Genomic DNA, 72,089 nt, shown 5'->3' with positions numbered 1-72,089 from the left:
CCTACAGAGATTGGAACCAAATCAACTGTATTGCCGCAACCTTTATGACAACAATATAAAGGAACTTCCACAACACCGAGAAAGATAAGCTCTTTAGAAGAAAATATAAAAGCATTAGCTCGGCAATTCATCCAAACTTCATCATGCATCGCAGACTATTTTTTTGAAGTTTAACAAAGAAAAGCACATCATTAAAGAATGCTACTCTATCACCATTCTTATGCAAATCCTTCCAGATAGTTGGGTGGAAAAATTCCATCTCAGTACGCAGCGAGAAATAAAATGTTGCCGGGTGGAAATTTCTGCTGTACCGAGTGCATCTATCACTTGTATAATCCAAACTGCTGTATATGTGCCCCGACTACGGAATTAGTATCGATCCATTCACCATGTAAACATCAAGTACTTTCTATTATTACCTGAAATAGCATGCTATCACAATTTCTATTTCCTTCCCCCTATCTTAAATAGAAGTCTTGCACATTAGCTCTTCCCTTTGCGCACTTTTTCGCCCAGCTATCTAACTACAGTGTTCAAGGCTTTTTTTTTCTTCCCTCAGGTTTCCTGCAGACATCTGCAGTATTACCGTCAAAGCACTTTACTTTCAAGTCGCCTCTGATGGAAGGCAACGCAGCTTTCATTTACCCAGAACCCTGTTCCTAGGACTTGCTTTGGCATAAGGATGCCCGACAGTCTTTGTTTCAAGGCCGCTGTGACTGTGACTGCTGTTACAAGCAACCACATCAAATGAGCCTCTCCAAATAGGAGTCACAGGCATTTTCCAGAGGTCCAACTTGGGGAAGGATGGGTCGCCGGTGTCAAGAACGGATGCTCAGAGCAAACAGACAGAAAAAGCTCTCGGCTTTCATATCTCGTTTGTAGAGTTATGACACTGTGTAACAAACTTTGAAACATTTTCCGTTCCTGGTTTGATAATGTTATTGCCTGTTTAATTGTGCAGTACAGTAGAGTCTCACTTATCCAACACAAACGGGCCGGCAGAACATTGGATAAGCGAATATGTTGGATAATAAGGAGGGATCAAGGAAAAGTCTATTAAACATCAAATTAGGTTATGATTTTACACATTAAGCACCAAAACATCATGTTATACAACAAATTTCACAGAAAAAGTAGTTCAATACGCAGTAATGCTATGTAGTAATTATTGTATTTACGAATTTAGCACCAAAATATCACGATGTATTGAAAACATTGACTACAAAAATGCGTTGGATAATCCAGAACATTGGATAAGCGAATGTTGGATAAGTGAGACTCTACTGTACTTACTTTGCAAGTAATTGTTATACTCCAGAAACATCGTTTTGTAGCTGCCACAAACTATGTTGAATTGGTTGAGACTTGATGAGAGATTCATTGAAAAATTATAGCAAAGTGTACTACAGGATGCCCTTTAAAAGTTTAATAAATTTTCCCCATGTTTTTATGATATAAACTTTTCCCATGTTTTTATGATAGAACCAATTAGGGAATCACATTTAAAACCCAGAAACAAAAATCATGTTACATGGTATAATGTGGAATTCATGAATCAATCAGGGGCAGCTAACACCTCTAAACAAACATTGCCTCCAGGCAGGAAGAAGCCAGGAAATGAATCTGGCAAGGCCATTAATGCTGATCAAGGTGATCAATTACAACATTCACACTGGCCTCCAACAGACAAGAGTTCCTTCTCCCACCCTGGACCTTCCACAGATACATAAACCTTCCTTCCTTACTTTTTCCTATATACCTTACAACCTCTGAGGATGCCCGCCATAGATGTGGGCAAAACGTCAGAAGAGAATGCTAGTGGAACATAGCCATACAGCCTGGAAAACACACAACAACCTTGTGATTCCGGCCATGAAAGCCTTCAACAACACATAGTGTAATGCTTTGGAAATGCACGGCAAGGCTAGAGGGGACAGCAACTCCCAAAATACTTTCTGCTATATGTCAGAAGGGATTCTAGGAATTAACGTTCCTAGAATCATCTAACAATTTGCCTGTTACTATTAAGAATGCAAAGATATAGCTATATTAGTCTAGAATATCTGTATACAAAAAGATCTTGCAGAATCCTAGAGACAGAGAATGAAACTGGTAGCATATGCTTTCATAAACTAAGGAAGTAGACTTAGGGCTCATCTACACGTACCAAATATTCCAGACAGAAATGCTCCACACTGACCCTGGAGACTATGGATATGTTCAGACACACTCTCCCTGATCCATGAGATCAGCAGGGTGGATTCTATATGGTCTAACCATGTCGAAACCAATTTGGTCTGGATGGACTGCCAAACATACTTTTCCTGTCATCACAGCCGGGTGAGAATTCCTCCTCTCTTTATCCCTGGTCATGCAGTTATCTTTGCTGGTGTCAGCAAAGGCACCTTGCAACAGCCAGGAGCTTGGCAGCTATATACACTGCCCCTTATCCATCCAATTTTCCCAGCATTGCTGAGGGGGTGGGGGCACTGCCCCGTACGGACAGCAGATTGGGTTACTTTGGAACCAGCCTGCTGTCTACATTGTGCTTGAAGTGCAGGATTGTTCTGGAGTTGCAGCAAAATTCTGGAGCGTTCCCCGACTTTCCTTAACAAGTGGCTAAACCAGTCCACCCTGATTTATCCTGCATTAAGGCCTGAAGACCCTGGGCATTATGTAGACATCTAGGAATTTATGTTGTGCTAGTGTTCACAAGCCCGTAGCCTATAAAAGCTTTTGCAACCAATTTTCTTCTCTCTGGCTTATTTTATTTATTGTGTCAGAAGCGAATTGAAGATACAGTTATAATGTATTTAAAAACACAAACAAAGTTAAAAACTTGGCATTATCCTAGATTTCCTTTGACCAGAAGCCGGCCACTTGGAGTGCCTCTGGTGTCGCGGTGAGAAGGTCCTCCATTGTGCATGTGGCAGGGCTCAGGTTACATTGTAGTAAGTGGTCTGTGGTTTGTTCTTCTCTACACTCTTGTAGCCCCATTTCCTAAAATTGGCACTATATCTCGTGGGGCCAGAGCGCAGACGGTTCAATGCCTTCGAAGTTTCCCAGTCTTCTGTGTGCCCAGGAGGGAGTTTCTCATCTGGTATCAGCTACTGATTGAGGTTCTAGATTTTAACCTGCCACTTTTGGACTCTCGCTTGCTGAGGTGTTCCTTAAAGCATCTCTGTGGATCTTAGAAAACTGTTTCTTGATTTAAGGCATTGGCATGCTGGCTGGTATCTGAACAGAGGATGGGCTGGAGATATCACTACCTTGGTCCTTTCACTACAGGCTGCTATGTTCCGACAGATGTCAGGTCGTGCAATACCAGCTAAACAGTATATCTCAGGTAATCTCTAAGGTACTACAAGGTCCCTTTCATATGCTGATACTAAGATCACAGGCAGGCAGCTATGGATGTTGTATGACTTTAACTCCCATCAGTCCTAACTAGCATAGACCAAAATGGGAAATGCTGATAAATGCAGTCCAGCCATAACTTGATCTGATTGGAAGAAAGTTAGGGTCTATGAAGTTAGTTTAAAAGTAAGAAATAAAAAGTCATGGTTAGGTGGATCAGAAAGTAGGGAAAATTAGTGGCACCTTTCCTGCTGCATATATGCAAATTCTGTTTCCTGGCACACAAATACCCAACAACCTCTGTCTGAAAGGCAATCCAAGTACCGTAAGTAGAGAACATGAAATGCAACAGGAGAGGGGAGGGAAATCAGCAACTCACTTTGTGGCTATGACAGAACTGATATTTTGACTTTGTTTAATACAGACTGATCCACAGGACACAATAATTTACCAAAAGGCACATTCAAATTCTATGTTAGTTCCTCACTCCTCTCACATTTTTACTGATGTACATTTGATGCCTTGTCCTTCCAATATTCTCCTTTGGAACACTTCCTTAATTATGTCAACTTCCTTCTGACTGTCCAAAAAAATTCATCTGTTAATGGACCACTTGAGTTCATTTGAAGCTTTAGTATCCAATCTGGTGCGCCACCATGTTTTTATTGTGTGATGAAAAGGAGAAAAAGATTTCCTATCAAAAAACAAATTAATGAGCTTCCGCAGTCGAAAAACATATGATGCAACAGATCATTAGTATGGCAATAGAAGTAGCGTATTTCTTGCAAAAACTCCCAAAGTTGCTCGCTCAATGAAATAATCAAGCTTTTCACATAATCAACAGACAGATATCTAAAATCAATTAATACCCAACAGCTTACTTTGTAGTCCACTCTAAGTGACTTGATTCAAATTCAAGTTTTTCTTTCAGCTGCTGCACTCAATTGTATCGCAAATAAATTAATAGCTTTTGGAATATAGAACTTTGAGGACTTCCCAGCATTATAAACTCATATGGCATTTATAACTGTTTAACTATACTGACTTCTTGAGTCCCAGAGAATTGTCAGAATTGCATAAGCTCCAACATGCCACAAAGGAAAACCAGGCGATGTGGTCAAGCAACATCAGGATCTAGTCAAGATGACAAAGAATATATCAAGATGAACAGAAAAGCTAACAGAGGCCACTGAAGTTTGTTTTGACCTGTGTCTACAGCAGGGTTTCTCAAATTATGCTCCAAGGAGCCTCCGCAGTACTTTGCTGCTTCCCACCTCCTCCTCTCTCCTCCTCCTGAGAAAAGGAGGGATTGGATGGCCCCTGGGGTTGTTGTTGTTACTACTACTACTACTACTACTACTACTACTACAAATTCTTGTGTCTATCTTTCGTGGGTGTTTTGATTGTGCTTTTCCTGCATAGCAGAAGGGTGTTGGACTGGATGGCCCCTGGGGTCTTCCACTGAAATACTGTTAAGTTTATGATGGTTAAAATTGTTTTCACAATTTCACAATTTTAAATATTTCACAAGGATCATTTCACACTGAGAACATTGAGGATTGATTAACAATGACAGACTATTAACCAGAAATTGTCAGGATCCTGTGAATTGCCAATCATTGACCTGGATTTTGAATCCAAGAATTTTACACAATTGTTAAGAGTCAGAATTTGGAAATGAAGTACACTGGGTCTGCCATATCCATAGGGATTTAGTTCCAGGTCTCACTACGGATCCAAAAAATACCCACGGACAATAGTGCCTTGTATAATTAAATGGTGCTGAAGTGGATGCACTCACTTCAGCATGTCCATGTTTACATCACTGTCATTTACTTATATGAAAAAGAACAATTTGTGATTGCTGGAAATTGTGGCTCCACATCATCCGGATCTGGAGAGCCTGCTGTACTTGGTCAACAGCAACATGGAGATCTGGATGTTATATTTTTAAAAGGAGGTGTCTTCTCCTTTCTCTCCAAATTCATCCCTCCTGTTTCTAACCTGTACTCAGATTAATTTCCAGGCATCTAATAGTAAAATTTGTCACCAGTTGAACCAGTCAGTTATTGATCTGAGCCACTTTTGTGTGAGTTCATTCACAAGTGCATTCTCTGAGTGTATTCAAGGGAGAATATATTTCCTTCAAGCTGTTGATGCTGATTGTAAATTATGTCCATCAATTAATATCTTTCCAGATATTCAAATAGGATCCCGGTGATGGTACAGAGTGTGATGTATGATTTATGTAATCAATAAAAAAGATGCCATATAGTATAAATTCTGGCTTTGTTCTTTCTTCATGGTATGGATGCATGAATATAATTTTTCTATTACTACCATTTCCCATAATTTTTCCATTAGTACTATTAAACCATCCTTCAGGACAGAAACCGGGCTATTTCTATCCTGGCAATTGAATATAATAAGACGAATAGGTTTTTACGATTCAAGCTTTTGAAGTTGCCTATAAAAAGAGTACCGTCAGCTCTCTGTATCTAAGGAGTCTGTTTCCAGAGATTCGACCATCCATGGCTTGAAATTATTTTTATAATCCAAATTTGCCATTTTGTGTAAGGGAAACCATTTCACAGCATCATCACATATAATGGATCTTGAGCATTCACAGATCTTGGTATCCACGGGGATGTCCTGGAACCAAACCCTAGCAGATATCAATGGTCTATTCATTTTCAAAGAACTGAAATGTTTCCACTAGTAAATGCTATTGATATGTTGAAGATGTTTTTGCAAAAAATTTTTTAATAAAAATTCTGTTATGGATTGATGATGATGATAAATAGAAGCTCTTAGGTGTGCCCGCAATCCAGAGTCACCCGCAGAACAATAACATGCCACTCATGTTTGCAGAACAAAAATACAGGAACTCTACTGATTCCAGGAGATCTAAAAAAATAGTATTTACAATGGTCCCTCTGATCCCTTACAGAAGTCCACAGTCATAAATAGTCCTTTCACAGTCCACAGTCTCAGCAGCAAAACAGGCCTCAAAATAGCAAGGCCTCTCTGAGTTCACACTGTTCTCTAGCAGTACTCAGCCAGCACTGAAAAACTTGTCCAAACCAGTTCTGCAGCAGCAGAACAGAAACAGTATCAAAATCAATCTTCAGGTCTTTGCAGGCTCAGCCAACCGGCTTCATGCACTTCATTTTCCAGTTAACACACACACAGCACAGTGTCTTTGTAAACCATGACAAACTCCACCACATATGTAGATATGTTCTTCTCACAATTTCTCCAATATGTATTGCACTGTGTCTGTCCCACAGTGATCTAAGATACTATCTATAATGGTGCATTCTTTAGTATGTGCTGAGATAGTTATGGTGGATGGCCATTTCCATAATACATTCCATTCTGGTTCATTTATGGCTAGCATCAGATCAATAGGCTACACTTATCAAATATCTGTGAAATCTGAAAACATTGCACCAGCCATAATTTTATATCATTTCAGAGTCTATATTACTGATATTATCTAGTAAGTTTTAGTTCAGAGTTTCATATCCACTTTAATGGATGAAGTGACAAAGTTTTAATCTCTTTCCTTGAGGTAAATCATAATATTTGATGTTCTTAAAGCCAAGAGATGTTAGTCAATGATAACTGATCTTCAAGGTGAATTCTTATTTCTTTATGTAGAAACCCATTGCGCAATATAATCCTGATTGTTCCTAATCTTTGAAGGCTGAAATCATGTATTTGTGATAAAAGACAGGGTGACAGTATTGGAATGAGCCATGATGATGCAATTGCCAATTTATTTCTCCATTATACTATCTTTCTACAAATGCTCAGTGTTTCCATTTATATGCTTAAAGGGCTTTTTTTGTTAAAAAAAATTTCTAGAAGGATCCAACATCTGTATTCTGGATGTCTATAATTCTTATAAGATCGCTAACTTGAAAAGCTCCTTGATATACATTATGGCTGAAGACACATAGACTTTTTGAATTACACATTTTGTATTTTATAATTTTCTGCATCTCAATAATAATTCAAGCCACAACTCTGAGCTTCTTAGAGGTACCATCTGCATAATCTCTGAAAAGTAATCATTTTCTCTGTTTCTGAAAATACAACTCCATGCTATTAATTTGTGCAAAACACTGGGCTGAGAAGACAGAGAAGAAAACTTTCCTTTTCCCACTTCTTACATAGGAGTATGGCACTATGGCAGCTTTAGTCTTCAACATCAATTAGGCACAAATATCTATGTCTACATCCAAGGTAAAAGGTCAAAAGAAGAACAAGACTATATGCAAAGAGACCTGTCTACACCACATTGAAAGGAAAACAACCTGAAGAAGGATTTCCTATAACAAGGACAATTTACCCAGGATTACCTGTTGTTGTATATATACAGTAGAATCTCACTTATCCAACATAAACGGGCCGGCAGAATGTTGGATAAGCGAATATGTTGGATAATAAGGAGACATTAAGGTAAAGCCTATTAAACATCAAATTAGGTTATGATTTTACAAATGAAGCACCAAAACATCATGTTAGACAACAAATTTGGCAGAAAAAGTAGTTCAATACGCAGTAATGCTATGTAGTAATTACTGTATTTACGAATTTAGCACCAAAATATCACGATATATTGAAAACACTTGCTACAAAAATGCGTTGGATAATCCAGAACGTTGGATAAGTGAGTGTTGGATAAGTGAGACTCTACTGTACTAGATAATATGGACATTTTTCCTTTTGATATCCATGTACGCTTTATGTGTTTAGCATATATAAGAGTGAGTACCCGGTTGGGTCTCTATTATTTTGGTCAACACAACTTAGAAACATATATGTTAAATATATATATTTTATGGTAAACACACATATTGAATGACAAAATGATATTATTTCTTCATAGACGACTAGAACTAACTCAGACATGGTAGTGGGAATTTGAAAACTATTTTGAAATTTAAATTACACCATTACACCATTAGCCTTAGTCCTCATGCACACATATATATAGACTCATAGAATCGTAGAGTTGGAAGAGACCTCGTGGACTATCCAGTCCAACCCCCTGCCAAGCAGGAAAATCACATTCAAAGCACCCCCGACAGATGGCCATCCAGCCTCTGTTTAAAAGCCTCCAAAGAAAGAGCCTCCACCACACTCCAGGGCAGAGTTCCACTGTTGAACAGCTCTCACTGTGAGGAAGTTCTTCCTAATGTTCAGGTGGAATCTCCTTTCCTGTAGTTTGAAGCCATTGTTCCGCGTCCTAGTCTGCAGGGCAGCAGAAAACAAGCTTGCCCCCTCCTCCCTATGACTTCCCCTCACATATTTATACATGGCCCTCATCATATCTCCTCTCGGCTTTCTCTTCTGCAGGCTAAACATGCCCAGCTCTTTAAGTCACTCCTCATAGGACTTGTTCTCCAGACCCTTGATCACGTTCCAGCTTGTCGACATCCCCCTTAAATTGCGGTGCCCAGAATTGGACACAATATATTCATAAACATTTGTCATTCGTGAAATAATTCATTAGCCATATTTCTATGCAGCAAGTACTATATAAGGACAGACCCGTGCCATCTTGTATTGGCAGACAAAATGCTCCACACAAAACACTTTTCCTGAGATGGATCTTTTTCCAGGTGAAATGCCTCCCTATTCCTCTCCATATACAAAGAGCAATGCTTGCCGAGAAATAATGGGCAAAGCGAGGGAGGGAAGGAGGACCCAGTTTACAGATTGCAATCCCAGAAATGAGAAAATAAGTAAAAGGTGGTATGGTGCAAGCTAAAATAGGTTTTCCCCCAAATTTAAAAAACAAACAGAGAATTAACTTTGTATGCAGCAAGTAATAAGCGAACCAAGGGTACAGTTGCATTTAAAAACACAAACAGAGTTGGCATTATACTAAATGTCCTTTGACCAGTAGCTGTCCACTTGGAGTGCCTCTGATGTTGCTACAAGAAGGTCCTCCACTGTGTATGCGGCAGGGCTCAGACTACATAGTAATAGGTGGTCTGTGGTTTGCTCTTCTCCACACTCACATGTCATGGATTCCACTTTGTGGCCCCATTTCATAAGGTTGGCTCTGCATCTCATGGTGCCAAAGCACAGTCTGCTCAGCGCCTTCCAAGTCATCCAGTCTTCTGTGTGCCCAGGAGGGAGTCTCTCATTCGATATCAGCCATGGGTTGAGGTTCCGGGTTTTAGCCTGCCACTTTTGAACTCTCGCTTGCTGAGGTGTTCCTGCAAGTATCTCTGTAGATCTTAGAAAACTATTTCTTCATTTAAGACATGCTAGCTAATATCTGAACAAGGGATGAGCCAGAGATGTCACTTCCTTGGCCCTTTCATTGCTGGCTGCTACTGCCCGGAGGATTTCTGCTAAACAGCATAATTTTTCCAGTGGTATGGGGTGTAGAGATCCTGTGATAATGCGGTATGAGAATCAACTGACACTATCCTTGAGCCATTGTACATTATAGAACCAAAAGGAAATATCCTGAGAAGACAGTTCCTAGTAGTCTGAACACAAAACATGGAATGAATCAGCATGAAGCAGAAGGAAAGTAAACACATACTAGAATAATTCAAAAGCAGTGTGTAACACACCTCTCTGAGTAGTTCCTGTGGATGCTACTGTTAAGTGGACGAGGAATTAGTTGATTGGCCAAACCCAAAGGGTGCTCACCAAGGGCTGCTCCTCATCCTGGTGAGAAGTGATCAGTGGAGTGCCATAGAGATCGGTCCTGGGCCCAGTGCTATTCAACATCTTTATCATTGGCTTGGATGATGGCATGGAAGGTGTGCTTATCAAATTTGGAGATGACAACAAATTGGGAGGATAGCTAATACCCAAGAGGACAGGATCAGAATCCAAAAGGACCTTAACAAAGGTACAAGATGATGTACCAATGGTATTTAACACCTCAAAAACTTTCAAAATAGTATCAGAATACTGCAGACAAATGTTGGAAGTGTGAAGAGAGTACCCGGACATTTTCCCATATGTACCTTTGCTTTCTGGTAAACCATGTTTCATACACAAAATTATGAAAAATACTGTATAGCAAATTGCCTGCCGGCTGTGCGTATTTATAGAAAACGTGAATGAATTTCATGCTTAGACTTGGGTCCCATCTCCTCTTGGGTCTCCATCTCTCATTGCACATATGTAAATATTCCAAAATCTAAAACATTTCTCATCCCAAACATTTTGGTTATGAAACATGATGCAGATCTGTGAAACAGGTCAGAGGGACAAGCTGACTATGCTGATTGAGGAGATATTTTCACCAACTTTAAGAAAGCTAAGGACTTGTTCAATAAAAAAGGTAAAGGTTTTCCCTTGACATTAAGTCCAGTCGTGTCCGACTCTGGGAGGTGGTGCTCATCTCAATTTCTAAGCCAAAGAGCCGGCATTGTCTGTAGACACCTCCAAGGTCATGTGGCCGGAATGACTGCATGGAGCACCATTACCTTCCCATTGGAGCGGTACCTATTGATCTACTCACATTTGCATGCTTTCGAACTGCTAGGTTGACAGAAGCTGGGGCTAACAGCGAGTGCTCACTCCGTTCCCCGGATTTGGACCTGCGACCTTTCGGTCTGCAAGTTCAGCAGCTCAGCGCTTTAAAATGCTGCCCCACCGAGGTTTCAATACCTTTGCACAAAAACAACAGGGGTGTTTATCAACTGCAGGATTCATAAATTACTAGAGTGCTAGCCAAAATAGAAGTGTGATTGTACTGTATGACATCATTTCAAGGGAGTAGACTGAAAAGGGATAAAAGTAAATTGTTTGTGTGAAATTCATTCATTACCTCTCTGTAACAACGGGGACATTTGTCAGCTGTAGGATTCATGAATTAGTTGAGTGCTACCAAAAGTGCAAGTATGATTATATAATATCATGTAAAGAGAGTACACTAGCAAGGGATAAAAGCAATCAGATTGAGAGTGGGAGGTTCGTAGTTCTGTCTTCCTGTTTGTTACTTTTGTTTTTGTGTATGTGTGCGTGTAGGTGTTTTGCTCTTGTGTTTGCATTTTGGCGTAGTTGTGCAGTTATTGTAAAAGGTGGAATGTAGGTATGTAGGCTGATATTACATAGCATCTCATCTTGCTTGTTTGTATGACCATTTCTATTCTATTGCTATTACTTTAATAGGTATTTAGTGGTAACCCTGTAAAAGTAAAGCGAATGTAGTTGTGTTCTTTTTTTATTGGTACTTATCATGGTTTTTTTCCCCTTTCTTGAATAATACTCTGAAGCTGTATCCCCACTGCAAAATTAATATAATTTGATACGACTGCTTATGGAATCATGGGAGTTGTAGCTTTACAAAGTCTATGGCCTTCTCTCACCACACAATAAATCCCAATGTTTTGACCCATGGCAAACTACAGTAGAGTCTCACTTATCCAACACTTGCTTATCCAACATTCTGGATTATCCAATGCATTTTTGTAGTCAATGTTTTCAATACATCGTGATATTTTGGTGCTAAATTTGTAAATACAGTAATTACTACATAGCAATACTGTGTATTGAACTACTTTTTCTGCCAAATTTGTTGTACAACATGTTTTGGTGCTTAATTTGTAAAATCATAACCTAATTTGATGTTTAATAGGCTTTTCCTTAATGCCTCCTTATTATCCAACATATTCGCTTATCCAACATTCTGCCAGCCCGTTTATGTTGGATAAGTGAGACTCTACTGTATATTAATTCTACTGTGTAGATCACATGGGTTAAACTCAAGGGCCATGGGCCAAATCCATACCTCCGTGTCCTTTTATGTGGCCCTCCAGATGCTGGACTACAACTCCTGTCTTCCTCATCATTAGACATCAGGATTAGAGCCAAGAGGAGTTGTGATACAGTAACATCCAGAAGGCTGCAGTTTGTTGCTTAGTCAAGATAGGGAAGTTTGAATTTAGATACACGGCTTTTGGATGTGATATTTGACTTTAAAATGTCCTTTAACGTTTTCCCAAACTTGGAGTAGCAAGCGCTATTGGGTTCCAGTTCCCATTATTCGTGGCCTGCATGGCAGATAGTCAAAACCAGTGGTTCGCGTGGGCCACGGCCCAGCAATGGGCCACAAGAACAAAAATCCAGTCCGCGAACCTCCTTCCTCTTTATTTATTTATTTTGTTTATTTTATCTCCGTTCCTTTCCACAGACATCAGCTCTAGATTATTAAATATGGTTTTCTGTGGGCGAGAAGATGGTGACTACTGGATTCTGTATCAAAAACTAGAGCTGATGTGGTCTATCCAATGAAATTTTCTGAATCAGCACTCCAGATAACCAAACCGAATCTAAAGTTGACCAAAAACTGATTTGTAACCCTTTTGGTACTAATGTTGGAGAGCGGTCCCTGGTCAAAGTGGTCCCTGGTCAAAAAAAAGGCTGGGAACCACTAGTCAAAAGTGACAGGAGTTGTCATTCAATAACGTCTGGGGACCCAAACAGGGTCAAAGCTAAAGAGCACCAACCACTATGTAAAAAAAAGATAGACAATCCTGTGTCCACAAGTTATCCATCCATGGACACTATGTAACACTATTTTTGTTCCTGGGTTATAAATGTCATTATCTAATCGGGTCTATCATGAAAACATGGGAAAAGGTTATTAAACTGCAAAAATGATGTTTTGTGGGACATCCTGCTGCACATTTTGCTATAGTTTTTCAATAAATATCTCTTAACCAATTCAACATAGTTTGTGACAAACACAAAAAAATAATTTTCAAGAATAAATAGTTGTGATCTCCAAAAAGTGTTTTTCCAAAAAGTTTTGTTGTTGTTTATTTGTTCAGTCGTTTCTGACTTTTCATGACCTCATGGACCAGTCCACGCCAGAGCTCCATGTCGGCCGTGGCCACCCCCAGTTCCCCAGCATCATTCTCTTCTCCAAGCTTTCCTATCTTCTCATGATGTGGCCAAAATACTTCATCGTTACCTCTAATATCCTTCTCTCCAGTGAGTAGTTGGGCATTATTTCCTGGAGGATGGACTGGTTGGATCTTCTTGCGGTCCAAGGCACTCTCAGGATTTCCCTCCAGCACCACAGTTCAAATGCATCTCTCTTCCTTTGCTCAGCCTTCCTCGTGGTCCAGCTCTTGCATCCATAGGTTACTATGGGGAATACCATTGCTTTAACTATGCGGACCTTCGTTGCCAGTGTGATGTCTCTACTCTTCACTATTCTATCCAGATTGTTCATTGCTCTCCTCCAAAGAAGTAAACATCTTCTGATTTCCTGGATGCAGTCTGCTTCTGTGTTGTGACTCAGCCTTTGTGTGACTCTGATGAGGATTCTGGAATGCAGTTTCAAGATGATGGGATTCAGGTTCAGGATGAGTTTCAAGGTGACTCTGATGGAAATTATGACATTCAGGTGCAGAGTGTTCCTGCTGTGGGAGATGAGGAGCAGGGAGGCTTTCCCACGGGAAGAAATGATGTTGTTACTGATGATGGTTTTCAGGTGCAAGAAGCAGAAAGGTAGAGTAGCTCCCAGCCTCAGCCTGATAACACTAACGAGCCCTGTGGCCTTGAAAGTGATGAGGCCGCTTCTTGAGATCGGGCTAGTTGTTTGGAATTTTGGGGCTTGCGCAGAAGTCTCAGAATAGCAAATAAGAGGGAGGTCAAAGGGCAAAGAAATGCCTTCATGCTATGCTATTAAAACAGTCTGCTGAGAGGGAAATCTTCGTCAAAGCAATTTCCTCGCTTGAATCAAGAACCAAGTCTGCTTTCCTATATTATCTTATAGCCTGGATGTATCCTCGTTTCTGGGACTTTGGCCTCATTTTAAGGACCTTGTTTCATGCCTAATGTTTCCATGGATTTATTCTATAGCCTTGTATTTGTAACTATCTTTTGGAACTGAACTTTTACCTTTTATGAACTATCTTTTCCCTATTTCCTAATAAACTACAAAAGACTACAATCTGTGTGCAGCCTGGTGTCTTTAGCAAGGTGAAGCTAACCTGAGGTGCAACATTCTGTAGTAATCTTTGCGCCTAGAAATATAAAGTCTATAAAAGGTTATAAATGCAATTTTCCAAAAACGGGAGGGTATCCTGTACCTTTAAAAAGTTGATGTGATAGAAAAGTGGAGTGCTGCAGGGCTCCGTCCTGGACCCGGTTCTGTTCAACATCTTTATTAATGACTTAGATGAAGGGTTAGAAGGCACAATCATCAATTTTGCAGACGGGACCAAATTGGGAGGAATAGCTACAAATCAAGAAGACAGGAGCAAAATTCAGAATGATCTGAACAGATTAGAGAGATGGGACAAAACTAACCAAATGAAGTCCCAACAGGGACAAATGCAAGAAAAAAATTAAATGCACAGAAACAGAATGGGAGACGCCTGGCTCAACAGCAGTACGTGTGAAAAAGATCTTGGAGTCCCCGTGGACAACAAGATAACCATGAGCCAACAATGTGATGCGGCTGCTAAGAAAGCCAATGGGATTTTGTCCTGCATAAATAGGAGTAAAGTGTCTAGATCCAGGGAAGTCATGCTCCCCCTCTATTCTGCCTTGATCAGACCACACCTGGAATACTGTGTCCAATTCTGGGCACCACAATTGAAGGGAGATGTTGACAAGCTGGAATGTGTCCAGAGGAGGACAAGTAAAATGATCAAGGGTCTGGAGAACAAGCTTTATGAGGAGCGGCTTAAAGAGTTGGGCATGTTTAGCCTGCAGAAGAGACGGCTGAAAGGAGACATGATGAGGGCCGTATAGATATATAGTACAATGTAGTAATATATAATACTTATATTGTGCTGTGCTAATAATATAATATATTGTATGTACATATAATTTGTAAGCCGCCCTGAGTCCCTTTCGGGGTCAGAAGGACGGAATATAAATACAGTAAAGTCTCACTTATCCAAACTAAACAGGCTGGCAGAAGCTTGAATAAGCGAATATCTTGGATAATAAGGAGGGATTAAGGAAAAGCCTATTAAACATCAAATTAGGTTATGATTTTACAAATTAAGCACCAAAACATCATGTTATGCAACAAATTTGACAGAAAAAGTAGTTCAATACGCAGGAATGTTACGTTGTAATTGCTGTATTTACGAATTTAGCACCAAAATATTATGATCTTTGAAAACATTGACTACAAAAATGGCTTGGATAATCCAGAACCTTGTATAAGCGAGGCTTGGATAAGTGAGACTCTACTGTATCGCAAATAAATAAATAAATGTGAGGGGAAGTCATAGGGAGGAGGGAGCAAGCTTGTCTTCTGCTGCCCTGGAGACTAGGACACGGAACAACGGCTTCAAACAACAGGAAAGGAGATTCCACCTGAACATTAGGAAGAACTTCCTCACTGTGAGAATTGTTCAGCAATGGAACTCTCTGCCCTGGAGTGTGCGGGAGGCCCCTTCTCTGGAGGCTTTTAAGCAGAGGCTGGATGGCCATCTGTCAGGGGTGCTTTGAATGTGATTTTCCTGCTTCTTGGCAGGGGGTTGGACTGGATGGACTGTGAGATCTCTTCCAACTCTATGATTCTATTTTAAAAAATTGGATTCAGATGCCAACGGTGAGTCAAAAACAAGTCTGATCAAACTCAAAGAAAATGGTGTTTCCCAGTGACAGTCCTAAGCTTTCTAGAGGAGCTATCTCTGCAAAGTCAACACTTTCTCAATCTCTGAAAATACAGTTCAAATGCAAAGCTGCAATGCAAAGGCTGCAGAGCGGACAAGACTATTAAGGGAGGCTCCTTCGCTCCACGGCCTGCAGGTGGCGCTGTGGCGCGAGGGCAGCGGGAGAACAAAGGGTCGCCAAGGTTCACGCGGCGCAATTGCTGCCCTGCAGCGCCGCCTCCAAGAGGCCAGCCTGCCTTTTTCCTTCCCTTCCCTTCTATTCCCTTCCAAGCAAAAGCCGCCAAGGAGGAAACCACCAGGCGCGGGTTGTTTGCAATCCGACCGCAATTGTATTTGCATGGCTGCTAGGAAGAAACGAGAAGTAAAAAAAAAAGAAAAGAAATACAATAACTTATTTGCATTTCCAAGGCGTTCTCCGACCAGGCAGGCTTGGAAAGGCGAAGCGGTCCGAGGGCTCCACCTGCTGGCGAGAGCGAAGGTTGCAAGCCAAGAAAGGACCCCGCGCGGTTGGGGAAGGGAGGGGGAAGGTCACGTGGTCCCGGCGCGAGGGAGGCCCCGGGAAGGAAGGAAGGAAGGAAAAGAAGGGCGCGCGCCAGGCCCGGGCAACCCCACGTTTGCCACCGCTGCCACGCGCCTCCTTTTTTGCAAAAAGGCGCGGGACGCAATTGCAGCTGTTGCTCTTGTCTCGCTGCCAAATTTGGGTTCCACGTTTTAAAATGCAAATCCTCTTCAATTGCCTGCCATGCAAAATAATTCCCTCCCCCTTTTAAAAGAGAGATTGAGAGAGAGAGAGCATGCCCTGTCTGCCAACTGGCTAGGCGACTTTCCCCTTTTCTCTGGAGGCGGCTGCAAATGAAAAAGAAGGGATCAGGAGCCAGGAGAGGAAAGAGCACCGCTAGACTGCTGGCAACCTTTTTTCCACGGTCCAAAAAAAAAATACTTCTCTTACGCGTAGTTTTACTCAGGAGTCCAGTTTCAGTAAGAGGGATCTCCTAGTAAACTCAGGAGACTATTGGCTCTTCCACACAGCCATATAAACTAGAATATCAAGGCAGAAAATCCCACCATATCTACTTTGAACTGGGTTTTCTTGAGTCCGCACTGCCATATATTCCAGGGCAAAGCAGATACTGTGGGATTTTATTCTACTGCGTGGACTCAAAAGTACTTTGCCTCGACTAAGTAGAATTAATACACTGGGTTGCTGTGAGTTTTCTGGGCTGTATGGCCATGTTCCAGAAGCATTCTCTCCTGATGTTTCACCCACATCTATGGCAGGCATCCTCAGAGGTTGTGAAGTTTGTTGGAAACTAAGCAAGTGGGATTTATATAAACAGTAGAGTCTCACTTATCCAACACAAAGGGGCCGGCAGAATGTTGGATAAGCGAATATGTTGGATAATAAGGAGGGATTAAGGAAAAGCCTATTAAACATCAAATTAGGTTATGATTTTACAAATGAAGCACCAAAATATGTTATACAACAAATTTGACAGAAAAAGTAGTTCAATATGCAGCAATGCTATGTAGTAATTACTGTATTTACGAATTTAGTACCAAAATATCATGATATATTGAAAACATTGACTACAAAAATGTGTTGGATAATCCAGAACGTTGGATAAGCGAGTGTTGGATAAGTGAGACTCTGCTGTATTTGTGGAAGGTCCAGGGTGGGAGAAAGAACTCTTGTCTGAGGCAAGTGTTAATGTTGCACTTGAAATTTCTCAAGTCGCTCCTGACACAGAAAAAAAAAGATCACCTTATTAGGATTGAATAGCCTTGCAGCTTCAAAGCTTGACCGCTTCCTGCTTGGGGGAATCCTTTGTTGGGAGGTGATTAGCTGGCCCTGATTATTTCTTGTCTGGAATTCCCCTGTTTTTGGGATCTACAGACTCACTAAGAAAATCCAACAATGCAACGATCAGCGAAGGACAAGAGGGATCCTCTCACCTCTGCAGGAGCCGACCGTATACCATGCAGCTATGGACAAGTCTATATAGGGACCACCAAATGCAGCATTGCCCAAACACGAATCAAGGAACATGAAAGGCACTGCAGACTAACTCAACTGGAGAAGTCAGCCATAGCAGAGCACCTGATGGACCAACCTGGACACAGCATATTATTTGAGAACACAGAAGTGCGGGACCATTCTAACAATGACCATCTCAGACAACACAGAGAAACCATTGAAATCTACAAACGTGTGGACAATTTCAACAGAAAGGAGGAAACCATGAGAATGAACAAAATCTGGCTACCAGTATTAAAAAAAACTCTAAAATCAGGACAGTAAATAAAGAACAGTAGGAAAACAAGGGAATTCCAGGCAGGAAAAATCAGGGCCAGCTAACATCCCAACAAAGGCTTCCCCCAGGCAGGAAGCAGGCAGGCTTTGAAGCTGAAAGGCTATTCAATGCCAATCAAGCTAGCCAACTGCAACAATCACACTTGTCTAGTTTCCAACAAACCTCACAACCTTTGAGGATGGCTGCCATAGTTGTGGGCGAAACATCAGGAGAGAATGCTTCTGGAACTTGGCTATACAGCCCAGAAAATTCACAGCAACCTAGTGATTCCAGCCATGAAAGCCTTCAACAATACTTTGGGAACTTTAGTCAGGATCAATTCCTAAGTGCATTCAAAGGCAAAATTTTAACAACAGTAATTTTTTGCTGCTGCGCTGTGTCTTCAAGTCAGCTCGAACTTGTAGTGATGCTGTCGTGGAGTTTTCTTGGCAAGATTTATTCAGGAAAGATTTGCCATTGCTTTTCTCTGAGGCTGAAAGATGCAGATCATATGCCATAAATCAGTCTTCATCTACTTTTCCATTAAAAACAACATGATAACCATATCTAAGAAACTAGAGCTAATGTAGTCTATCCAAGTGCAATTTTCTGTATCAGCACCCAAAATGGAACAAGCCTAAAAATCAAGACAAATAATATTTTGTTGTTGTTAAGCTGTTCTATCATTCATCATTGGCTATTTTTTCCCTAGTAAAGGCTCCCCCTGACACTAAGTCTAGTTGTGTCCGACTCTGGGGGTTGGTGCTCATCTCCATTTCTAAGCCGAAGAGCCGGTGTTGTCCATAGACACCTCCATGGTCATGTGGCCGGCATGACTGAATGGCGCGTCGATACCTTCCCGCTAGAGCGGTACCTATTGATCTACCCACATTTGCATGCTTTCAAACTGCTAGATTGGTAGAAGCTGGGGCTAACAGCGGGAGCTCACCTTGCACCCTGGATTTGAACCGCTAACCGTTCAGTCAGCAAATTCAGCTGCTCAGCAGTTTAACCAGCTGTGCCACTGGACACATTAGAGGTGGGGAAAATTCAGCTTTCCAGATAATCAGGTAAGCCGCCCTAAGTCCTTTTGGAGAGATGGGGTGGAATATAAATAAAGTTGTTGTTGTTGTTGTTGTTGTTGTTGTTGTTAATCTTGGCATACTGTTCCCATCAGCCTCGCCCAACATAACCCATTGTAAGGAAATGTGGGAGCTGTCGTCTAAAGTATCTAAAGCACTGGTTCTCAACCTGTGGGTCCCCAGATGTTTTTGGCCTTCAACTCCCAAAAATCCTAACAGCTGGTAACCTGGCTGGTATTTCTGGGAGTTGTAGGCCAAAAACATCTGGGGACCCCAGGTTGAGAACCACTGATTTAAAGGGTCAGAGAGTTCACATGCTTACATTGTTGCTTTGTATTTGATTACTGGTTAGCTGAGAGAAATGAACTCATTGCAATCATATTTTGTTCTCATTGTAATCATATTTTGGAACTCCTTTTCAAAAGGAGAGCCGCAGACACGTTTTGGAAACCAAAAGCATCTCTTCCATTTCTTTTGGGAAATGCATCAACAACAACAGTTGTTTCGTAATACAGGAAGAACGAAGTGGGATTCAAGAGCACTCTTTGCGCTTCAATTAGGCTGAATTTCCCTACAACAGAAACAAAGCAATGGCACTATTGTTTAAACAAAAAAGCAGGGATGGCCTTTTTGGAAACATAAGCCCTCCCAAGATGTGAGTTGTTCTAATTTGTCTTAGCCATCCAAGCCCCAAGAGAAAAACACTCAGATCCGAAAAGTACTTTTGGCAGATGTAAATGTAATTAATGCTCAAAGGTCTTTTTGCTTTCCCAGAACAGGGAGAATGTGTTTCCTCCCACAAGCTTCTTCACCTGAAATGCTTCTGATTCCTGGAGTGCTGTGTGGCAGGGAGACTTACCCATCAGATGCAAACTCCCATGTGATCCATCCATAAGGCTAAACAGGGTTTACTATCCTCATGCGTAACAGCCTGACACAGCTTGGAAAAAGCTGAGGCTGACACAACAGAAGGGTTGATCGTGCCTCTTTTGTGCCGAGTGGGTGGTGTTTGGGTTGAATGAATGGCAAGTTGTGTGAACACACTGTAACCGCTGACCTGAAAAAAAGGCTACATCTGCTGAACTCTTGTTGTCACATCACAAGTACTGTTCCTTTATTTTAAGGGTGGATTTTGTTCAACTGCAGTCCTAGACAGCTTAGCTAAAAGTGACAAACCCTGGGAGTTGCAGTCTCAGTAGTATTAGCAGGTTAATATAATCCCCATCTCTGATTTATTTTTGTTCCTGTATCCATTCAAAAAATCCCAAACCATAACGTGTCCTTTGATATTGTGCTCCAATAATCCTGTGTAGTAAATTAGGCTAAAACAGGGTCTGTGAAACCTGTGGTTCTCCAAATGTGGAAATCCAGTTCCTGGCAGGATCTACACTGCCATATATCCCAGAATCTGATCCCAGATTATCTTCTTTGAACTGGATTATATGAGTCTACACTGTCAGATAATCTGGAATAAAGATAATCTGGGATCAGATCCTAGGATATAAGGCAATGTAGATTCAGCTTGGGAGCCTGCAGTGGCGCAGCACTGAGCTGCTGAACTTGCAGACCGAAAGGTCATAGGTTCGAATTCGGGTAGCGGAGTGAGTGCCTGCTGTTAGCCCAAGCTTCTGCAAGCCTAGCAGTTCGAAAACATGCAAATGTGAGTAGAGCAATAGGTACTGCTCCGGCAGGAAGGTAACGGCGCTCCATGCAGTCATGCCAGCCACATGGCCTTGGAGGTGTCTATGGACAACACTGGCTCTTTGGCTTAGAAACTGAGATGAGCACCAACCCCCAGAGTCAGACATGACTGGACTTAAAGTCAGGGGAAACCTTTACCTTTATAAAAATAAAGTGTATTATAGCACAAGGGTGGAAAATGGCCCTCAAAAATATCCTGGGGAACTGATGTTAATATTGCAAATTTGAACACAGAATTGAAAACCGATGAATAGACCAGTACATGGAAGATCTTTGGCCATGATTACTTAAGCCTAGAACTTAAGCCTGGAGACTGGGACATGTTAGCAATTAAACTGGTATCAAACTGCATTAATTCTACAGTGTAGTTGCGCCCTAACATGAACTGACCTCAAAAGAAATATATAGAATTCCACTGCAAGAATAAGTTGATTCCAATGTTTAAAGTATATTTTCTTAATTTTTTAGTTATTCTTGAACATTGGTATATGGAAGATAGGACTGCTTCTGAACCTTTAAGAGTAGGAGGACAACACAGAAACACCTGCTAAAATCCCCTCTCCAACACATTATTATTATTATTATTATTATTATTATTATTATTATTATTATTATTACTACTATTATTATGTTTATGTTTATTATGATTTTTATTTATACCCTGCTTTTTCTCTCCATAGGAGACTCAAAGCAACACAATAATGAACAGGATAAGAATCCTGTCTTTTATTTCAACTGTCACCATAAGTGTGGGAAGACTGTTTGAACACAGCATCGATTCACCAATCCTGTAAAGGAGATTTTACAACCTCCATGATTTCTCTCATATTCACAATGCTCCCCTTAAATAGACCAAAATCTCTGAAGACCAAAGAAAGCCTTCAGCTGTCTCAGATCTTTCAACAGCTACTTTTCCAGCACATTTAGGTCAGACGTGAAGAGGAAAAAGAGTCCAGTTTCTTAATTCAAGTAGATGGAAAGGAAAACTTCTTGGCAGTTACCAAGTTGGGAGTGGAGAGAGAATCCTCCTATAAGGACACATTTTTGCTCAAGAAGAAGGGCTGATAAAAAATTCTGTTAGGGTTTTTTAATACCTGCACAGAGCTGGTCAAGTTAGTGCTTGCTGAAATGAGATTTCCATCTGACAGGAGCTTTTAAGCTCCAGATAAATCCTGCTAGAACTCACCCAAAAAAGTTGTTATCTGCTTTATGTATGTTTGTGTTACTTGGGAAGGGAAAGCTTGAGAAGGACAATTAATCCCTTGCACAAATTCCTGATCCCTGTGCAACATTTATTTGTTTTTTAATATACTAATATAATATTATTGAATTATTATTAGACAGATACGCTTCCTTTGAACCAGAGGTTTCATAGTTTAGCCTGTCAAGGAGGCCAATTTCACTGTGTATACAGAAAGTCTAAAATATATTGCTTATTATAAAAGTGCCATTTGAATGCCAGTGTAACAAATTGTTCAGCTTACACCATACTTTTAAAGTCTTGCTTCCTTGTTGCTCCATTAACTTCCCCTTACTTCTTTGCCAGGGGTCCATAGCAGGTGTCAGATTGGGAATTGCAGTCAGCCAGTGGTGAGGGGATGATGGGATTTGTAGTCCAGTCATATCGTGATTATGATCTGCTGCCGGTGATATTTTTATCAAATTTGTTTGATTATTGTTTTACTGCTGCTTTATGGTTCAAAGGCGAAACACATTTCTGAACTAATGGTTGGGCCAGGAAATCCTTGCCCAAGCAGGTATCCGCTGTGTTAATTTTTAGGGTGCACATGTGTAGAGCTGGAGAAAAAACGGAGGGAGGAAGGATTTTCTCCTTCCCGATTTCTCTGCAGGAAACCACTTCCCTTCAGAGATGTATCCTATCGGCAATTTGTATACGTCCTCACAACCATGTTTGGTCTAGACCAGGCCTTCACAAAATACAGCATGCAGCCCGCAAAAGACTCCTTGTGCCCCACAGAAGGCAGGTGGGGAAGATAGAGAGAGATGATCATGTGGCAGATGGATGGATGGATGGATTATATGGCAGATGAATGGATGGACGAACAGGCAGACAGACAGGTAATGTGGCAGATGGATTGATGATATGGTGGATGAATAGATGGACAGACAGATGATGTGATAAATGTATAGACAGGCGGATAGACAGATGATAGGTAGATTAAAAGGTTTTCCCCTGACGTTAAGTCCAGTCGTGACTGACTCTGAGGGTTGGTGCTCATCTCCATTTCTAAGCCGAAGAGCCGGCGTTGTCCATAGACACCTCCAAGGTCATGTGGCCGGCATGACTGAAGAAGAAGAAGAAGAAGAAGAAGAAGGAAAAAAACTGGTGAAAGAAGGCTCTTCATGGACAGTTCCTGGGAAAAATTGAGAGCCAAATTGACAAAGAAAAAACATGGCTGTGGCTCACAAATGGAACTCTGAAAAAGGAGACGGAGGGCCTGATTCTGGCAGCCCAAGAACAAGCCATTAGAACCAATGCCATCAAAGCCAAAATTGAAAAGTCGACGACAGATCCCAAATGTAGACTCTGCAAGGAAGCAGATGAAACAATAGATCACATCCTCAGCTGCTGCAAGAAGATCGCACAGACAGACTACAAGCAGAGGCATAACACCGTTACTCAGATGATTCATTGGAACTTGTGCCACAAATACCATCTGCCTGCGACAAAGAACTGGTGGGATCACAAGCCCGAAAAGGTTACAGAGAATGAGCATGTCAAGCTACTCTGGGACTTCCAAATTCAGACAGACAAAGTTTTGGAGTACAATACTCCTGACCTCACGATCGTGTTAAAAAACAAAGTATGGATTGTCAATGTTGCAATCCCAGGTGATAGCAGGATTGAGGAGAAACAACTGGAAAAGCTGACACGATATGAGGATTTAAAGATCGAATTACAAAGACTCTGGCACAAGCCAGTCAAGGTGGTCCCAGTGGCGATCAGCACACCCTAAAGACCTTGGCCTGCACTTAAACACAGTCGGCGCTGACAAAATCACCACCTGCCAGCTGCAGAAGGCCACCTTACTGGGATCTGCACGCATTATTTGCCGATACATCACACAGTCCTCGACACTTGGGAAGTGTCCGACGTGTGATCCAGTACAACAGCCAGCAGAGTGTCTGCTGTGGACTCATCTTGTTGTGTTTATAATAATAATAATAATAATAATAATAATAATAATAATAATAATAATAATAATAATAATAATAATTTCTTTGTAGACAGCCCTATCTCCCCAAAGGGACTCAGGGTGGTTTTATCCAGATTATACTACTGTAAAGCACTCTACATAGGGCTGCCCCAGAATAGCATTCAGAAACTCCCAACTGGTTCAAAGAACAGCAGCCAGGTTACTTACAGGAGCTGAGTATAGGGACTGAACCACTCCCGTTAAAATAACTTCACTGGCTACCTGTTTGTTTTTGGGCGCACTTCAAGGTGCTGGCATTAGCCTATAAAGCACTAAATGGTTCGGGCCCAGCCGACCTAACTAACTGGATCTCCTCCTATCAACCCACACGAGCCCTGAGGTCATCAGGAGAGGTCCTACTCTCGGTCCCACCATCACCCCAAGTGTGATTAGTGGGAACAGGAGAGAGGCCTTTTCAGTGGTTGCCCCACAGCTCTGGAACTCCCTTCTTAAAGAAATTAGAATGGCTACCTCCCTGCTAGCATTCAGGAATCAAGTGGAAACTTTCTTGTGGAACCAGGCTTTCCCTGAAGGAGAATAAATGCCAGATCTATCGGGTGCAATGTTTGTACTGAAATGGACCTCCGGCAATGGACCTGACTATGACCTAAATGAACTGATTCCAGATGGGGCTTTTAATCTATTGAATCTTTAATTGTGTTATTTGTTTGGATGTTAATTACGTTGATGTGGGTTTTGAATTTTTTTATTAAATATGATTATGTTTATGATGGATGCTGTTTATTTATTTACTGTATGTTATGTTTTGCTTTTTATATGTTGTTCGCCACTTTGAGACCCGACCCATGAGAAAAGTGGGATAGAAATAAATAATAGATTGCCTTTAAATTTCAATTTCATTTATCTCTTTTTAATCATATGGGGTTAGAGCCTCTGGTGGCGCAATGGGTTAAACCCTTGTGCCGGCAGGACTGCTGGCCAACAGGTTTGCAGTTTGAATCTGGGGAGAGTGGGTGAGCTCCCTCTGTCAGCTCCAGCTCTCCACGTGGGGACATGAGAGAAGCCTTCCACAGGATGTAAAAAACACCAAACATCTGGGCAACGTCCTTGCAGACGGCCAATTTTCTCACACTAGAAGCGACTTGCAGTTCCTCAAGTCGCTCCTGACATGAAAAAAAAAATCATATGAAGTTTTCTATTGCTTTCCACTGAAAGAATCACCCAGTGGATTTCTACAGACGAGCGGAGATTTGAACCCTGGTCTCCCTAATTCCTAGTCCACCCAAACCATCACACCATGCTGCTTTCCCTTCTCTGCTTCTCTCTCTAGTGATAGCTTAGCCACCAATTGTTGGATAAAATGCTTTGCTTTCCTAAATGCTAAATCTATCTCTATCCGCTACAAATTGAAATTGGCAGTATCAATTTGTCTTTCAGTGTGAAATTTTTGGAAGCACATTTTGACTGGGAGAATTTGCTGGCTAATCCACCCACACACATATCCCTCCTCACTCGGCAGCTTTCTTGGTGGAGATAATCTGGAAGGGAGTGAGCCAGGAGCTTCGATGGCACAGGGAAGGCCATCCCCTCCAGCTGGATCCTCAGCAGGCCCATATGGGCTTATAAATACAGGCTGGAAAGAAAAGGAAACACTCTAAATAGTTTGCTTATGAGGCTAAACACCGAAAGCTCCACAGCAGCCGTGCGAATTGAGAAATAAAAGGCGCCTTAAGACAGGCTTTTAACACAATAGGCTGTAAAGGCATTCTCAAGCTGCCCTCTCACCTGTAGAGCGGGCCATTAAAAAGCAGGCATGCTGTCAAATGCCAACGCCAGAGGCGGGCACTGCCAGTTTCTGGAAGCAAACAGCAAGTGGGAAATAGTGAAGGACTCAGCAGAAAGCTTGGCAATGTCCCTTTTGGAATCACAACTCCCAGAATCCCCAACCAGCATGGCCACGGATCAGAGCAGACAATATTTTGAAGGCAGTAAATCACCTCTGATCTTGGAAGCTAAGCTAGATCAGGCCTAGTTAGTACTTGGAGGGGAGACCCCAGGAATTAGTATTGAATCTATACTAAAGTGTTATGTACCAATTCGACTGTCGTGGAGTCTCCTAAGAGGTGTTGTTGTCTGCCTTTAAGTCTGTGGGTTGCTGAAAGTTTTCTGGGCTGTATGGCCATGTTCCAGAAGCATTCTCTCCTAACATTTCACCCACATCTACGGCAGGCATCCTCAGAGGTTGTAAGGTCTGTTGGAAACTAAACAAGTGTATATATCTGTGGAAAGTCCAGGTTGGGAGAAAGAACTCTTGTCTGTTTGAGGCAAGTGTGAATGTTGCAAATGGCCAGCTTGATTGGCATTCAATGACCTTGCAGATTCAAAGCCTGGCTGTTGGGAGGTGTTAGCTGGCCCTGATGTTTCTTGTCTGGAATTCCCCTGTTTTCTGAAAGTTGTTCTTTAAACTTAAGGACAATTTCAACAGAAAGGAGGACACCATCAAAATGAATCAAATCTGGCTACCAGTATTTTAAAAACACTAAAATCAGGACAGTAAATAAAGAACAACATTCAGAAAACGGGATTTCCAGACAAGAAACAATCAAGGCCAGCTAACACCTCCCAACAATGTGCCATTTGCAACATTCACACTTGCCTCAAACATACAAGAGTTCTTTCTCCCAACCTGGGATTTTCACAGATATATAAATTCCAATTGTTTAGTTTCCAACAGACCTTACAACCTCTAAGGATGCCTGCCATAGATGTGGGTGAAACGTCAGAAGAGAATGCTTCCGGAACATGGCCATACAGCCCAGAAAACTCACAGCATCCTAGTGATTCTAGCCATGAAAGCCTTTGACAACACATTGCCTTTAAGTCGTTTCTGACTTATGGCAAATCTAAGGTGATCCTATCAGGGGGGTTTCTTGGTAAGAGTTATTACAGTGGGTTTGCAATGGACTTTGGAGGCTAGACTGTGTGGCTTACCCAAGGTCACCCAGTTAGTTACCGTGACCCAGTAGGGATTCAAACCATGGTTTACAGAGTCATAGCCCAGTGCTCAAACCACCAAGTTGTGAGCCGCCCTTAAAAGAAATAGGAATACAAAACTTCACATTTCTAGAAATTATAACAGGGCCATCTTAGTAGGAAAACCCTGCTGTGGAATAGTCTTCCTTGGATAATGAACCAGGACAAAGACTGCATGGGTTTGTTGTTGTTTTTTTTGCTTCCTGTGAACACACTTCTTTTCTGACAGCCCTTTCTATCAACATTTGTATCTCAAAAGGCCTGCTGAATCTGGTCCTGTTGTGTCTTGTATTTTTTTATACTGCAACTACAGAGGGATTGCTTTATGAGTGCTAAAAGTAATTATTTTAAAACATTTACAGAAATGTGTTGTTGAAACCTTTCATGGCCGAAATCGCTGGCTTGCTGTGAGTTTTCCAGGCTGTATGGCCATGTTCCAGAAGCATTCTCTCCTGACGCTTCGCCTCAATTCTTTCTCCCACTCTGAACATTCCACATATATATGGAATGTATATCCCTCTTGTCCTTTGCTGAACGTAGCATTTGTTGGATTTTCTAATGGGTCTATATATCCCAAAACGGGAATTCCAGACAAGAAATAATCAGAGCCAGTTAATCACCTCCCAACAAAGGATTCCCCCGGGCAGAAAGCAGCCAAGCTTTGAACCTGCAAGGCTACTCAATCCTAATCAAGGTGATCTTTTTTGGTGTCAGGAGCGACTTGAGAAATGAATTGCAACATTCACACTTGCCTCAAACAGACAAGAGTTCTTTCTCCCACCCTGGACCTTCCACAGATACATAAACCCCACTTGCCTAGTTTCCAACAGACCTCATAACCTCTGAGGATGCCTGCCATAGATGTGGGCAAAACGTCAGGAAAGAATGCTTCTGGAACACGGCCGTACAGCCCAGAAAGCTCACAGCAACCCATTTACAAAAATGTTCAGGCAAATGGTATTTCCATGGTGACAATACATTTTCCTTTTAAGAGTTTACAATGATCTGCTCTGTGATATTACTCCAAGTCTGTTGCTAAAGTTGGGCAGCCACCTAGCAGAGCTAGCTTTGGGTTTTACGAGCAGAATATTGTAAACTGCTCTTTTCCACTTTGTGATATGTTAAATGCTTATAAACCATGCACCGAATAACTATTTTAAAAGCATTCTTAGCGTGGCTTGTGGAAACACCTTCAGACTGATCATATCCTTTTAGTGTGCAGGGAGGGGAATCTGGAAAGAGCAAGATCGCATTAGCGGGGGCAGACCACCCAAGCTTTGGTTGCAACTGAAGAGAACTAAAAAAGCCGACTTGAAATCCTTTTCTACTCAGAATGGAGCGCCGCAGCCTCCAGTACAAAACACCGCAACCGAGCTGCACAGTGTGACAGGATGGTGCGAACATAACCCCGCAGAAATCCTCTCTTCTCTGCTCACCTCAGAACACAGCGCTGCGGCTCAAAGGTTCTGCCCCGACGTTCAAAGCTCTCCATGAGACCGGTTCTACCAATCAAAGCGACCGCTGCTCGCTCCCAAGAACATGATCTCTCGTCCCAGCTGCGATTCACTGGAGAGAGAAAAATGCAATTGCCTCCAGACAGGAAAGCGTCGGAAGGGCAGGATCCAAGGCTGTGGAAACAGCCAGATGTGATGTCTGCGAAATGCGATTTCCAAGAAGAAATGAATGATCAGGACAGCATCGGTGCAGAACTATCTTCTTTCATTTAGCTAGCTCAGTATTTCCTACATAATGTGCTGGTTAATACTGGCCCACAATCTTCTCAGAAGTCCCTCAGGGATAGATTAGAAAGCAGGTCTCTAAGGAGTTATAAGTTGACCATCTTGTCAGGGAAACAGAGGGAAATAAATGTATGATACAACTACAACTACAGTAGAGTCCCACTTATCCAACATAAACGGGCCAGCAGAATGTTGGATAAGCGAATACGTTGGATAATAAGGAGGGATTAACAAAAAGCCTATTAAACATCAAATTAGGTTATGATTTTACACATTAAGCAGCAAAACATCATGTTATACAACAAATTTGACAGAAAAAGTAGTTCAATACGCAGTAATGCTATGTAGTAATTACTGTATTTACGAATTTAGCACCAAAATATCACGATGTTTTGAAAACATTGACTACAGAAATGTGTTGGATAATCTAGAACGTTGGATAAGTGAGTGTTGGATAAGTGAGACTCTACTGTATGTGCATTTTCAAGCTGGTTGTTGACTTATGGTGGTGACCTCATGAATTTCAAAACATTTCTTAGGCATGTATTCTCCATAAGTGGTTTTGGTAATCCCTGCCTCTGAAATATAGCCTGCAGCACCTGGTATACATTGGCAGTTTTCCATCAGAGTACTAACCAGAGTTGGCCCTGCTTAGTTTCCAAGTCCAATGTGGTCTAGTACGTTTAGGCTAGTGGCTCCCAACCATTTTTTGACCAGGACACACTTTCACAAGGGTCCACTTGAACCAGGGACCATTCTCCAACATTAGTACCAAAAGGGTTACGAATCAGCTTTTGGTCAACTGTAGGTTCAGGCTGGTTATTTGGGGTGCTGATTCAGAAAATTGCATTGGATAGATCACATCAATTCTAGTTTCTGATACAGAACATGTGTCATCCAGTAGTCTTGCCCACAGAAAACCACATTTAATCATCTTGAGCTGATGTGGTCTGCAGAAAGGAGTGGAAATAAAATAAATAAATAAAGAGGAAGGAAGTTTGCGGACCTGATTTTCATTCTTGCAGCCCACTGCTGGGCTGTGGCCCACGGGTTGGGAACCACTGCTTTAGGCAGTGGTTCTCAAACTCTGGGCCTCCACGTATTTTGGACTTCAACTCCCAGAAATCCCAGCCAGCTTACCAGCTGTGAGGAACTGTGGGAGCTGAAGTCCTAAACACCTGGAGGCCCAAAGGTTGGGAACCACTTTTTTAGAATATGTAGGTGATTTGTATGTAAGCACCTTCAAGCTGCCTGTTGACCTACACCAGTAGTTCTCAACCTTGGGCCCCCAGATGTTCTGGCCTACAACTCCCAGAAATCCCAGCCAGTTTAGCCGCTGTTAGGATGTCTGGGAGTTGAAGGCCAAAACATCTGGGGATGAACAGGTTGAGAATCACTGACCCATGGCAAGAGCACGAGGCACAGAGGCTGTTCCCTTGAAGCTCTAAAGCCCTGTACTCTTGTGCTAGCACTCCTTCTGGCGTTAGCGCTTCCTCTGGCTCTAGCTCTTAACACAAAATGTTGCTTGTATCTCAAAACAAAACCTGGGCTCAACAACAGCTCTCAATTCAAAATGCTCTTAAGTTGAGATGCTCTTAAGTAAAGGTTCCACTGTAGTAACCAGGGCTTACCTGACACAGTTTTCAAGATCAGACAGAAACTGGTTCCTTTAGGCCCCCATGGTCCAAAAATACTATCATCAACAGGTTAAAACAAAAAATGGGACATGCTTAACTCTGTTGTTTTAGTATTAGTTCAGCTTGAAAATTTAAATAATTATAAAAAATTCTGTCATATAGCCCCAAATCCCATAGACTTAAATGAGCAGAAACACACTGCAATGCAATTACTGTAGCAAAATCGGATAAAGTGCCAGTTTGTTAAACAACAAGAGTCTTTCAAGGTCCCTACGGAGCTCGTATCTAATTTGCTTAGTGTTCTACAAACATTGGTAACTAGTCAATTTTTCATGTCTACATGTTTGCCAGTTGTATAGCTGAAATTTCATTGAGACATAAACTGTTTCTACTTAAAATATCAGATTTTAAAACGCAATCCATCCAAACAGAAAACATACCATTTTCTGTCTAACAACAGTAAATATCTTTAATAGTAATTTTAAATATATTTTCACATCAATTTGTGCTACAAAAGACTACAGTGCAATTACTGTGAAGTTGTGGACAAGAGCACCAAATGCAGTACAAAAAAATATATAGTATCAAAAAGCATTGTTCGGCCAAGTCACACAAAGACATCAGTGACTTTACACACAGAGAATTCATAGAAGTTGGAAGCACATTGTTTGCTGGTGATTGACTCACGTTTTTTCCATTCTCTACCTACCAACGTTCATCACAATGCTACATAGACACATTTGAGACCGCAATACATTTCTTTGTATACTGCAATTATAAGCTCCTGGAACAGACCCATTGAATTAGTGATGAGCCCCAACATCATAGGGCAAAAAACTACGTATCAAAGATTTTTTTTAAAAATCCCGCATTATTAATGACCAAACTATAGTGTACAAATAAAATCACCATTTAATTCCTGAAATGCATATCTAAAGAACAAAAAATTCTAAGTAGCATTGCACAACTTCTACTCTACTAAGCTGAGCACTGACCATGAACCAAAGAGAAAGATAGGAAATCCCCTTGCAATTGGTGTCTTTCAAATTTATTTTTCAGCAGTGATGACAACCTCTACACGATTTTATATGTAGGCATCAAAAACAAGTGGTTTATCAAGTTGCTGTCTAGCAGCTCATACTGATCCAAAGTACTGTGTTCATCTAGAGAGAGATACACAAGCTGTGTGAGTCTTACCTACAGCTAGTTAAATAACATTGGCTCAAAATTTGGAAAAAATACTATACTTCCCAGTATTCCACAGTAAACATAAGCAAATACTGGGAAGTGTAGTCTAACAAATTAACATTTTGCAAGTTCTGCTATAGACCCTAGAGATACCAAAGTATTTGGGGCAAAAAACAGAAGGAGGCCTTTCCAGAATACAATTTTTAGTAATTTTAAAAACTGTTTTGGACAGGTCTACTGAAAATCCCTGCCTGTTTTAGAAATGGGTCTATGGGTGTATCTACACTGCAGAATTAATACAGTTGTGCATCACATTTACTGCCATGGCTCAATGCTATCAACTTCCAAGATCGTATTAAGTCATGGCTATTCCACTTCTATCAAACTGCATTGAGTCTACATTACAGATGCACAAGTGGAGGAAAAAACATATGCTCAAAAGATAAAACCATATGAACTTTAGTTTCAATGAATTTTATCTCTCCATTTACAAAACTCAGCAAAGGTGGTTGACGCTCATATTTACAAGTAATTTAGCATCCAAGTGAATATACGTAGAAAAATTCAAAAATCTACTATAAAAGATTTGTGTGAAAAAACTATATATGAGATACCTTGTTACTCTAGCCAAGTGTGAAAACAGTTACAAAATTGTGCCTCCAAAACAATTCAGTAGCAGTGTATCAAGAAGAAGCTGTGCGAGAAGATTAAACTGGCTTCTTCTATCTGATAGCACATATTAATGGTTCTTTTCAGTCACAAAATATCACAAAAGTTCACATTGCTCAGTTAGATAAAAGATATGAATATTAAGATATAAAGAACGGAAACATCACAGTACAATTCAGCCAACGTGAAAAGTAGGATTTGTGATCACAAAATGCAGCGGCTTAAAATTAAATCAATTAAAAATCACCTATATCTGACTGGATCATCTCCCAAATAAGTTACAACCAACAAAAATCGTCAAATCTGGCTATAGCTGGTGCTAGACAATATTTTGCAAAGTGTTTTGTTTTAAAACGTTTTGTTTTCTTAGACAGAAAACATACAAAACTATTGTACAAATTTCTCATCACAATATAAACTCTTATTTTATCATTTACACTAGAAAAAAAGTAGTCTAACATGATGTAGCTTGTCCAAATAGGGATTCTAATTTACAAAAAAGCACGTTTTAGAGGCTACAAGTAGCCACATGGCAGTAGTTTGATGGGGCACATAAACTGCAAAACCAGTTCACAGATAGTGTTGCTCGCAAGAGAGCCACTGGGAGTGAAGTGCGCAGGATATGCTTACCATGGCCTGAGCTCAAACGCTATTGTAGTTAGCCTCTTGCCACACAAATCTCCTTAAACACAATTGTTGTTTCACATCACTGAGAAAAAGGAAATATTAAATATTTGGGGGCACAGACAAGAAGCTGGTTTCGCCACCTTCATTTAGCCCCCCTTTCAACGGTCTCAGTCAGATTTCTTTGAGTGCTTTTTCTTTGAACTCTCATCGGTTTCTCCCCCCGTAGTTAAGCTGCAGGCCGAGGAGATGCCGTTGTGAGGTACCCTGGCCTCGCCTCTTGCTCTCGGAGGAGCCGTCCGCAAACCGAAGAGGAGGGGACCCAATATGTTCTCAAATGGAGCAAATGGTGAAGGAGGATGGTCTGTCAGCATCATAGTGATCTGTAAGAAAGGCATATGGAAGGTATCACTTCTGCAACTAAACTTGGAACGCCATCACACTACACATTTAACATCACTAATAGTGTATATACCCAGCATTGCCCAGGTGTCAGAGGGACTGCTGCTCCCCTATTTTCTCCCTTCTCCTGCTCTGAGAAGACCAACCTCACAATTTCTCTATGGTATCGCTCTGTCAAGTATCTTTGGGCAGTCTCTCTTTGTGGCTCTTCCTTTCTCTTTTTCCTTCATATACCTTCTGTCTGTCTTTCTGACTTTTTTCTTTCTTTACTTTGTCCCTTCTTTCTTCCCTTCCTTTCACTTCCCTTTGTTGGAAATAGCAACTTTCTTCAAGCCTCCACTAGTAATTTGTTTGTAAATGATTATTGGTATGCAGCTTTCCCTTTACTCTATGTTTTGTGATGTTGTGAGAGGAGCTGCAGACCACATAATCAGATCTGGGAATTTTAGAACACAGAAATTCTTTAGCCATGAGACTGTTTAGAGCACAGACTCCATCAGATGCCGTGTAGGCTATGGACTATTAAGAGCAAACTCTTGTTGCTCTTGATTATAAGAAAGATGCCCTGTGTTATCTGCACAGAGAACCTACTTCAAATCCTATCTGTAACTGGATTGACAAGTTATGTACCTGCATGCTGAAAACATGAAAGTTGTGAGTAAACCAGATACGTTACTTTTAACGGTCTACTTTATTTTCTCTCTCTTCAGAGCATGATATAGAAACAAGACATTTTATGAGAGTGTGGATGTTTTTGGACACTGAAAAGAAACACTTCTGAAGAACTTCTGGTTTTGTGTGTTGGCATAATCTCTGTTTCTAACAGGTCAGAGACAACTAAGTTATCAGTCTAACCCAGGTAGACTGATGTGGTCCCTTGTGCTCTTTTCTTAGGACCTCCTCTCTCTCACCATCCTATCCTTCCTTCTTTCTCTTTTTCCTCCCTCCTTCCCTTCCCTCCTCTCCCCCCGCCTTCCCTCCTTCCCTCCCTCCATTCCCTTCCACCCTTCCTTCCTTCCATCCTTCTCTTTATCCCTTCTCTTTTTCCTTCCTCCTTTTCTCCTGGGGATGTTTAGCTGGGAGAAGTCAAGGTAGAGAAAGAACATGAGAACCATGTTTCAAGATTTAAAAGGGTGTCCCATTGAGGAGGAGGGAGGGGGAAAACTGATTTTCTGGCATAAGGAAGCAATGGTTTGAAATGGCAGGGAAAGAGATTTGATCGAAAAGATTAGGAAGAACTTCCTGAGAGTAAGAGCTGTTGGAGAGTGGCACAAGCTGCCTCGGAATGTAGTGGAGTCTCTGGAGGCTTTGCCGGAGAGGCTGGCTATAGGGAGTGCTTTGATTGTGCCTTCTTGCATGGCGAGGGTTGGACTGGGTGGCCCTTGGGGGTCTCTTCCAGCTCTAGGATTCTATATCAGGAGTAGGCAATATGGGATCTAATAGATACACTTTTTCTTTCCTGTCCACCATCTCATCCTGACCATTCACAGGAGTTGGAATCATCCTCTCCAGATAAGAGGTCTAGCGAAGACGGGTTGATGAGAAATTCTCATGGGAACACACCTGGTGGCATTGACCCAAGCCAGGAAGCTCGCCTGCAAATTCGGGTGATAGCCAGCTTTGTAGGTCAACACGTCTCTCAACACGCTTCCGTGGGAAGCAAAAGTTCCAGGGGAGTCGTAATGCTTTCATGTCTGCATATTAGGAGCTGCGGGCTCTTTGCTATTCAGTTCAGGCAACGTGGCTTTTAAGTTACAGTCAGGCATTTTTTGGCTAGAGACCAAAAACAGCTACCCGGCTACCCATCCGTTTTCAGGAGTCATGCGAAAATGGATACGGGGTCTACCAGTATTTGGCCAGCAGAAATGGATCAGGATTCATCCGAAATGCACAAGCCTAGTAGACTATATACCATGACTTCTCAAGAACAATCAACTCCAAAAGTCTTACCTTCATGCCCACCAAGAATATGGTATAAAGGAACATAAGGTCGTGCTTTTCTACTGGAAGGTAATGGATTTGCTGCATCGTGAAGAATACGGCCCCCACCAGGCTGATTTTCACAGGGCTGGAAATAGAAATACAGAAAATACAAAAGGTCAGCTGGTACTTTCTCACAAGAAGTGTTTTGTAGGTATCTAAAACTGCTAAAGAATTGTCATCAAGACCAGAGAGGAATTCCCAAGGTGGAGGCATCGTGGGTGGCATTTCTGAGAACTTTTCACCCCCTAGATTGCTTTAGGATAAGGATGTCTTCCATTCCATTTCCATTCACCTCCTGTTTTTCAAATGTTTAATACAGCCTGGGGAACAAAAACATGGCGGATTTGTCTGGTGTAATCCATTACATAGTAGGCTTATTATATGTGTATTTGCAAATGAGTGTGCTGAACCAAGATTGCCTTCCCTAAAATCAACCGGTTATATTCTTGGATGAAGATTAAATCTCGAGAGCTCTCAGCACAGCTACAACATTAAATACACACAACCTACTCTTTTAACTTTACCAAGTACATAGTATGATATGGTTGAAAGAAAACTTTGTTGTGGTGCTTTAATTATCCAAACCTCATGTTACAGATGGTGCACGACACCCATAACACTATGTAACAAAATTTGGGGAAAAATTGTTCCTGATTTGAACGTGGTGTCTGTTTACCTGAGCAGTTGTTATACTCCAGAAACTTCGTTTTTGTAGCTGCCACAACCTGTGTTGAATTGGTTGAGACTATTATGAGATACTTGTTGAAAAACGATCGCAAAATGTGCTGCAGGATTTCCCGCAAAAACAAACTTTTTGTATGTGTTGTCGAAGGCTTTCATGGCCGGGATCACAGGGTTGCTGTATGTTTTCCGGGCTGTATGGCCATGTTCTAGAAGTATTCTCTCCTGACGTTTCGCCCACATCTATGGCAGGCATCCTCAGAGGTTGTGAGGTATATACCTATGGATGCCTGCCATAGATGTGGGCAAAACGTCAGGAGAGAATACTTCTAGAACATGGCCATACAGCCCGGAAAACATACAACAAACTTTTTGCAGTTTAATAAACTTTTATCATGTTTTTATAATGGAACCAATTAGGAAATCATATTTATAACCCAGGAACAAATATCGTGTTATATAGTGTAATCTATGACATCCATTTTTTTCCAAATATTTTAAATGTAGAAGATTGTCTTGTACACACCTCATGGAGAGTCTGTGTGATTTTATGAGCACAAATGGATTGCTGCCTCCTCTCATGTACTCTGATTTCAGAGCTTACTTTCTGGTTCTCACAAACCATGGTTGCCAATAATGTAGAATCATATCCTAGTTTCCCATGAAGAAGGTTGTAAGGTGGATTATATGGCATTCAAGGAAGGCAGAAAGGAGCAGAAGCCCATGCGCATCACACACCATAAGATGTTTCTGACATTTTCTGGTCTATCCAAAGTAATTTTTGAGCTGTTTAAAGATGTGTCTCCACCACTGCATAGCAATTATCCATTGATGTAACATCATTGATTGGCCTTCCGAGTCTTCTGGACTACAAGCTGGAAGATTTGGGACTGAAGTTCAAACTATCTGATTCCAGCACAAACCTGTTTTGAATTCTACCACTTTCTTAACATAATGATATTACAAAAATGAGTTTCTTAAGCACATAGTCCCTTTGGTTAGTTTTAATTTACAGCTTTTTCACAGTTACAAATCTACTTCTCTTCACCTAGTATATATTTTAAAGGAAAAAGGAGGCACCCGTAGTGAATGAAGCTGACAGAAATTATGTTTTCACCATAACCAAAGATTTATGTCACACTCCCTGCTCTATCACCCACACACACACACACACAATACAAGAAAGAAATGCTGCTGGTGCCACAATAAAAGCTGGGAGGGGGTCAGGAGGAATGGAACAGACAAAACACACTTTTGGCAACAGCTCTGCTTGCATTTCTCTGTTTCTCTTCTGTCATTCTTTATTACCCAAGATAGTGGCATAGAAGCAGGGTGCCTAAGTGCTTTGGCGCCCCTGCTGCTTTTATCACACTAGAAGTCACAACCCTGTTTTCAAAATAATCGTTTCCACAAAAAAGCCTGTCAGGAAGTCCCAGCGGAAGGGCAAAAGGACTTGAAAATGCCCACCGCGCGCTTATTTCCCCTTTACAGCGACAGGGCTGAAGCCTGCCAGCCAGCCAGCTACAGCTCTCACTTCCCACGGCAGAAGTTAAATTGGGAACGATTTAACGTTCCCAATTTAGCTTTGGTGAGCCTGAGCTGAAAGCTGTAACTCAAGCAGTATTCTTCCTGGGCCAGCCAGCAGGTACAGCTCTAACAGCATGCTAATGCAGCTTCCTTCGTAGCAGGTTCCCGCATCTTCGCAAAACCTGAACTATTATTCCCACTTAATTTTAGCTAATGCTTTGAAGTTGACATAAGTCACAAAATAGTGAAACATCCATCAATATGACAGGCAGGGTGCTTATGACTGAGAACATAAACACAAGGACCCCTACTAAAGGATATTACAAGGACTCTTATTAAAAATCCAATCAGCACAGAGGGAGCTGCCCAGGATCCAGACTGGAAAATTAAAGTAAAATCTCACAATTTTGTCCTCTGGTGCAGAGTTTATTTTCGTCCATAGTAGTAACTGATAGCCGTTACTTAGCACAATTATCTCATTAGTGTGTTACCATATTTAATCAACTGTAATGCATCATCAAATGTATTTCGAGGTGTACATTAAAAAATTTTTTTGCTGCTGAATGTAATGTGCAGGCAAAGGTGTTCTGAAGGACTCGTGAATGAGGCTATTTAATCTAATGTGCAACTCATTCTTGGCTATGGTACATCAACATACCAAAAGGAAAGCGTGCTATCTTCATTTCCACCTCTCTTCTCACGGGGAGAGCAATGAGTCTGAATAATGGAACTTCCCCTAATAGAGAGATGAGGCTCTTGTCCTGGCGTGTGTTTTGGCTTCCAATCAATAGAGTGCCCAAGTACAAGGAAGTTCTTCTCCTCAGACTCCTCTGAATACAAGTGATCTACCTATTCCTACATCAAAATTATCCAACATCATAATCAGCTCCTCTATCTTGACTGGACTGAGCATCTTTTATGACTCCACATCAACTTCATTTACTTCCAAACACTGTTTATGGGGCCGCGGTAGGACAGCGGGTTAAATGGCTAGCTGCAGGAAATCTGCTGACTGTAGGACTGGCCGTTCGAAGCTGTATATTGGGGTGAGCTCCCGCTGTTAGCCCTAGTTTCTGCCAACCTAGCCGTCTGAAAACATGCAATGCGAGTAGATCAATAGGTACCGCCTCAGTGAGAAGGTAAAAGGACACCCCATGCAGACATGCCAGCAACATGATTGGAGATGTCTATGGACAACAGGCTCCTCAGCATGTAAAAATGGAACAAGAGCACCTCCCTATGGCCAAAGTTAAGCATTACCTCCAGACACCAGAGATGAAAGGGGAGGGCTTTACCTTTGTCTATGTATTGTATGTCGTTCACTGTGTAAAAGGCTTTGAATGTTTGCCTTATATGTGTATACTATAATCTCCTCTGAGTCCCTCCAGGGAGATAAAGAAGAATATAAATAAAATGTAGTATTATTATCATTATATTGTGTGACACAGCAAACAAGATAGATATGCTGGATTTCTTATCACAAAATCACAAGTCGAACACTTCTCAAGTGTCTAGGACTGTGTGATGTATTTTCGGATGATGCGCGCAGATCCCAGTAGGGTGGCCTTTTGCAGTTGGCAGATCATAATTTTGTCAATGTCTATTGTTTCCAAATGCCGGCTGAGATCTTTTGGCACGGCACCCAATGTGCCGATCACCACCGGGACCACCTGCACTGGTTTCTGCCAGAGTCTTTGAAGTTCAATCTTGAGGTCCTGATGATGATGATGATGATGATGATGATTATTATTATTATTATTATTATTATTATTATTGATGCAATAAGATTGACAGATCTTCAAAGAATCTCTCCCAGCAATCAATAAGGACAAAAGAGCAGATATTCAGAAGCTCTTGAATTATAACTCCCATCAAACCTAGCATAGCTAGTAGCAATGTGTGCTGGGTGTTGCAATCCAACAACTGAAGGCATAGTGAAGAAGATGGAACTTCTTAGCAACTCTGTAGCATCTCCTATGGGGTGGAGCAGTAACACCCTCAATATCCACATTAGCTCTTCGCTCAAAACTGACAGCAACCAGCATCTCCAATAGAAAAGGATGTAATTTCCTTCACCCAGCTAATAACAATTTCCTTGGGGAACAGGAAAAGGGTAGGAAGTGGATCAATGTTTGCCCACAGTTTCTTAAGGTATACATGTTGCATCTCAAATCTGTGCTGAGAGAACGCACTTAGTTCTAGGGTAGTCCTAGTGATAATTTTCCACTAGGTAAAGGTAAAGGTTTCCCCTGAAGTTAAGTCCAGTCATGTCTGACTCTGGGGGTTGGTGCTCATTTTCATTTCTAAGCTGAAGAGCCGGCGTTGTCCGTAGACACCTCCAAGGTCATGTGGCCGGCATGACTGCATGGAGCGCCGTTACCTTCCCGCCAGAGCGGTACCTATTGATCTACTCACATTGGCATGCTTTCGAACTGCTAGGTTGGCAGAAGCTGGAGCAACAGCAGGAGCTCACTCTGCTCCCGGGATTTGAACCTGGGACCTTTCGGTCTGCAAGTTCAACAGCTCAGTGTTTTAACACACTTCACCACTGGGGCTCCTTTCCACTAATTTGAGGCAAAAACAAATTTGGAGGTGGGAAATTGGAATAGAGTAGGAAATTTGACCATTCTGTCAAAAATGAGGCGTGTCCCTGGTTACTGGTTGCAGTTCCACTGTTGCCTTCAAAGAGCTTACATTTTGTTTTGGCAAAAAAACACACACACACACACACACACACACACACAAAAGCCGAAAACCCTTCTGTCAACTGGACTTACAATGCTAGCCCACCTCTCGCCCACTTCCACCAAAAAAAGTAATAGAATTTGGCTACAAAGAGAGAAATGCTTCCTTTATAGGGGATAAAGTATATTCAGCCCAGCACTACTCAATTTCTGCAGAGAAAGGAGGACACCTCACAAGTCCCAGAATGTTTTGCAATGGGCAAAAGGAGCATAGTGGGTTCTCTGCAGATAAGTTGGCACAAAAAGTCTCCCCTCAAAGTAGGATGTTTGAAACACAGTGTTTTATAGCATTCCTTTTAAAGAGCCAAGCCACTGAAGAACTACTCGCATACATCTTTTCAATAAAGAGAAGAAGAACATTCCCAGAACTGTGACAATTGTTCCGTGCTTTTCACTGACTTACTAGGACATCTTCAGCAGTTCATTAGTTTCAGGCTTCCACACACCTCTAACCAGCTGTTCAAAGTTGGATATTAGGCCGCCACCAGCTCCTACAATCCCAGAAAAAAATATATTATTACATGCGTAAATTGGTTCAAAGGTTCTTAGACACTCAATTCTGCCTCTAGTTAGGACAACCTCAAAACCATCACATTCCTTTCAACAGGAGCAAGATAGGGCCCTCAAGTTATAGACATGAATGTGATGACCTACTTTACAGTTATTGAAATTGGATACTCAGTCTGAGACTCTTTAGAAGCATCTTATTCGCAGAGGGCAAGCCCTAATATTTCTCAAAAATAATTCAACCAGAATAATCTCAAATTCTGTCAAAGCCAGGAGAGAGAAAAAGAAACGAGGGCAGCATCCTACGTCATTTGGCTCTCTGGGATTGGAGAACTGAGAATTGTCTCACATTGTGAGCAATGAGTGGGCTTTGGAAGGAGGCACTTCTGCATTTGGTTATTTTATTTCTATTCCATCTTTCTCAGCCCCTCCGCCCACCCATAAAATGACAGTCTAGGTAGATAGCAGCGAAATGAATAAAATAAAGGTTATGAGCATTCAAGAAGCAACAATTTTAAAAATACAGAGATTCCCTTTATAGCAAATTCTAGAAGCTAGAAGCCCTTTCTTATATCCTACACATACACATGCCTCCAAAGATGGAAAGGCTGAAAGAAGACTCCCTCTGCCTCCACCCCACCCCCCATTTCTCAAAGCCAAGACAGGATCGAATGGGAAAATATACTGGGACCAAATACTTATTTTCCACCATAATTTGCAAATAAATTCATGAAAAATCAGACAATGTGATTTTCTGGTTGTGTTTTCTCATGTTGTCTCTCATAGTTGAGGTCTACCTATGATGTCAATGACAGGCCTCCCTCATCTTTTTTAAGTGGGAGAACTTGTACAATTGGTATCTGACTAAATACTCCCCCCCCCCCCCCACTGCAGTCCTTTGGATAGACGGGATCCAAGTTGTATAGGACTTTATATGCTACAATCAACACTCCGCATTTTCTCCAGGAGAGCTAGATAAGCAGTTCTTACAAGGTAGTCACCTGTTCCCTATAGTCAGCAGGTTTTGAACTAGTTGACATTGCAAGATCCTTTCAAAGAGAGTGGGTTACAGTTGTCCAAATGAGATGTATCTAAGACATGTGTCATTCTGACCAGATCAAATATCTCCAGGAATAGATACCACTGGTATACTAGTTTCAGCTGGGTGCATGCATTCTGGCCAATCAAAATCTGAATGTTCGCATTTAGGATTAAATCCAGAAGTATACCCAACAGTAAACCTGAATCTTCCTCCTCCTCCAGCACAGCTTACTCTTTATTCAGTGAACTCTATCTGTGAGTCCTATCTTGCCAAAAAAAGCTAGCAAAACTTCCCTGTTCACTAAGATCATCTATTAAAGCAGTGGTTCCCAACCTTTGGGCCTCCAGGTGTTCTGGATTTCAACTCCCAGAAATCCCAGCCAGCTTACCAAATGTTAGGAACTGTGGAAGTCCAAAACACTTGGAGGCCCAAAGGTTGGGAACCACTGCACTAAAGTAACAAAACCATCTCTAGCCAATATGAAGTCCTGAAGCTAGGATGAAATGGATCCAGAGAGCCCATCTTATCCAAGAATCCCTGTAGTGCTGCTACCTGCTTTGTCCAAGAAAGAAGACTGCCTGGACATAATTCAGTGAAGGTTTGGAAGACATTTTTCAGCAATCATCACCACTGCCTCTTAGGCCCATTGGAACCCAGTCTCACCCTCAACCCATGTGGGCAGTCCCCTCCAGCCACTTTTGTGAGGGTGAAAAGGCAAGAGTTAAGCACAGATGGGGCAACAGCCACCTCTCAGAGGATTCTGTTCTTGGTCCTCACCCTACATCTTACTAGTTTGAGAAGTGCTTCAAAATTCTACAAAATAGCAATGTAAAGTGATCCCTTCATATACATGAGTCCTGGATTCAACCACCCTAGATCAAAAAATGCTCAGAAAAAAAAGGAAATTCCCAAAAGCAAACCTCGATTTTGCCACCTTCCAAGTCCTACACTGATCATACCCTGCTGTAGCCTCTCACCATTCACAAATCCTCAGACTTCCATCAACACTCTTGAGTTTTTTTAAAAAATTTATATAAGGAATGCTCTTTTACTACGCTATTGTATAAATGGAACTTGAGCATCCATGGATTTTGTCATTGAAGCGATTCCAAACCACAACACTAGCTGAACCAATTTCCTTGGTCCAAAAGCCACAGAAATAAAATCACAGGAGTTAAGGTTGACATCTTGCTTGCCCTGCCACAGAAATCAATGGGATTTACTTATAATTAAATGTAGATATGATTGGACTTCATAGCTCTAAGGACCAACTAAGAAAGCCGGAAGAAGTCAGACTTAAATCTATCTTTCCTCTGAGAATATCCGCAATCCTATTCCCAAGTAATTCCCTATAAAAAAGAGTTCATAGAATCATAAAGTTGGAAGAGACCTCATGGGCCATCCTATCCAAACCCCTGCCAAGAAGCTGGAAAATTTCATTCAAAGCAAAGCATTCAAAGTTAATTTCAAATTATTCATTCTTAATAAAGAAAGGGAGTTCTGCACATTACCTCTGGCCCAGCCAATGGCTATCATGACAATCCAGGCGTTCTTGTAATGGCTATGTGCATGCGCAACTCCGCCTGTTATTTTCCACGTCCTGGTCACTTCCTTCATCCCTGCAACCATCAGTTGTATAGGTGGAAAAGAGACCAAGCGGTAGGCTAGATCGTGTGGACAGTAAAATATAAGATACCTTTAAAAAAAGGGGAGGAAAGAAATTTCAAGCTCAATTTCTTCAAGATATTTGTCACAAACCCATGCTAATAAATGAAACAGACACAGATATTTTTTGTTAAATATAAATGTTAAGAAGTCACTCCAATAGTATTGGAGCTATCAATTGGTTACAATTATGCATAATATATAAACATGGGAGAAAGAGTCAATTAGAATATTAACTGACTGCCAATACATTTGCAGCTGCTATGTCAGGGTGGCAGATGAATTAACATATTTGTATTAAATAAGTTTTGCTGCTGCCGTATGTTTTAGCTTTTATGACGCTTTTGTTTTTATTAAAGGTTGTGATTCTATCTTGATGTGAAAAAAGCCATCCTCTGAGAGCTTGGCCTTAAAAGAAAATCTCTAAAAATATGGTATCCTTTTTCCGAAATGCTTGAAACTAGAAGTGATTTGGATTTCAGGGGTTTTTTTTCCAGATTTTGGAATTTGTATATGTGTATATGAGATATCTTGGAAATGTGTCTTCTTGTGGAGTGAAAAGCAGGGTATAAATAATGATGATGATGATGATGATGATGTTACCGTGCCGTGACCTCACCGCTAGCTAGCCATAGCCTGAAGTTACTCCAAGTCACTGATACCTTATAGGACGACAGTACTGCGGAATTTTACTAACCAGCTTTGCTTTGACCATCAACTTAGTACTGAAACTGGGCTTGGCTTGGCTTGGGTCTGCTGACTTCCCTGCCAATGCTCAACTTTCTACTATGTTCCTCCTGGGCTTTAGTGGAGACTTGTGCTTTTGTTTCATTTTCAGATGTTATTTTATTTTTATTTATTTATTTATTTTTCGTGGAGACTTCTCTTAATTTTCTCGCTGGCTCATGTTTATCACTGATGACTGAGCTTAGCAAAATATACTATTTCATTGATGAGTCTTCACAATAATTGTAATTGGCTATAAGTGTTTTTAATGCTTAATATTTATTTATACCTTATTTCTGGACGTTATTATGCTTTGTGTGATTTTTGTCTTGTATTTTATGTTAAATATGCTTTGATTTTTATTGTATTACTAATTTGGGTACCAGGTGGTGTCCAGGTTATTTGAAAAGGGCCTTGTTTGTTTGTTTTTTGGATGTGAGGAAATATCAGTTTAGTCATATGTTACACTATTTCTTCCATAAAAACCGTCAGTCTTTGCTTTTGTTGTTTATGAATGCTCCCATTAGAAAATGCATAAGGATGTGGATGAACTACAATTCTCAAAAATCTTGGGTCAACCCTCCCAAAACTTCCCTAGTATTTACAGTTGGCCGTGTTGGGTCTGTGTGCCGAATGTGGTCCAGATCCATCATCTGCTGCATTCAGTTTTCTCTGGATAAGGGTGAACTACGACTCCCAGGTTCCCAGGGCAATCACCCTGAAACCGTGGCCAGTATTCACAGTTAGCAGTGTTCTCTGAATACAAGTGAACTATAACTCCTGGATGTCAAGGTCAATCACCCCAAAATCCCATCAGTATGCAAAGTTGGCTGTGTTGGGTCTGTGTGCCAAGTTAGTTGTAGGTCCATCATTGGAGGGGTTCAGTCTGCTCTTAGATTGCAAGTGAACTATACATTCCAGTCCCTAAACTCCTATATATCATGAGGAATTCTCCCCAAACCTCTCTAGTATGTTCAGTTGCTGATCAATTCCTCTGTTTGCTGTCTGTCATAGAAAAATGTAGGAAAGGGTTAAGAGAGAGGCAGTGGCGGGGTCATGCAAATTGAGAGAGAAGGGAACACTGGGATGTGCTCACTGTAACCTGCAATGTCCTGGAAGTGAGCAACTTGGTGGCTCCGCAGCAGTGTTTATAGCCTGTTTGTGGAGGCGAGAGGCTGTCTGTGTGAATGGATACGCGTGGCACATACACACATACAGATTTTCACTTTTATTATGTGTATAGATAGATATAGATATTTATACACTGCATATTTGCAATGTGGCACCAAAGTGGCCAAACTGGAAGCTGCTCTGAGTCCCCTTCGGGGTAAGAAGCTAAAGACTGTGGTTGTTGTTAACTGCCTTCAAGTCAACTTTGAATGATAGTAATCCTTATGAATAAGACCAAGTCACCCTGTCAATAGCCCTGCTCAAGTCTAGCAGACTCGGGGCTATGACTTCCCTGACTGAGCCTATCCATCTGAAATGCAGTCTTCCTCCTTTCCAACTTCCCCAAGGGATAACCCATTACAGACACTGCTATTCAGTTTACTCATGGAAGTTTAGGCAGACAAATTTTTCTCTCAGTCATTAGAAATGTGTTGGTTTCTTCTTAGAAGTGAGCAACTAAGTCACTGCGTGCAACTTTATCTGACTGCATATTGTTTAAATAGGGAGAGGAGAGGAAAGATTAAACAGCCAGGCTTTCAATTTAGCTTCTAAATTTGGGATATAATAGTATATCTCCTGACATCTGTGTTGGGATGAATTCTTCTGCGTGCTTTGTGCTTAGAACGTCTGTGTCAGTATTTTTTAAGGCAAAGCAGCGGAACGCAAACATGTCATACTTAATGACGAAGGGGTGTTTCTAACATCTACAACAGAGGCCAGCAACTGGAGACCCTGAACAACACAAAATGCCCTAGGTGACAATCCAGAACAAAGAGGAGTATGTGGAAGAAGTAATGACTAAAAGGGCAATCCAGTTTAAATCAATGCTTTCAATCCTTGGCTTCTGAGATGTTGCTGAACATCAAGTCCTGAGAGTCCCCGACAACATCGCAACTGGGATTGTGAGAGCTGTAGTACAACAATACCTGGGGACCCAAGTTTGGAAACTTCTAATTTAGACAGCAGAATGTAATGGCCCACCCCTTCCTCAAAGCAGCTTGTAACTATTGGCCAAAGATTGGCAATGAAATATGAGACTGTCCAACAAAGTTTTTGAGGTTCAGTTCCCATTTTCACCTGTCTTTAGCAAGAGAGTTTTTCAGATAAATTTTATCCCAGAGCAACATGGGGATACTGTGCCTATATTTTGGGTACCTTAAGATATCTTGGAGATTAGATCTAAGTCTAAACATGAAATTCATTGATGTTTCATCTACGTCTTATACACACAGCTTGAAACCAGGTTTATATACAATATTTTTAATAATTTTGTTCAGGAAGCACAATGTATGTACATTGAACCATCTGACAGGGAAAGAGTGTCCTTATCTCAGCCACCCATGTGAACAATTCTGGATTTGGGAATTTCAGATAAGGAATGTTCAATCTGTACTCATATATGTTTGACATCAAATTAATTATTTCATCTTTTTGCCTGAATGGAAAGAAGCACGTGTTTCTTTGAATCTGCAGCATTGGACAGTCAACTTGAGAAACTGCAAGTTGCTTCTGGTGTGAGAGAATTGGCCATCTGCAAGGACATTGCCCAGGGGACACCTGGATGTTTGGTGTTTTACCATCCCTGTGGGAGGCTTCTCTCATGTCCGCGCATGGAGCTGACAGAGGAGCTCATCCACACTCACCCCGGGTTGGAATCGAACTGGCAACCTTCAGGTTAGCAACCCAACCTTCAAGTCAGCAGTCCTGCCAGCACAAGGGTTAAACCCACTGCGCCACTGGGGCCAATTAGATTAGAAGGTTATTTCTTTATAGAATGTCTGTTGATATTTCCAATGGACACCAGTAGATGTCACTAGCTGGCAAGCATTAAAGTATGAATACATTCATGGTGATGGCTCACTCCTTTAACGGAAAAGTTTCTTTTTCAAACAGTAGGTTATAATGAGGCAGTGCTTGGCTATGTTTCAAGAACAGCTAGAAGCTCAACATCTGGAGGATCACACAGCTCCTAGTGATGCTTTACACAATCCGGTAAAGGGTTAGAATGATGGATACACCAAAATGTAAGGGCTATTTAAGGATAATGGCTCGTGATGTGATGAACATGACATACAAACTAAATTACACTCTGACTTGCCCCTCCTACATAACAATTTAACTCATCCCAGTCATCATTTCACATGCCAACTGTCATCCTCAATTGATTGCAAAGCAGAACTGAAGAAGGAGTAATGGACAAACTTTACAAAAGACTTGTTTCTGTTTGAAGAGTTATTTGGTTCAAACCTGATGCAAGGATAACAATTATCTGCACAATGTATTTCTAGAGTGGAGTCTGAATCGGTGACCTCTAAATTGAGTCTGCCTCTCCAGGCAACACTTAAGAAATGTTTTTTTTTCCTTCCCCAAAAATGGAATCACTCAAAGTAGATTAGAATATGACATAAATGCAAACTGCAGGCAGTCTCACAATCTATGTGTAGAAATGCAATATTTCTACACTCCATTATTTATTAGACAGAGAACACTCTGACCTCCAAATATTGAGCTTCTATTCCCAACTATTGGGTTGACTGGAATTAACATGGGGGCACAGGTTCTTCCGTTCAATCTCACTAAAATGCAAATTTCCCATGATGTGTAAAGTACAGGTTCGGGTTTCTTTAAAACCCATGTATACCGATCAGGTAACCAAAACAGCTGCTTTGCATTACTAAGAAAAAATATTTGCATGACAGATCTATTTCACTGTAGGACATTGTAATGTATTATATCCTACGGGTATTATTCTCATGCTTCCTAGCAGGAAAGAAGACAGCAAGTTTATGTTTTGATTATTCTTAATTTTCCTGAGTGACAAGATTATGTACTATGAATGTTTGCAATGAAGAGACACCATGTATGTCTCCCTGAATATATAATGGGGCTAACAGAGGGCGCTCACTCCGCTCTCCGGAGTCGAACCTGCGACCTTTCGGTCCGCAAGTTCAGCAGCTCAATGGTTTAACACACTGCTCCACCGGGTAATTAGATTTTAAGTTGATCCTCAATTCATGAAAAGGGGGGAAACAGAGGTTTTTGAAGCTCCCTTCCATCCAGATCTCAAGTCTATTTCTCACACTCTTTGCACAAAAATCCCAAAGGAACAGACTGGTCAAGGGTGCAATGGGCTGTGAGGGGAAAGGAGAGCTAGAGAAACCTATTTGTGTTGAACACTGACTGTTTACAGAGAGGAAAGAAAGACCAAAGCCACAGTTTACCAAATCTGCAGGCCCTGTTCTTCAGGCAATGAGTAGAATGATCTAAACTGAAGTGCATTATTTCATCCGTGAAATACCAATGAGATGATGTTAGTAATGCTTGGACGGAGGAGCTGCTGTAACGAAGAGAGAGCATCTTGGAACAATAACAACAGAATGATCCTGTTCCCCAATCCGAAAGACAAAGTAAAGGATGGCAAATGCAAGTTACAGGCAGCGAGAGGTTAAATCCGCAGCTCTTGTCACAAGGGCTTTCAACAAAGAGCCCAGCTTCAGCAGTTCCAGCTTCATTCAAAATTGTTTGTTAATGAGCTTCACTAATTAGCGAGATGCCCTGAAAGGGAACAACGTGCACTTTTGGGATGGAATAAAAGGACTCTTTTGTGCTAGTTGTAAGTCTCATTAGTGGAGTCTTCCAGCCTGTGGAAAATTCACATCGGGGGCATACAAATTTACCATATCTACTCATGTATAAGTCAAGGACAGGTTTTAGGGCCAATATTATGCATTTTGATATGACCCATGGAAAAGTCGAGGATTATGTTATGAAGAGGCAAAAGCACCAATGCTAACTCAGGGGGCATAGCACTTCTGTTCGATACCACCATTTTCCCACCTAGGCATTCAAAAAGGACAGAAACAACACCATAGTGGACAGATTAGAGGAGGTCAGTGCTTTTAAAAAGTTCTCCCAGGATGGACTACTTTCCTCTCGCCGCTGTATTTACCAATGTGGGTGGATCCTTTTTATATATATAAGAGTTTGGGTACAGTACTTATACTGACCCATGAATAAGGTGACCCAGGTTTTTTTAAGTTGTGGCAGCTAAAAAAGCCAACAGGATTTTGGCCTGCATAACTAAGTCCAGAGGATGGCGACTAAAATGATCAAGGGTCTGGAGAACAAGCCCTATGAGGAATGGCTTAAAAAGCTGGGCATATTTAGCTTGCAGAAAAGAATGCTGAGAGGAGACATGTTAATCATGTATAAATGTGGGGGGAAGTCATAGAGAGGAGGGAGCAAGTTTGTTTTCTGCTGCCCTGGAGACTAGGATGCGGAACAATGGCTTCAAACTACAGGAAAGGAGATTCCACCTAAACATTAAAAAGAACTTAATGAACAGCTCTCACAGTTAGGCTGTGAGAACTGTTCAGCAGTGTAACTCTCTGTCCCAGAGTGTAGTGGAGGCTCCTTTAGAGGCTTTTAAACAGCGGCTGGATGGCCATCTGTTGGGGGTGCTTTGAATGCAATTTAGCTGCTTCTTGGAAGGGGGTTGGACTGGATGGCCCACAAGGTCTCCTCTAACTATGATTCTATGATTTTTTACACACAAGTATATAGGGTAGCTCACAGTGATCACCTGCTTGTCTGAGAATATATTTTCATACTTTCCATAAGTTGACATTTTAAACCACCGAGACAGGACACCCTTTATAACAGTGGTTCCCAACTTGTGGGCCACGGCCCAGCAGCGGACCACAAGAACAAAAATCTGGTCCACGTACCTCCTTCCTCTTTATTTATTTATTTATTTTTGCTCCTTTCGTAGAGCTGACCAGCCCCAGATAATAACACAGATAGTAACACAGCCCAACAATTTTTTTGTTCTTTGTGTTTTCATTTTTAGGCCTATTCCTGGGGTTATTTGGGGTGTTGATTCAGAAAATTGTACTGGATAGACCACAACAGGTATAGATTATTAGATATGGTTTTCTGTGGGCTAGCAGATGGCAACTACTGGATGGCATATGTTCTGTATCAGAAACTAGAGCTGATATGGTCTATCCAATGCAATTTTCTGAATCAGCACCCCACATAACCAAACCGAATCTAAAGCTGACCAAAAACTGATTTGTAACCTTTTTGGTACTAATGTTGGAGAGTGGTCCCTGGTCAAAAAAAGGTTGGGAACCACTGTTTTATAAAGTAGTGAGATTACAGGTTTTGGTTCCAGGACCCCCAAAATCCAAGAATGCTAGTCCCATTATATTCAATGGCATGGTTGTCTCTTATATAAACATGTTGTCTCTTATATAAAATGGCTAAATCAATTATTTGCTTTTTGGATTTTCTGTTAATATTTTCAAGCAGTTGCTGGTGAAATCTGTAGATGCAGAACTTGTGAAGATCGAGGGCCAACTGTGCTGGTTTACTGTACATTTTAAGAACTAATGTGAACAACAGCTCCCCTATGCCTCAACAGATTTCAAACAGGATTTAGTCCAGTGGGATTGTGCGCAGTACTGCAGACTGAGAGAGAAGGCATCATATGAGCAAAATAAACCTTTATAAAGGTGTTGGGATGGTATTTTACTTCCATTACAGGGCAATATCCTTTTCATCCCACCTACACCAAAACAGTTATATAAACAATGATTTGTCAGTCTTCCTGTTTCATATACTGGGGATGTCTGGTATGTACTGATTTTCAAGCACTGCAGCTACTTTTTATTCAATTTAACAGATTTTCTGTGATTTTTTTCTAGAGAAATCAGAGGTTTTAAACAAATATATCAAGAACCATTAGATAGAAAGCAAAGGGATCTTTTAGCACCTCCTTCGGATGACAGAACAAGCTTGAGCTTTTGTAGGCATCCTCTACACTGTAAAATGAATGCCATGGAATACTGAGGCCTGCTTTAACTTTAGGCAATGCATTTTAGAAAGTGCTTACCAGACAGATGAGGCTAGGAGGACACTTGTGGTATTGGCAAGAAATGCAACTGGTGGTTCTGCTAGCATCAGTGAAGATAAAATGGATCCGCCGAAGCAGTACAGCATGGCACTAAACCAACACGCAATTGGGCTGCGGTATGCTACATCCACAACTCCTGAAAACAGTACAAAATAAAATCAAGTTTATAACGAATCGTGCTATCAACTTCTCATCTTTAATCTCACCAGAAAGGACAAAAAAACCCTGATGGCCACCAAAGGTCAGTGTACGGCTCTTTAATTCATTCCCTGATTTCAAGGGGGAAAACTTGGCAGCTATTATCACACTGGAAAATATTACAGGGAGGAAGTAGAAATGCCATCATGTACAGAATTTCACAGCAGCTTTCCAAATAAGGTCAAAGATCGCTTCAAGAAAAGTAGCAGGAGAATTTTTTCCACTTAGCTGAACTTTAAAAAATTCTCTGTGCAAGTAGGTGATATTTAACTCAAAGAGTATCTTATACTGAATCAGCACTCTGGATGTCGACTAAATTCATAACACTGCTCACTGTTTATGTATGTATGGAATATCTTTTTTACTAGTTATTGCTATTAAAAATAGTGGGAGTGAGAACCATAACTGGATGCAAGGAGAGAAGGTAAGTGAAGAAGGCTAGAAAAGAGAAAAGGGACCTTAAGACCTGCTCTTGTTAGACTCAACGTGATGCACACTCAATTGCATGGCTTTCTACCAACGTTGCCTTCCCCTGACAAAATAATTCCAGGAAACAGTGGGAGGTAGATAAGTATAGCACCAGGACCAGGTTTCATCTGGACTCTCCTCCTCTCCTCTCTCATAGATCATCTATCAACAACTACTATGTGGACAGGATCCTGATTACTATTTAATTCTGAATGTTGCATTTGCAATTCAATATTATTATATTACTAGCTTGGGTACCCGGCAACAACCAGGCTATTTGAAAAAGGCATTGTTTGTTTTTGGATGTTAGGTAATATCAGTTTGGTCATATGTTACGCTATTTCTTAGAAAAAAGCCAGTCTTTGCTTTTGTTTTTTATGAATGCTCCCATTAGAAAATGTATAAGGATGTGGGTGAACTGCAATTGCCAAAAATGTTGGGTCAGTCCTTCCCCAAACGCCAGTATTCACAGTTGGCCATGTTGGGTCTCTGTGCCAAGTTTGTTCCAGATCCGTCATCTGCTGGGTTTAGTGTTCTTTGGATATGGGTGAACGATAAGTCCCTGGTGCCAATGTAAATCACCCCCAAAATCCACCAGTATTCCCAGTTGGTGATGTTGAATTTGTGTGCCAGGTTTGGTCCAGATCCATCATTGTTGGTGTTCAGAGGGCTCACGGAATACAGGTGAACTATAACTCCTAGAGTTAAAGGTCAATCACCCCTCATAGTCCACCAGTATTCCCACTTGGCCATGTTGAATTTGTGTGCCAAGTTTGGTCCATATCCGTCATCAGATGGGCTCAGTGTTCTCTGAATATAGGTGAACTATAACTCCTGGATGTCAAGGTCAATCACACCCAAACCTCGCCAGTATGCAAAGTTGGCCATGTTGGGTCTAAACATCCCAGACCCCACAACTCCTATAAATCATGGTGAATTCTCCCCAAACCTCTCTCTCTAGTATGTTCAGTTGCTGTATGCCATAGAAATGACTAGGAAAGGGTTAAGGGAGAGGCAGTGGGCGGGGTCATGCAAATTCCACACCAATGGAGAGAGAAAGGAACCCTGAGATATGGCGCTCACTGTAACCTGCAATGTCCTTAGAGGGAGGGCTTAGGTGGCTCCCCAGCACTGTGGCTTAAAGCTGTTTGTGGGGGTGGGAGGCTATCTGTGTAAGTGTACATCCCTACCACATACACACATACACATTTTCACTTTTATTATGTGTATCGATTACATTGTTCCTCCTTAGCTGCAACCTTGGAAGAATCTGTGCACTGGAAGATGAGATATTAATAATGCAAATAATTATCTACGAAGTCCAATGATCCTACAATCATACAACAGAGCAACTAAGACTGAAATTCTCTGGTCCATCATACTTCAAAAATGATCTGTAGAGCTGGAGAACGTGTAAAAAGGGGGCAAATCAAAATTATCAGGGGATTGGGATATCCATGATGAAAGATTACAATGTTTTAAGAGAGGACATGTTAAAGTGCATAAAATTTAACATCATGTAGAAAAAAGAATCAAAAATTTTCCATTTCCTTTATCTCATTCTAGTAGAATCTAGAGTCATGGCGGACAGAAAAATGGAAGTAGTTCTTCATACACCACAATAAAATTTGTCACCACATAATATAGTTATGATCGCTATATATAATTAGAATCACTCTAAAAGGAAATGTAAACTAATGCATGGAGGGCAGGCTGTTAAACTGTACGAATGTCAAAGGAAGCATGTCTGTGATAACCAGCCACAGGGAACACAAGTAGGAAGATGATAATAAAAGCATCTGGCTAGCCATTGTGAGAACAAAACAGTGGCCAAGATAAACCTTTGGTCTGATCACACATGTTCTTAAACGTCACATTCCAGACTACAAAAGCATTCCTTAAATAACATGAGAAAAATTCTCTCACATCCCTGCTACTATACCCACCAAACCACTGTGGCAATAAAGAAAAAAATCACCCATGTTGTGGATTTTTCAATGGGAAAATAGACAAATTAAAATATAATAAATCCACAGTCCTGCTGATTCTAGGACAGAGATATCAAATTCATTTTCACCAAAGGCCACATCAGCCTTATGATTGTCTTCAAAGAGCCATTTGTAATGGTAAGACTATATAAATGTAACTATGTTGCCCTGGCATTGAAAGCCTTGTGAGTAACATAAAATGACGTGATGGGTCAGATTTGGCCCGCAGGCCTTGTGCTTGATACATGTCTTGAGCATACAGAACAAACTGACCCAAGCTACAATATTAGACCCCACTTATCAAAATATAAGTAGTAGCCAGCAATGAAAGGACCAAGGCAGTGACGTCTCTGGCCCATCCCCTGTTCAAATATCAGCCAGCACACCAACATCTGAAATCAAGAAATAGTTTTCTGAGATCTACGGAGAAACTCGAAGGAACACAGCAAGTGAGAGTCCAAAAGTGGCAGGCTAAAACCCGGAACCTCAATCCATGGCTGATACCGAATGAGAGACTCCCTCCTGGGCACACAGAAGACTAGGTGACTTGGGAGTCACTAAACTAGCTGTGCTCTGGCATCACGAGAGGCAGAGCCAACCTTAAGAAATGGGGATACAAAGTGGAATCTATGACACGCGAGTGTGGAGACGAGCAAACCACAGACCACCTACTACAATGCAGTCTGAGCCCTGCCACATGCACAATGGAGCACCTCCTTATAGTGACACCAGAGGGGCTCCAAGTGGCCAGCTACTGGTCAAAGGACATTTAGTATAAAGCCAAGTTTTTAACTTTGTTTGTGTTTTGAAATACATTACAATTGTACCCTCGGTTCGCTTCTGACACGATAAATAAATAAATAAATGTTTGGAAAAAAGATGTTGATTATCATCATGAACTGGAGCCACCCAAAACCATTTTATTTCTCAAGAACTGGTGTGAGAGTACACAATTCCTGGGATTGCAAGTTTCTCCTCGGTTTCATCCCAAAGATGAACTATCGACCCAACTTATTTCATTTAACATTTTCCCTTAACTGTGCTATGTATAGGGTTGTATGTCAGGAGTATAAATCCACCTTTGTGTAAGAGTCAGAGTCATGTAGCATTTGATGTTGAATCAGGAATAAAAGACCAGGGTTCAAATCCCTGCTCATTCTGAAAGCCTCCCAGGTGATTTTGCGCGAGGCACACTCTGTCAGCCCGAGATAAAAGCAATTTAGGGGGGGGGGGGGGGGGGTTGGGGCTTGACCACACTGGATGACACCATCAGAAGGAGATGATTCATGGTAGGGGCATTGCGCACTGTCCATCTCAAGAGCTCCCAGCTGCCCTCCTCTACAAATCAGGGTACAATCTGCTGTGGCCGCTGGTAGTAAGGGTTGCTACTACCACCCTGTGGCCTCTCCCAGGTTTGGCAGGACTGATAACCAGGCTGAGAAAGGTGGAGGCAGTGTTGGCCATGGGACTCCTCCACTTCTCCAGAAGGAAGCACAGGGCAAGCAGCAGGAGAAGGAAGGACAAAGCAAGACATAGCGTTCCAAGCTGCCAGGTTGGGATAGTTGGGGGGGGGGGGGCAGGGTGGCAGACACGATCTTTGGTCAGGAGATGGGGACAGACAACCCAAACTGGATCATTCATTCCACCAGGAGCTCCCATTTACTGGAGCTGAGGGGTGCTGCTTGCCTGGTGGCACCATGTATGACCGCATTGGGATGGCATCAGCTGTAACTGAACCTCTTAGAACAAATCTTGACACAAAACCCTTTGACTTAGGTTTGCCGTAAGTCAGAAAGAACTACTACAACTAATTGCCTATGGCAAGGATTATCAGCACGAGGACAGGGGTTTTTTTTAAATCATGTCAGAAGCGACTTGAGAACATACTGCAAGTCGCTTCTGGTATGAGAGAATTGGCCATCTACAGAGACATCGCCAGGGGACGCCCGGCTGTGTTAGCTGGGAGGCTTCTCTCATTTCCCCGCAAGCTAGAGCTGACAAACAGGAGCTCACCCCATCTTGCATATTCGAACCGGCAACCTTCAGGTCAGCAACCCAACCTGCAAGTCAACAGTTGAGCTGGCACAAGGATTTAACAGGTGTTGGATTGCATATCCTATACGCCTCAACATTGACTATGCACGTAGGACAGATATAGATGCTGTTCAACATCATCCAGAGGTCACACGTTTCTTGCCCCTATCTAATAGTAAGTTATGTTTAATGGGGAAACGGCAATTATTTCTAGTAATTTGCTTTTAGTAATTCACAAGACATTAGAAGTAGCCATTAATGAGCCTTAATTTCCTCTTAACTGCTTTTTATCCCTATCAAGGAAGACAGATGAAAGTCAAGTATAATCTGCAAAACAGGATCCACTTAAATCACACAACCTCAATTCTGTGGAAATACTTTCGCAAGGGCTAAATTAACCATTGTCTATGTATCAGCAACCACAAAATATATATTCTCAAACATTAATATCTGAATTGCATGTCACTTTTGATGGTTCACAATTCAGGATTACAGGATCACTGCTCTGTTCAAGTGAAGCTCATCAATATTTCTTCTGGCATAAACAGTGCCATTAATTAAGTGTAATTGTGTGTTTGACAAGGTTAACAAGGGAGGTAATTATCTAGATGAAGTATCAGGTTTACCAAGTGGCAGGTAAGGAGCACAAGAGCGGCGCTAAATCCAGGTACCTTGTATCGCAAGTGTATACGCACATATTTCTCACGAAATACATCTCCACATATTTGCGAGAAGGTCAAGAGACAAGCAAACAGTCTTGTCATAAATTTAATTTGCATTATAAAGTGAGACCAAAATATATTCTTGATATTCAAGGAAAGGATATTGTGACTGATCCCACCAGGGAAAGGAAGAAGGCCTACCAGGTAGATAAAAAAACTTCAACCCTAGTGAAAACAACAGCAAGTTAATGATCCACTTGACTGTATGCTGCTAACCAGTTCATTTTGGCATTGTCAAACTGGTCTTAATTTTCTATCTGTTCCCTTTGTGTCCCCCTTTCCCTTTTTTAAGGAATCTAATTGTTTGCGTAGTTTTTAAGTCTTGGGGCTTTGGAAACATGGGTCACATCTTCCATTTCCACTCCAGAAACAGTAGACATGTGGAATCATTCAGGCATGTGTAACAGGGGGACAAAACAAGCGACTAGAACATAAACATATTGGGATTCTGGGACTCTCAGTCCAACATCACACCGGATTCACACCCTTTGCTCTTGTGAGTCATCCCCAGTTTCTTTCAATGCTTCTATTTCCAGCATGTTCAGGATTTGAATGCCATTGCTCATGGAATAAAAATAGCAGCACTCCCACAGACAGGAGAAAATTAATTTGGGGGAATAAAGAAAAAGTTAGGAAAAATTACAAGTACAAGAAATCCTCAAAACTAGCCTCAAAAAACTAAGAAATAGAAAAATGAATAATGGGAGGGGGAAAATCAGAAATTTCACAAAGTGAGGGAAGGAATAAAGTGGAAAATTTGTACCATATGGCCTACACTTTTGCAAATTGTCACACACACCCTGTAACATATTGTCTTGGGGTCCTATCTATAACAAATACATATTATTACATTTAAATTGGCAATGCTCTTTACTGTTAGTAAGCAGTCAATACAGAAACATCTATTATCCCAATTTCAAAAGGGAGTAATAGTAATAATTTCCATTTTAAAACACAAAATAATAATAATAATAATAATAATAATACTTTATGTTTCTATCCCGCCACCATCTCCCCGAAGGGACTCGAGCGGCTAACATGGGGCCAAGCCCAAAACAAAAACAAAATATAATAAATAAAAACCAATATCTATAACTGAGAAACAATGATACAACAGGATTGTTGTAGGTATTCCGGGCTGTATGGCCATGTTCCAGAAATATTCTCTCCTGACGTTACGCCCACATCTATGGCAGGCATCCAATGGAAACGTCAGGAGAGAATATTTCTGGAACATGGCCATACAGCCCGGAATAATACAACAATCCTGTGATTCCGGCCATGAAAGCCTTCGACAACACAATGATACAACAATCAAATAATATAAGCAGTTAAAACACAACATACAATAAAACACATAATACCATACAAAATGAGGTAAGGATACAAGCATCAACCACTATGGATAAAGAGGTTGGGCATATAAAAAGTACACAGTTTCAAGGCCATTTAATAAAGTGCAGGGACAAGTGCAGGGACAAGTACATGAAACTAGGACTGTATTCTGAAAGTTGTTTCTGAAAATTATGCTTACCACATGTATATATTCTTAAACATTCATGTACACATCTCACATCCCTACCTAGGCTGCACCTTCCCAATATACCTACATAGGTAAACAAACCTCAGTATAACACAGGTAACTCCAACCAAAGAAAAGCATTGTTTGAAACTAGTCTAACTAGCTTCGCTTTATTCCTCTCATAGAATCATAGAATAGTAGAGTTGTAAGAGACCTCATGGGCCATCCAGTCCAACCCCCTGCGAAGAAGCAGGAAATCGCATTCAAAGCACCCCTGACAGATGGTCATCCAACCTCTGCTTAAAAGCCTCTCTTTTCCAACTGTTTCCAAGCATGGGAACATGGATGTTTAGAATATAAAAACCCATGTTTAGGGATTCTGAGAGTTGCAATACAACATCTGGGGACTCTAATTTGGAAACCATTATTATTTGAGTAGAGCAAGACATGACCTACACATTCAGAGTCCAGCTGTCTAGCTATATGATCTTAGCAACCAATTTTTTGTGGGCACAAAAATTACCTAAAATAGCTTTTAAAAACAAACAAAAAGTGCCCCATCTGCTTCTGGTTTTGAAAAAATAAAATTTTCATATTAAACAGAGCAGAATTGCCACTCTCAGAGGATCCCAGGAGAAACTATTTGTACAATTCTGGGGTGTGGGTTAGAAAATGCCATCCTGAAGGTCTGGAGAGATCAAAACCATCTGTGGAGAATGCATGTGGTCACAAGGGTACATTTTATCCCCACCTGAACATTATCTACAACTTACTAGGAATTGAGTCATCAGAGAAATTTGTTTCTGTGAACATGCTTTATTAAATGCAGTACCACCCCCATATCTGCAGGGGATACATCCTAAGGTGCATATACCCACACCCCACTGACACTTGGAACCATAGATAATAGCGAACCTTACATTTTATCTATACTTCAGCTGGAAACCCACCACAGAATCATAGGAACAAAGTGGGCACCACACTAAAACATTTTTCTACTTGTAATAGCAGCAATGTAATCTACCTCTTGACATGTGACTGTGATCTCTGGTATATCGGAAAAACAACCAGATCCTTGAGAATCAGAATCTCTGAACATAAATCCAGAATCAAAAATTTATCTACAGAATCTCTTTTATATTCACACTTCACCCAATACAAACATTCATCTACCTCATTTAAATTTTGTGCTCTGGAATGCATCTCTCAAAAACCTTTCATGGACTTGGAAAAACTATTATCCCAAAGGGAAATGTACTGGATCTTTAAGTTTAAAACCTTTTCCCCTCAGGGACTTAATGAATCACTTAATTTTAGCTGTTTCCTTTAAACCTTCAAGTACTCTTTAAAAACCTTTGAATGAACCTCCAGAATTACTCGCAGTTGAAATCACCACAAGCAGAGTCACTCAGTGAAAGCATTTAGCACTATGTAAGTATAATACTGTTATCTGGGTTACCTTTACTTCTGTTAATACTGCTGGTAAAATACTTGTTACTCTATGTTTTGTTTTAGATAGAAATTCATTGTTGCTGAGTTTAACAACTCCTGAAGAAGGGGTTTTTCCCTGAAACAGGGTCAAAAATACCCGGGACCCCTGTAGACTTGGGACTTTATTTGGACTTTACTTTTGAAGACTTTTTTGAGAGCGGTGCTCCATCATTATTTTCTTCAATCCAGTATACAGCAATACGACCAACCATCTGTTTGGAAGATATTTTCATTGACTGTATCCCTGAAGCCTATATGTATTGGAACCAATACCAGACTTGAACAACTTTTGTGTTAGAGCTGTTGCTCCTTTTCATTTTGTCGGGTACGGCCAAATTGAGCTTTGTACGGGGAACTGTAACAATATATGTCATTTGGACACATTTTCTTTGTACATAGACAATCGTTTGTGTGTATAGATCTAGGAACACCCACAAACACTTTTTGAAAGTAATTGATATGAAATCTGTTACCTAGAAGGTTGTAATGTATATCAAAAAGAGTTAAATGTAATTTTATTTGAACTGACTATTTAACAGAAGAGGCCTCAATCTGCAATATGACATTTGCACAAAACTAATACTGTATTAATAAGAAGGGTATAGATCAGGCATGGGCAAATTTTGGCCCTCCCAGTCTTTTGGACTTCAGCTCCCTACCGGCTGTTAGGAATTGTGAGAGTTGAAGTCCAAGACACTTGGAGGGCCAAGGTTTGCCCATGCCTGGTATAGATCCTTTCCAACTGATCTTCCTACTGATGCCTGGTAAAGACACTGGGCAGCTACTCAATTTCATCCTTGTTAAAGATCTTTGGGGAGCAAGAAAACAAAAGACAAGCGAAGCTATGGGAGGCTTCCTAATAGATTTTGTTTGGATACCACCACCACTTCCTGGAAAGATTTCACAAATAAGCCACAATAACTGCACAAGCAGAAGTTTAGTCCAGAGCATCCTAGGACCTTAAAAGAGAATTCTCAGACCTTTATGTTTCCATTTCCTGCAATCTCATGAGGAGTCAGAAAATTACAGTTATAAAACCAATATATATTTGTGGTATGACGTAGAGATGATTTGTTTCTTCAAAGAAACAAGAAGCAATGTTTGGCAATTTCTTTCCTGCTGCAAAAATGTCATTAAAAACTACCCAGCTTTTAAAGACTATTATCTGTTCTAGACTTTTCTGCACAAAATTTGCCCCCAAAGGAGCATTTCTTTCAAGGGAAATAGCATTTTCTACCCAGATAATTGTATTTTGGCATATGTTGTTTCATCTGTTTTCTGGGCAGAACAACCATGTTTAAATTTGGCATAGAGAACGTCCCAAACTCTGAAGACTTTTATCAGTTCATGATTGTTCTCATCAAAGATTATCAACATTTTACAACAATTTTTCCAATACATTGCATATTCTTCTATCCTTGTCCTCTGCTGTCACTGCAACTATGTGGTGGAAGAAAGTGACACAGCAGATACCAGTGGATCCAAAAAACCAAATTAATAATTAAAACAAAGGTTTTTAATCCTTTTCTAAAATGGGACTAAAGTCTGTGGCTTCAACGAGTCTCCATTTAATATGACATTGATAGCTATAGTGCGTGTGAAAAGAATTTGATTCAAAGTTTAATATTTCACCAATTTGAGCCCTATCTTTTCAGGTATGTTTACTCTGCAAGACTTAATAATAAGCAGACGTCATGAATGCACACAGCATGGGATCAAACCATTGTAAAATTATCTTCCCATATGCTAGATAAAGGGCCTATTTACATAATACACGCAATGAAGTTCTTGCAATTTAAAAAGGAGGGAATAAAGAAGGTTTTTCAGTAGAGAAGTACTCCCTTTCCCATGATTTTTCCACTTAAAACTAACCGCAGTGGCTCCTCTTTTGCAAATTGCAAAGACGTGTGCATTTCTAGTTCTTCTTTACCTCTAGGTAAATTTTAAATAGTTTTTATTAACAGATTGTTTTCCATAGAAAAAATACCACATATTACCGATATAAACAACACACAAAAAAGACTGAAAAAGAGGAAAAAAGAAAAGAAAAAAGAAAAGGGAAAGAGACAAATTATATATATTGCCTTTCATCTAAATTTTTTAAGTGTAACTCCAGCCATATAGAGAGAGACAGAGAGCGAGCTTTGGATAGCAGAGGGAAGGGTTAACTGAGGCGTTTGTTTTGCTGTTTGTGACCCTGTTCAGAAGATTTCACCTCACTTTCTATCCCTGTGATAACTGGATTTTGAAAAATGTGACTTGTGGAAACAGGGATTGGTGAGAAAGCTTTAGTGGAGACCCTTTTTCCCCATGATAACTCTTCAAGGAGTGAATTTCCCTTCCAAGGGGTAGATTTCTCTCACTTCCTGTTGTCTCACCCCTGTTCTTATCTATGAGTAATTTGTAACTTAGGGACTGCCTATAAAGTAGGCAGAAATATTTGCCTTTTCCTTGAGGCATGGCTCTAAATTTATACAATGTTTCCCACTTACATGCATACTCCTATCATTGCCACCCTTACAGAAACAGCAGGGTGTGACAGGACACACAAATCCCAAAATACTCTCACAACCTGATTCGTACAGCTTGCTCTCGGGCCATTATGGCACAGGAACAGTGGGTCATTAAAGTTCAGAGTTTTTCTGACAAGTGTGTGGGGTGGCAGTGGCAGGAGATGAGATCAGATCGATATATAAGTATATCCAGCAACTTAAGTGCAGCAAAACTGGGTCTGAATGGAATCCGGGAACGACCAAACACCCAACCCTGTTCATGCCATACATACTGAATGAGTAAGATAAGCTTTTATTTTTAATTGGATACTTTATGGTGACATTTTGCCCTTCTTTCGTTTGTTTTCTTTCTCTAACAATCCAGGAGTCCTCTAATGTGAAACAGTAAGAAGAATTCTACATTATATAAACTACATTTAACTTTTTTGTTTACACTTGTCCTCTTTAATAGAGATTTGCTTTTATTGTGTTCTTTAAACTCAATGTTTTCAATGGAACGTGGCCTTGATTCCAATGATGGGAGAAAGGCAGAATATAAAAGTCCTGCATTGATTCACAGGGAGAATTGGCTTATTCTCCAATTCATCTGTAGTTATGCGATTGGAGAAATCAAATAATTCTATTATGTTTCCTCACAATCCCTCAGCCAAGACACTTTGCCCGGGACAAAAAGAAGTATGGAGTATAAAGAAGCATGAGCACATATCCCATGAGAAGGTTTTCTGGTGGATGCCATTCAGAGATACAACCGGAGTGAATTTCATCCACTGTTCAGCATCCAATAGTCGCAGCATGAATACCTTTAGAAACTCTGCAAAACAGCTCGTACAGAGAATGGAAAGGGTTTGTGAACCATCATGGACATACAGTAGAGTCTCACTTATCCAAGACTCGCTTATCCAAGGTTCTGGATTATCCAATGCATTTTTATAGTCAATGTTTTCAATATACAGTATCATGATATTTTGGTGCTAAATTCGTAAATACAGTAATTACGACATAACATTTCTGCGTATTGAACTACTTTATCTGTCAAATTTGTTGTATAACATGATGTTTTTGTGCTTAATTTGTAAAATCATAATCTAATTTGATGTTGACCAGGCTTTTCCTTAATCCCTCCTTATTATCCAAGATATTCGCTTATCCAAGGTTCTGCCAGCCTGTTTAGCTTGGATAAGTGAGACTCTACTGTAGCTGGAATCCTTTCCTTTCTTTTAAACCAGTGGTTCTCAACGTGTTGTAGAAAGCAGGGGGTAGGTCCCAACCCTAAATGGGGTCCCCTTAGCTCAGTGGTTCTCAACCTGTGTTTCCCCAGGTGTTTTGGCCTACAACTCCCAGAAATCCCAGTCAGTTTACCAGTAGATCTAGATTTCAATCACGATGAGATTTCACAACTTGTACCACAGACCAGTTCACAGACTAAAACCACCTGATGCTAGAAACTAAGTGGCTATGAATCTGCACAAAAACTGAGCCCCAGGTGATCTTAAACTTGGGTACCATCATTGAAGAAAACATGATGTAATGAAATACAAAGTGCCTCACTGGCTCAAATAGTTATGATCAATATTATTTCAGCACCATGCAAAAGTCTTTCATGGCTGTAACCCACCCCAAGCCACGAGGCAGGTAAACTTATTATTATTATTATTATTATTATTATTATTATTATTATTTCAATTTCCCTCCACTGGAATATTACGATAAATAATAATGTGGTAAAAGGGGGGGGGGGGGGTAAACAAACTAGAACATTAGGCAAATATTAGTAAAATGAAATTAAACAAAAAACAAATGCAAAAGTCTATATTTAGGCCACAAAAAACAAGTGAACAAATATAGGGCAGAGGATACATGAGAATAGGAACTGAAGATTAGTATCGATCATGAACTGAATGTAAGGAGCACACAGTGTCATGCTGCAGCAAAAATACAAATGCTCTTTTAGTCTGCACTAATAGAAGCAGTTCAAGGAAGTAATAGTCGTGATAGTGTGGTGGGTTAAACTGCTAGCTGCAGGAAATCTGTCGACCAGAGGGTTGGCAGTTCAAAACTGCAAGTCGAGGTGAGCTCTCAACTGTCAGCCCTAGCTTCTGCCAACCTAGCAGTTCGGAAGCATGCAATACGAGTAGATCAATAGGTACCACGTCGACAGGAAGGTAAAAGAGTGCCCTGTGCAGATATGCAAAATGCGCTGGCAACAAATCAGAAATATCTATGGTTAACAGGCTCCTAGACATTGAAAAATGGAACGAGAGCACCTCCCCATGGCCGGAAATTCCTCCTCCAGACGCCAGAGATGAAAAAGGGGGAAGACCTTACCTCTGTCTGTGTATTGTATATTGTTGTGTAAAAGGTATTGAATGTTTGCCTTATATGTGTTCTGTAATCCGCTCTGAGTCCCTCTGGGGAAATAGAGCAGAATATAAATAAAGTGTATTATTATTATTATTATTATTATTATTATTATTATTATTATTATTATTATTGTCCCATTATATTCTGCACTAATCAGGCCTCATCTGGAGTACTGTGTTCAATTCTGGGACACCCCATTTTACGAAGTAAACAGACAAGATGGAGCAAGTTCAGAGAAGGGCAACAGGGGTGATAAGGGATAAAAACAAAATATATGAAGAAAGATTGAAGGAGCTGGACACGTTCAGCCTGGTGAAGAGAGGACTGAGGGGTGACATGACTGCACTCTTTAAACACCTCAAAGCCTACCACAGAGACCAGGGCCAGCTCTCATGACTTTGAATGTCAGGAGAGTAGATTTCGGTTGAACATTAGAAGGAACTTCTTGACAACAAGAGCAGTTCAGCAATGGAACCAAATGCCTAGCAAAGTGATGTGATTTCCTTCTCAAGACGTCTTTAGCTGGAGATCTTGCAATGAGCAAGAAGTTGGACTAGATGTCCTATAAAGCCTCTTTGAACTTTATGATACTGTGACTCCACTTAAAATTTTTGCATACCCTTTATATGTCATCAGTGTTCGCTTCAATTCTGCCACCTGCTTTTATATTATGGGCTTTGGATTCCTATCAGAATTTATTTCTTTGCAATGTTTCTAAGCCAGCAAAGAAACCTATTAGAAAGCAAATAAATTAAAGAGCCCAACAAAAAAACCAATTTTCTTCTTGGTGTCTTGCCTTTTAGGCCTGATTCCAGAGTTATTTGCATTGCATTTGGATAGATCACATCAGCAACAGTTTCTTAGATATAGTTACCATGGTTTTCTATGGGCGGGCAGATGCAGATTGGTATATGGCGTATGTCCTGTATCTCAAAAACTAGAGATGATAGGGGCAAACTGGTGCCATTTTTGGGAATCAACAGGTTAAATATACCCAGAGACAGGGCTAACATTTCAGGCCTCAACATTTCAGGCCTGTGTTGGCTGAGCTATAGTTTCTGATGCCCCTGGGACGCTCATAAATGAAAACAAATAGCACTTGCCCATGACAGCCCTCCAGGTGTTTTGGACTTCAATTCTCAGATGCCCCTGCCAGCTTCTCCTAAGGCCAGAAACTCTGGGAGATGAAGTCCAAAACCCTGGAGAAGCAAGTTTGGGAATCCCTGCTCTGAACAACAGGTGTGCTTTGCCTGTGTATAGAGCCCCTTCCACACAACTGAATAAAATCCCGCAATTTCTGCTTTGAACTGGAATATATGGCAGTGTGGGCTCAGATAACACAGTTCAAAGCAGATATTGTGGGATTTTCTGCCTTGATATTCTGGGTTATATGGCTGTGTGGAAAGGCTGATAGACAGACAAATAGGTGTGTGTGAGAGAGAGTGTGTGTTTGTAGATATATCTCCAAGTTCCTCTTTGCCTTTAAAAGCACCAAAGAATAAATAAGAATAACAAAAATCCAGCGAGGGCATCATAAATTCATATCTTCAATGTCATGCCCCAAAAGTCAATGGTGTGTTCAGTTTTCTTGCTTTTGGAGGCACCAAACAAAAATAATAAAAATGAAATGACAAGTGTCATACATGAATTATATATAATGCAATGCTGCAAAAATAAGTCACTGCTAAATGCCTCTTTCTGGCTTTTTAAAACCCTACTGGATCAAACCAAAGACCTATTTTGGATTATGTTTACACAATGGCCAATCAGATGTCTATGAAAAGCCCATAAGACATGGTAGGAGAGCTATGCAAGCCTAAAATAGCAGTGAAAGGCAGAGAGGGCCAGATGTATTGAACTAAGGAGAAGTTTCATGTGGCATGCTCTATGGTTGAGCATGCCTTTCATGGTAACTATGGTGGTAGACTAACCAGGGGTTGATACTATATTTGTGTTATATTGTTATCATCTTCATAGGGCCCTTCCAGACAGGCCCTATATTCCAGGATCTGATCCCAGGTTTTCTGCTTTAAACTGAGTCTCCACTGCCAGATAATCTAGGATAAACAGAAAACCTGGGATATAGGGCCTGTCTGGAAGAGCCCATCGTTCCTGAAAATTTGCTCTGGATCATCAGTGAACCAGCACTGTCCCAGGGTTCCCCATTCTGAGTAGCACTGTGTAAGGAATTTAGTTTCTGAAGAATGTAGAACTAGATTTCAATTGCTATGAGATTTCACAACTTGTATCACAATCCACCTGATGCTGCAAACCAAGTAGTTCTGAATGTGTTCAAAAACTAGTCTTTTAAAAGGCACCAAAGCCAGACAACAACAATCAAGGGGCAGTGTCATAAAATTAAATATGCACCCTCTTTTTAAAAAATGCCCTGAAAATTAAAACTATTCTGACTGGTGTGCTTCAATACTGTGAGTGATATACCTTTGCTTTTATTTCCCAGAGGAATACACCTCTCTTGAGTGCAAACGTGCGGATAGCCAAAGAGTTAACACAGTTTGACACTCTCATAGGCTAAATCCTTGATGGTACAGTAGAGTCTCACATCCAACATAAACAGGCCGGGAGAACGTTACATAAGCAAATATGTTGGATAATAAGGAGGGATTAAGGAAAAGCCTATTAAACATCAAATTAGGTTATGATTTTACAAATCAAGCACCAAAACATCATGCTTTACAACAAATTTGATAGAAAAAGCAGTTCAATACGAAATAATGCTATGTAGTAATTACTGTATTTACAAATTTAGCACAAAAATATTACAATTTATTGAAAACATCGACTACAAAAATGCGTTGGATAATCCAGAATGTTGGATAAGTGAGACTCTACTATACTTAAAGATCAATGCAGGGGTTGTTGTGGTCTCAAACTGCATTCATTCTTCAGTGTAGATCAGGCATGGGCCAACTTGAGCCCTCCAAGTGTTTGGGAGTTGAAATCCAAAACACCTGGAGGGCCCAAGTTGGCCCATGCCTGGGGATAGATGCACCCTAAAACAACCTGAGTGGCAGGAAGCCGGCTGACAGCCCGGGAAACTGATTAAAAGTGGCAGGAGTGCAGAAAGGCACTCTGCACATGCTCAGGAGCTGCTATACTGTTCCTTTAAATCCCCAGATATGGACCCAGGTGCTCTATACCGATCCAGGGCTCCTCTCTGACTCTCTCGGGCTCTCCCTCGGCTGACAATCCGGGAAACTGATTAGAAGTGGCAGGAGTGCACAAAGGCACTCTGCACAAGCTCAGGAGCTGCTGTGCTGTTCCTTTAAATCTCCAGATCTGGACACAGAGGCTCTATACCAATCCAGGGCTCATTTATGACTCTTTCCCTCTCACTCACCGCGCTGCTCCTTCAGCGTCATGACGGAGGCAGTATAGTGCGCCAGGTCGAAGAAGGGGAACATAGGAACCCGGGAGAAGCGAAGCGGCACCTGCCCCAGGAGGGACTCCATCGCGGACGGACCCGGCGCGCATGCGCCCGGCGGTGGCTGAGCGCTCGAAACCAGCGAACGAGCTCAGGCTGAAGAGGGCGGGGCCTCAGGGGAGTCCCCGCCCCCTTCTCTTCGGGCCATCGCCTGCGGCAAACAAGGGGTTAAACATTTCCCTGCCGGCTGTTCTCCCGTCGGCAGGAGCTTAGGCAGGGCGCGCCGAGAGTGCAGACGTTGCGCGCGGCGGTGGCTCCGCCCATCTCTTGCGTCACATGGGAGCCGAAGCTGATTGGCTGGTTTACTAAATTGGCTTACCAAACTACTGCCAGGATCCTATAGCAGTTAAAGCGGTATCACTGGGTTGCTGTGCATCTTCCGGGCTGTGTGGCCCTGTTCCAGAAGCATTCTCTCCTGACGTTTCGCCCACATCTATGGCAGGCATCCTCAGAAGTTGTGAGATCTGTTGGAAAACTATGCAATGGGGTTTATATATCTGTGGAAGGTCCAAGAGGGGAGAAAGAACTCTTGTCTGTTGGAGGCAAGTGTGAATGTCGCAATTGATCATCTTAATTAGCATTGAATGGCCTTGCAGCTTCACCACCTCTGAGGATGCCTGCCATAGATGTGGGTGAAACATCAGGAGAGAATGTTTCTGGAACATGGCCATACAGCAACCCAGTGATTCCGGCCATGAAAGCCTTCAACAACAGAATGCCTACATTGATATACAGTAGAGTCTCGCTTATCCAACCTTCACTTATACAACATTCTGGATTATCCAACGCAGTCTGCCTTTTAGTAGTCAATGTTTTTGTAGTCAATGTTTTCAATACATTGCAATGTTTTGGTGCTAAATTTGTAAATACAGTAATTGTTACATAACGCTACCGCGTACTAAACTGCTTTTTCTGTCGATTTGTTGTAAAACGTGATGTTTTGGTGCTTAGTTTGTAAAATCATATAACGTAATATGACATTTAATAGCTTTCCCTTAATCCCTCCTTACTATCCAACATTTTCGCTTATCCAACATTCTGCCGGCCTGTTTATGTTGGATAAGCGAGACTCTACTGTATCTGCCCTTTTCAGGAGAACCTGCACAATTTGCATTAAGCTAGGCTTTGAAAAAGCTGTTTTCTTTACCAAAAAAAAATCCTTCCTTCATTTATGTCTATTATATAACCATCAGATTATTTCCAGTTGTATGGGACCGTGAATATTTTGTGTTGTCGAAGGCTTTCATGGCCAGGATCACAAGGTTGTTGTATGTTTTCCGGGCTGCATGGCCATGTTCTAGAAGTATTCTCTCCTGACGTTTCGCCCACATCTATAGCAGGCATCCTCAGAGGTTGTGAGAATGTACTAAAAGGTTTCTGAACCTGTTAGTAACAACATGGAGTGTGTACAGTAGACAACCTCTGAGGATGCCTGCCATAGATGTGGGTGAAACGTCAGGAGAGAATACTTCTAGAACATAGCCATACAGCCCGGAAAACATACAACAACCCCATGAATATTTTTATTTTAGGCCCCTTTTACACTGCCATATAATCCAGGTCAAATCAGATCATCTGGATTTTATATGGCAATTTAGAAGGGGTTTTAGTTCAGTGTTCAGGTCACAATAAATGTAGCAATACTGTACTAAAAGGTTTCTGAGCCTGTTAGTAACAACATGGAGTGTGTACAGTAGACTGTAGAAAATGCTTTAGCTGTACTTCATAAAAAGGAAAATCAGCCTGTTTATGCATGCCAAGCTAATGCTGATTTATGGCCAGTAAATGTTTGAAATTTTATACCTATTTATATACCTACTGTGTTTCCCCAAAAATAAGACATCCCCTGAAAATAAGACCTAGCACATCTTTGAGAGCAAAAATTAATGTAAGACACTGTCTTATTTTCGGGAAAACACGGTATATAGCTAGGGTTACCTAAAAATTTCTCAAGTAGAAAGGGATTGTGAGTGGAAAAGGTTTAGAGCAGGCATGGGCAAACTTCGGCCCTCGGGGTGTTTTGGATTTCAACTCCCAGAAATCCCAGTCAGTTTACCAGCTGTTAGGAATTGTGGGAGTTGAAGTCCAAAACACCTGGAGAACCAAAGTTTGCCCATGTCTGGTTTAGAGGCACATCATTATTTCCGTTGTAATACTGCTTTTCAGCCACTGGGTGGCATCAGGCCCATGCCAAGGAAATATCTAGGAAATTCAGTCTCATTTGGACACCAGAGGGGGATAAATCGGGGAAAACAATGGTAATGGGGCTGGAGCAAGACCACATTTGGACTGCAAAGCAGAGCTTTCAAAAGTTACTTTGATGGTATGCATCTCCTATAATTTAGCTGATAATGTAATGTCTGTCAGCACAGTGTAATATAGGTCCATTTTACACTGCCATATAAAATACAGATTATCAACTGTGAACTGGATTGGAGGTTGTTGTATGTTTTCTGGGCTGTATGGCCATGTTCTAGAAATATTCTTTCCTGACGTTTCGCCCACATCTATGGCAGGCATCCTCAGAGGTTGTCACAACCTCTGATGATGCCTGCCATAGATGTGGGCGAAACGTCAGGAGAGAATACTTCTAGAACATGGCCATACAGCCCAGAAAACATACAACAACCCTGTGATCCTGGCCATGAAAGCCTTCGACAACACTGAACTGGATTGTCTGACAGTGTTTTATCATCCACATTATCAAATCCACATTATCTGGTTTGAACTGGATTATATGAGTCCATGCTGCCATATAATCCCGTTCAAATCAGATAATCTGGAACATCTAGGAGTGAGCATGTTACACCTTTCCACACAGCTCTATAAAATCCTCATTGAACTGGATTATATGGCAGTGTGGACTCAGATAACCCAGTTCAAAGCAGATATTATGGATTATTTGCCTTGATATTCTGTATAATATGGCTGTGTGGAAAGGCCCAGAATTTTACATGGCAGTATAGAAGGGGCCAGGGGTGAAGTACGATGCAACCTTCATGCCATGTGATGCCCAAACAGATTAAAATTACCCCAAGCCTTTTGCTTTTAGGTTCAAAACCTGAGGCCACAAAAGGGACAGCCCTTTGTGATGTCACAAGAAGCAGGCCCTGGTGATGCTGAAAGGGTGGCATTACAAGTGGCAAGTCCTGATGATGCTACTAAGCTTAAGGCGTTTATTACCGTTCCACAAGATAATATCCTATTTCAATAAAAAACCTCCAAATCTAACAAGTGAGAGACATATACTGTATATTTCAATACACACTTTTCAATACAGTGCTTTCAGCCTCTGGATTTTAGAACAGGGTATTTGAGCAAGAAAGACAGGAGATGGCCCCCTGCTTTTGGCACAAACCTGGTGAATCTGGCACAGATTTACACTGGGCTAAATGGAAGAGTTCCGTGTGGCCACTGATTCCCATAGTTTTCTCCCCTCCTTTCCCCAGCATTTCCATTTTTGAAACGGATTAGTCAGAAAAAGGAGAAGGGGGTAAGAAGCTAATAGGGAAAGGAGAAATTACGAACAAGATAGATTCTGGGTTGCTGTAAGTTTTCTGGGCTGTATGGCCATGTTCCAGAAGCATTCTTTCCTGACATTTCACCTGCATCTATGGCAGGCATTCTCAGAGGTTGTGAGATCTGTTAGAAACTAGGCAAGTGGGGATTATATACAGTAGAGTCTCACTTATCCAACATAAACGGGCCGGCAGAATGTTGGATAAGCGAATATGTTGGATAATAAGGAGGGATCAAGGTAAAGTCTATTAAACATCAAATTAGGTTATGATTTTACAAATTAAGCACCAAAACATCATGTTATACAACAAATTTGACAGAAAAAGTAGTTC

At 41.1% G+C, this 72,089-nt stretch overlaps 1 protein-coding gene and 1 long non-coding RNA gene across 3 annotated transcripts; one reads left to right on the top strand and one right to left on the bottom strand.

Annotated features, from left to right (window-relative positions):
• Window positions 1-31,093: 31,093 nt before the first annotated feature.
• On the bottom strand, window positions 31,094-68,465 carry tmem38b (transmembrane protein 38B). 2 transcript variants are annotated; one of them, XM_003223767.4, is made up of 6 exons: window positions 68,155-68,459; window positions 51,476-51,632; window positions 43,530-43,714; window positions 40,873-40,960; window positions 35,485-35,602; window positions 31,094-33,515 (listed from the first exon to the last, which is right to left on the bottom strand). In XM_003223767.4, exons 1-6 carry the CDS (start codon window positions 68,264-68,266, stop codon window positions 33,303-33,305), a joined length of 873 nt encoding a protein of 290 aa, XP_003223815.1. In that variant the 5' UTR covers window positions 68,267-68,459; the 3' UTR covers window positions 31,094-33,302. The 2 variants fall into 2 exon arrangements, with proteins under 2 accessions (XP_003223815.1, XP_062827879.1); XM_062971809.1 differs by lacking the exon at window positions 51,476-51,632 and having other exon boundaries at window positions 68,155-68,465.
• Window positions 58,849-60,302, top strand: LOC134296548 (uncharacterized). Its single transcript, XR_010003344.1, has 2 exons — window positions 58,849-59,859; window positions 59,944-60,302. It is a non-coding gene; the product is annotated as an uncharacterized LOC134296548 (long non-coding RNA).
• Window positions 68,466-72,089: the final 3,624 nt, after the last annotated feature.

This window comes from Anolis carolinensis, chromosome 2, assembly GCF_035594765.1.
Source record: "Anolis carolinensis isolate JA03-04 chromosome 2, rAnoCar3.1.pri, whole genome shotgun sequence".
NCBI classification, from domain to species: domain Eukaryota; kingdom Metazoa; phylum Chordata; class Lepidosauria; order Squamata; family Dactyloidae; genus Anolis; species Anolis carolinensis.
This window is presented reverse-complemented; position numbering and strand designations above follow the sequence as displayed.

Coding starts and splice junctions, on each gene's coding strand:
- tmem38b (XM_003223767.4), bottom strand. CDS start 68,266: ATGGAGTCCCTCCTGGGGCAGGTGCCGCTTCGCTTCTCCCGGGTTCCT. Junction 35,603..40,872: donor GAACTGCTGAAGATGTCCTA/GTAAGTCAGTGA, acceptor TTCTATTTCCAG/CCCTGTGAAAATCAGCCTGG. Junction 33,516..35,484: donor TATTCTTGGTGGGCATGAAG/GTAAGACTTTTG, acceptor CCTTTCTTACAG/ATCACTATGATGCTGACAGA.